The 72,089-nt window shown below is 42.3% G+C and overlaps 2 protein-coding genes across 4 annotated transcripts in view; one reads left to right on the forward strand and one right to left on the reverse strand.

Moving 5' to 3' along the window:
• The first annotated feature begins 15,004 nt into the window (after positions 1-15,004).
• OSTC (oligosaccharyltransferase complex non-catalytic subunit) lies at positions 15,005-26,172 on the forward strand. Of its 2 annotated transcripts, XM_060147383.1 has the most exons (4): positions 15,016-15,225; positions 18,893-18,986; positions 20,678-20,875; positions 25,856-26,172. In XM_060147383.1, exons 1-4 carry the CDS (start codon positions 15,087-15,089, stop codon positions 25,872-25,874), a joined length of 450 nt encoding a protein of 149 aa, XP_060003366.1. In that variant the 5' UTR covers positions 15,016-15,086; the 3' UTR covers positions 25,875-26,172. The 2 variants fall into 2 exon arrangements, with proteins under 2 accessions (XP_060003367.1, XP_060003366.1); XM_060147384.1 differs by lacking the exon at positions 20,678-20,875 and having other exon boundaries at positions 15,005-15,225.
• Positions 26,173-68,252: 42,080 nt separating this feature from the next.
• The window catches only part of ETNPPL (ethanolamine-phosphate phospho-lyase), a 17,684-nt gene continuing 13,847 nt past the window's right edge, over positions 68,253-72,089 (reverse strand). For both annotated transcript variants that reach the window (XM_060147385.1, XM_060147386.1), the window contains exons 10-13: positions 71,776-71,865; positions 71,436-71,566; positions 70,119-70,186; positions 68,253-68,794 (exon numbers count right to left, since the gene is read on the reverse strand). In XM_060147385.1, the coding sequence (XP_060003368.1) occupies positions 68,666-68,794; positions 70,119-70,186; positions 71,436-71,566; positions 71,776-71,865 (418 nt within the window). In that variant the 3' untranslated portion in view covers positions 68,253-68,665. The remainder of the gene's footprint in view (positions 68,795-70,118; positions 70,187-71,435; positions 71,567-71,775; positions 71,866-72,089) is intronic.

Consider the following 72,089-nt stretch of genomic DNA (forward strand, 5'->3'; position numbering starts at 1 on the left):
GTAGACTTGTATAGCTATAAACTTCCCTCTTAGAACTGCTTTTGCTGCATCCCATAAGTTTTGTTTTTGGTTTTGTTTTTCTGGTATGTGGGCCTCTCACTGTTATGGCCACTCCCGTTGTGGACCACAGGCTCCGTACATGCAGGCTCAATGGCCATGGCTCACGGGCCCAGCTGCTCCATGGCATGTGGGATCTTCCTGGACTGGGGAATGAATCCGTGTCCCCTGCATCGTCAGGCAGACTCTCAACCACTGCGCCACCAGGAAAGCCCTGCATCCCATAGGTTTTGGATCATTGTGTTTTCATTGTCATTTGTCTCTAGGTATTTTTTGATTTCCTCTTTGATTTCTTCAGTGATCTCTTGGTTATTTAGTAATGTATTGTTTAGCCTCCATGTGTTTCTGTTTTTTACGTTTTTTTACCTGTAATTCATTTCTAATCTCATAGCATTGTGGTCAGAAAAGATGCTTGATATGATTTCAATTTTCTTAAATTTACTGAGGCTTGATTTGTGACTCACGATATGGTCTATCCTGGAGAATGTTCCGTGCGCACTTGAGAAGAAAATATAATCTGCTGTTTTTGGATGGAATGTCCTATATATATCAATTAAGTCTATCTGGTCTATTGTGTCATTTAAAGCTTCTGTTTCCTTATTAATTTTCTGTTTGGATGATCTGTCCATTGGTGTAAGTGAGGTTTTAAAGTGCCCCACTATTGTGCTACAGTCGATTTCATCTTTTAGAGCTGTTAGCAGTTACCTTATGTATTGAGGTGCTCCTGTGTTGGGTGCATATATATTTATAATTGTTATATCTTCTTCTTGGATTGATCCCTTGATCATTATGTAGTGTCTTTCCTTGTCTCTTGTAACATTCTTTATTTTAAAGTCTATTTTATCTGATATGAGTATTACTACTCCAGGTTTCTTTTTTAAAAAAATAAATTTATTTATTTATTTTTGGCTGTGTTGGGTCTTCGTTTCTGTGCGAGGGCTTTCTCTAGGTGCGGCAAGCAGGGGCCACTCTTCATCGCGGTGTGTGTGCCTCTCACTGTCATGGCCCTCTTGTTGCGGAGAACAGGCTCCAGATGCGTAGGGTCAGTAGTTGTGGCTCACGGGCATAGTTGCTCCGCGGCATGTGGAATCTTCCCAGACCAGGGCTCAAACCCATGTCCCCTGCATTGGCAGGCAGCTTCTCAAGAACTGCACCACCACGGAAGCCCATCTCCAGCTTTCTTTTGATTTCCATTAGCATGGAATATCTTTTTCCATCCCCTGACTTTCAGTCTGTTTGTGTCCCTAGGTCTGAAGTGGGTCTCTTGTAGACAGCATATATATGGGTCTTGTTTTTGGATCCATTCAGCAAACCTGTGTCTTTTGGTTGGAGCATTTAATCCACTCATGTTGAAGGTGATTATCGATATGTGTGTTCCTATTACCATTTTCTTAATTGTTTTGGGTTTGTTTTTGTAGGTCCTTTTCTTCTCTTGTGTTTCCCACTTAGAGAAGTTCCTTTAGCATTTGTTGTAGAGCTGGTTTGGTGGTGCTGAATTCTCTTAGCTTTTGCTTGTCTGTAAAGCTTTTGATTTCTCCATCAAATCTGAATGAGATCCTTGCCGGGTAGAGTAATCTTGGTTGTAGGTTCTTCCCTTTCATCACTTTAAGTATATCATGCCACTCCCTTCTGGCTTGTAGAGTTTCTGCTGAGAAATCAGCTGTTAACCTTATGGCCATTCCCTGGTATATTATTTGTCATTTTTCCCTTTCTGCTTTCAATAATTTTTCTTTGTCTTTAATTTTTGCCAATTTGATTACTATGTGTCTCGGCGTGTTTCTCCTTGGGTTTATCGTGTATGTGACTTGCTGCACTTCCTGGACTTGGGTGGCTATTTCCCTTCCCATGTTAGGGAAGTTTTTGAGTATAATCTCTTCTAATATTTTCTCAGGTCCTTTCTCTCTCTCTTCTCCTTCTGGGATCCCTATAATGCAAATGTTGTTGCGTTTAATGTGGCCCCAGAGGTCTCTGAGGCTGTCTTCATTTCTTTGCATTCTTTTTCCTTTATTCTGTTCCGCAGCAGTAAATTCCACCATTCTGTCTTCCAGGTCACTTATCCATTCTTCTGCCTCAGTTATTCTGCTATTGATTCCTTCTAGTGTAGTTTTCATTTCAGGTATTGTATTGTTCATCTCTGTGTGTTTGTTCTTTAATTCTTCTAGATCTTTGTTAAACATTTCTTGCATCTTCTTGATCTTTGCCTCCATTCTTTTTCCAAAGTCCTGGATCATCTTCACTATCATTATTCTGAATTCTTTTTCTGGAAGTTTGCCTGTCTACCTTTCATTTAGTTGTTTTTCTGGGGTTTTATCTTGTTCCTTCATCTGGTACCTAGCCCTCTGCCTTTTCATCTTGTCTATCTTTCTGTGAATGTGGTTTTTGTTCCACAGGCTGCAGGATTGTCATTCTTCTTGCTTCTGCTGTTTGCCCTCTGGTGGATGAGGTTATCTTATGTTAATTAATTTTTAAAAAAATCTGGATACCTATGCCACAATGTAATCCACTCTTCACAGTGGCTGTCTCAAAGTCTTTGCCTCTCTCCTTGACCCAACACTCACTCCAAGTGGTCTAATAATATCTGAAAGTATGGAAACCACGAGGCATGAACTTCTGTAGCTCCCTTTCCCTCTTTGGCACCTCCAAACTTTAATGTACATAAAATTGTGAGCTTTGTAATCAGCAGAACAGGGCTCTGCCACTTTCGGATTATGTCAAGTTGAACATGTTGTCAATGTCTGTAAACCTAAGTTTCCTCATTTGAAAAAAATGGAATTAATAAACCAATTGGGTGGTTTAAAGAAGACAGCTTAATAGGACACTAAGTGTTGGTTTCTTTATGCCTTTAATCTTCTTTCTGCTCTCTTTCTTTAGAAGATGGCTCAAGGGGGACTTCCCTGGTGACACAGTGGTTAAGAATCCGCCTGCCAATGCAGGGGACATGGGTTCAATCCCTGGTCCAGGAAGATCCCACATTCTGTGGAGCAACTAAGCCCATGAGCCACAACTACTGAGCCTGTGTTCTGCAACTACTGAAGCCCACGCACCTGGAGCCCATGCTCTGCAACAAGAGAAGCCACCGCAATGAGAAGGCCATGCACCACAATGAAGAGTAGCCCCAGCTCACTGCAACTAGAGAAAGCCCACACGCAACAACAAAGACCCAACACAGCCAAAAATAAAAATTTTTTTTTAAAAAAGAAGATGGTTCCAGGGACTTCTCTGGCAGTCCAGTGTTTAAGACTCTGTTCCCAATGCAGTGGGCATGGGTTCGATCCCTGGTTGGGGGACTAAGATCCCACATGCTGCACATGGCCAAAAAAAAAAAAAATGGCTCAAATCTTTTCCAAGGTAAACTTCACCCTGGTGGGCTCCATCCACACACTCTGACCATGGCCCTAATTTTGCTGTTACTTACCCCCCTCTCCTCCTTCTGCCACCTTCAGTCCCTCCCTCTCCACAATTTTCTTCCCCTATCTTATACAAATGTGCCCAAGTCCCAGCATCTTTAAAAACCCCTCTCAGCTACCACCTCAGCCCTCTTCTTCCTTTCATACCCAGCTATGTTTGGAGGGATAAATCCTATACTAATTCTCTACTATTATTTTTTTAATTCCCGTTCACTTCCTCCCTCTGCAATCTGGCTTCTCCTGCCACCACGGTACTGAAATTAATGAATTAATTCACCAAACATATATGGGTGTTGATCATGATACCATGTTCTAGGACGGTGTCTGGTAGTAGAGTCAGATCCGCACTCAAGTCACCATAATATTGTGCACTTAATAAAATATTTACTGGACAAATGTTACCAATGACCAATTGTCAAATCCAGTGGCTTCTGTTCCGTTTCACTCCACGTGACTTGCTGGAAGCTCCCCCTCCTGAGCTTTCTCTGCTCCTGCTCTCCCATGGCCCTTTGACCTTGCTATATCTCCTTTGTAGTATCCTCTTAAGTATGTGGGTGATTCCCTAGGCATCGTCTTCAACTCTCTTCCCTCTCACCCTTTTAACTTTACTCTATGAACTTCCTATAATTATAGCCACATTCAGTGGGTGTGTGTGGGCACTTTTCTGGGAAGAGAGCTCATAGCTTTTATCAGCTCCATAAGGAGATCCATGATCCCTCCAAACAAAAGCCCTGCCTGCTCCATCTCTTATTTTGGCAGTTCATCCACCGATATGACTCCCACTATCACCCAGATTCTGCTGACTCCTGGATCTCTAACCCTGGTCTCTTTCCCAATCCTACCAAGGTCCACTCCTGGAGGGTCCTTCTAGAACAATAGTTCTCACCAGGCAGATGGCATGACCTCAGCATGCTGTTCCTTGTATCTCCCTCCGAGAGGCCTTGTGTGGGTTGGAGGTGATGGGCCGGGTGTGTACCTATAATCAAAGTCCCTGGGGGGACATGCTCCGACCTGGCTTTTGTATCCACCGAAGCCCTGACGCTGGCCATTTCCCCAGGCTCCTCCTCCTCCGGCTCCAGGAAAGACCTTCTTCTTTGGTCCAGCTCTTGGACAAAGCTGCAGAGTTGCCTGGGGCCATAATTCACAGTTCACTTTCACCAGAGCCTTCTCTCTCCAGAGTAACCAGGCATCATATCTATTTGTTGATCCAATTGAACTACTTCCACCAGTGAAAGATCTTCTGTAATCTTTCCATCACCATCAACCTCCTGCTCTCCTCATTCCCCCTGTCTATCGCAGACACTCATCGTCTCCCATATAGACTCCCATATGAAGGTCCTAAAAGTTCTCTCTGCCTCACATCTTCCTGCTATTCATCCATCTTCCAAACACACAATTGACTATTTCATTTAAAAAATAATCCTTCAACAGTTTTTTATTGCCTACATAATAAAATCTAAATGCATCATGAAAGACCCTCTACATTTTTTTTTTTTTTTTTTTTTTTTTTGCGGTACGCGGGCCTCTCACTGCTGTGGCCTCTCCCGTTGCGGAGCACAGGCTCCGGACGCGCAGGCTCAGCGGCCATGGCTCACAGGCCCAGCCGCTCTGCGGCATGTGGGATCTTCCCGGACCGGAGCATGAACCCGTGTCCCCTGCATCGGCAGGCGGACTCTCAACCACTGCACCACCAGGGAAGACCCTCTTTCCTTTTTGAGTCATATCTCCAGCCATTCTTCCTTTACTCTCTGTTGTACACAACCACTCAGCTTCTTTTGGACTCTCCCACTTCTCTGCCTTTGCATGGGCTGGTCCTCATTCTTGAAAAGCTTTTTCCTGACTCTTAAGGAATCCAGCTCTTCCTTCGGTGCTCAGCTCAAAAGCGAGCTCCTCTGTAAACCTGCCTTTTCCTACTTGAGATAATGAATCACTCCAGGACTCTCAAAGCAATTGGTGCAAACCTCCAATGAGCATGCCCTTCTCAGATAGCTCTGCCATTAATTGCGTGTGTGTTTCTCCTCTGATTAGAATGACAGTTTCCTGGAGTCAGGAATCAGATACCCCCACTGCATAGAACAGTGCTTGTCTCTGCTACTCGCTCCACAAACGCTTGATGAATGAAGGAGGAAACAAATGGTGAACATTATCATGACCAGCCCTACTGCTTGCCATTTTTGGTCCCCATCTCTCCTGAAGAGAAGGCAGATGCTTTCAGAGTATACCCACAATTTCCACAAAACAGATATTAAAATATGGAAGGGAGCTATGAGATAGAAAAGAAAGAAGATAGTAACGAATAAAAACAGTCCAAATTTTGCTTCTGATCCAACTTACTTCTCTCTAGTTAGCAGTAAGTTTGTTGTCTTGATTGGCATTTTGAGACTTTTTTTTCAATTTCTTAGAAAAAGCATTTTGGCTGCAATGTGAAGAGAACTGGGGCAAGAGATGATGTGAGTCTGGACTAACACGTTGTGGGGAAGATGGAGAGGTGGGAACAAACTAAAGAAACATTGGGACTTCCTTGGTGGCGCAGTGGTTAAGAATCCACCTGCCAGTGCAGGGGATGTGGGTTCGATCCCTGGTCCGGGAACTATGATCCCACATGCCACGGAGCAAATAAGCCTGCGCACCAAAACTACTGAAGCCTGAGTGCCTAGAGCCCGTGCTCTGCAACAAGGGAACCACCGCAATGAGAAGCCCATGCACCTCAACGAAGAGTAGCCCCCACTCGCCGCAACTAGAGAAAGCCCACGCACAGCAATGAAGACCCAACGCAGCCAAAAATAAGTAATAAGTAAATAAATAACTTTATATTAAAAAAACCCGAAAGAAACATTAAGGAAGTGCAATTGTTAAGATGACACATTGAAGGATCAAAGAGATGGAAGAGGCAAGGGTCTCTTTGTTCATTGATTCATTCAACTAATATTTAATGAGTCCTGCTACGTGTCAGCACCGTGAGAGGTGCAGGAAATTCAGTGGTGAAAAACATGTTGACCCAGACTTCAAGATGCTGAGTTTCTGATACTGCAGCTGACTATCTGATGGTGCATAGTAATAAACATCCAACCACTCTTACTTAGAATGGAAGCAAATTTGGGAAGCATTATTATTTAACCCTTACAGAATACAGCAGTGAGAGATACCTGGGTAGAGAGACAGATATACCAATGAAACACCAGAAAGAAGATATCTGCTGTGTTCCAACAAAATGCTATTAAAAGTTTGAATCCTAATTACAAAAGTAATACATGTTTATTATAGAAAAAGCGGAAAATACATACAGTTTCAAAGAAGGGGAAAAGATCTATAATTTCATCACATAGCTATTAATAACCTTTATGTCCCTTGAGACTTTTTTCAACATATAATGTCCAGAAAATGCATACAATATCAACTGGGCCAATACCCTAAATAGAATTTTGTGGTCTGATTTTCATAATTTTAAATTTGTTATGAACATCTGTCCATTTCAGAAGATAAAATTCTACAGTATCATTTTTAATGGTTGTGTAGTATTCTACCATACGGATGCTTCATAATTCATTTAGTTAATGTGCTATTTTCAATTGAATATTTTAAGTGTTTCATAAGGAACTGATAATTAGGTGGAAATTTATTTCACTAGCTTAAAAAGTGTCTAAAAAATAATAGTGTCACTTGGGGATCACACTGATTCAGAACTACACAGTAAAGGGATTCTGGGAAATATAGTTCCAGCTTAGCTAAATTGATATGATACAAACCCACCACAGTCTATCCCTTGTCAGCTTGGCATCCATGTTTACCTTTCTGAACTGTATTTAACTTAATTTTCAAGTAAGAGAAATAGTAACAATTTGCTTCTTCCTAACGTAATGCAACTATCCCTCATACGACTGTAACATGGTCTCTCCAAAGAGAAAAAAAAAGTCCTTTTGTCCATTTTGAGGTGATAATCAACTGTCTTCTAGATAGGTCATATTCCTTCTTTGATATCCAGTAACTTAAATACTGAGAGGTTAAATACCATCAGCAAATATTCTATACATGGCAGGAGAATGGGAGGGAAAAAAGAGAAAAATGGTGAATAAACATATAAATATATTCGTATCAAAATAAAGAAAACTCATAACTATTACAGTGCTTATTCCTACAACTGTTCACATGGGCATAGCTGGTATTTATAACTACAGTCTGCCACTACTCATTCCATATTCCCCTTGCCCTCAGGAAAAAACTTCAGCTAGTTGTGGTTTCTTGCCTGCCAGAGTGACCTAAACCTTAATTCCTGAAAGGTCTGAGCCATTAAGAGCCCTGCCCCTATGCGGTTGTTAAGTTTTCCATAGACTTTAATCACAGAATACGGAGGTACTGAGAGGCATCTCAGGGGACCTCCTGCATTCTAGACACACTCTTCCTTACTGCCGTTTTGTGGTGGCAATATAATTGGTTGTCAGGGTCAACCTGCCCTAGTCAATAGAGTACCCCCTACTTGCCTTTTTTTTTTTTTGCGGTACACGGGCCTCTCACTGTTGTGGCCTCTACCGTTGTGGAGCACAGGCTCTGGACGCACAGGCTCAGCGGCCATGGCTCACGGGCCCAGCAGCTCCGCGGCATGTGGGTTCTTCCTGGACCGGGGCACGAACCCGTGTCCCCTGCATCGGCAGGCGGATTCTCAACCACTGCGCCACCAGGGAAGCCCCCACTTGCCTTTTGATTCAATGGCATGAGACACTGAGGGGCAAGGTGACAGTCTCATTTCTGTTTAATGGAACCATTGAAGTGTCCCTTGGTGGAAGTATTCCTCCCTTAAGACTAAAACTTCTAGACCAGCAGAGCCCAAAGTTGTAGGGAATGGGAAGCAAAAAATTCACTAGTGGATCACTAGAAGTAACCGTGAGAGGAGTCATTCCCATCTTTGACACTTGATTCCTGGACTTGGTGAATCCTGGCTCTAAGAGAAATAGCATCATATATCGATCACTTATTTACAGCACATGCTGCATCTTAGAAGACATTGTCCTAGTCCCAGAAGGTGCTGACATTAATCTGGCATCATAACTGACTTTTCAAAAGCCCATTCCGCCATTCCACACAGCTGCTTCAAGGTGATGGTGCACACGATAAAACCAGTGAATTCCATGAACATGAGACAAACGCCACAATTCATCTGCTGTCAAACAAGTTTCTTGGCCAGAAGCAGTGCTGTGTGGTTTAACATGATGCTGAATAAGGCATTCCTCAAGTCCACACAATAGTGATTTTGGTAGCCGCGTTGTGAGCAAGGGAGGAAAATTTGTATCCAGTGTAAATATCTGTTTCAGTAAGAACCAAGTGCCTACTGGAAGTGTTCCTATGTAATTAACCCACTAATAAGTGGGTGGCTCATCTTCCGGGAGAATGGTGCCAGACTGGGACTCATTGTTGATTTCTACTGTTGGCAGGTTGGGCACTCAGCAGTGGCTCTAGCCAGATCAGCCTTGATGAGTGAAAGTCCATGCATAACCTGCATCCCTGCTGCCAGGGCCCTTTGTTTGTGGACTTGCTGGGCGAGGACAGGAGTGACTGGGGAAAGAGGGTGGCTGATGTCCACAGGATGGGTCTCTTATCCACCTGATTATGAATGTCATTCCCTACATAGGTTGCTCTTTGGTGCATAGTCCCATGGGGTACAAATATCTTCACACTTCATACCTATGTAGAGAGGTTTATCCATATGTCTCTCCTCCAGACATCCTTAATAACTTTCCAGTTGTGTTCCTTCTAATTCCCTGGCCATCCATTCAGTCAAATGATTAGCCACTGCCCATGAATCACTACAGAACTGCAACTCTGGCCATCACTCCTTCCAGGCAAAATGAATATCCAAGTGCAGTGCTAACATTCTGCCCATTGGGAAGATTTCCTCTCATCACTTGCTTCAAGGGAGGCTGTAGTGCAAAGCCATTTACTTTCAGGTAGTGCCAGCACCTTGTGCAGAACTATCTGTAAAACAGTCCCCAGTGTTTTCTTCTTCAGTTAACTGCTCATAGGGCACTCTCCATAATGCCATGTGTACAGGCTGAGAGAGAAGAGGCAATGTGGCAGGAATGTGGGTCATGTGGATCTAGAATGTTTCTCATGCAACTTACGTGCACCTTCAGGACCTACTCAAGCCTGATCTCCTGCGTAACACTTTCATTTGTTGATTGAGTGCTGCTGTGGGTACCCACATTTATAAGTTGATAGGTCAGACAATGCCAAATTGGTGATGGCTGTTTCAGGTTTTATGGTGGCTTGAGGCTATGGGGAGGGGGAAGGGTAAACGGTGACAAAGCGATAAAGAGGCATGGACATATATACACTACCAAACGTAAGGTAGATAGCTAGTGGGAAGCAGCCGCATAGCACAGGGAGATCAGCTCGGTGCTTTGTGACCGCCTGGAGGGGTGGGATAGGGAGGGTGGGAGGGAGGGAGACGCAAGCGGGAAGAGATATGGGAATATATGTATATATATAACTGATTCATTTTGTTGTGAAGCTGAAACTAACATACCATTGTAAAGCAATTATACTCCAATAAAGATGTTAAAAAAAAAAAAAGACATAGGGCTGGAAATTTGACATGGTCCTGAGATAGGGCTGTGAATGTGTATTGCTGACCCTCCCAGTTGAAAACAAACTTCTTCTGATGGCCTTTACCAATGTACAGATCAAAAGACATTTGACAGATCAATAGCCACCTAACAGGTGTCTGGGGGTGTGACGTGCTCCAGCAATGAAACCCCACGTGGAACAGCAGCTGCAGTTGGAGGCACCGCATGATTCAGTTTACATTCATTCATTGTTGTTCTCCAAGATTCATCCTTCCTTAAAAGGGCCAAATTGGCTAACTGAATGTAATGTGCTAGGAATTCCCACTCTGCATCTTTCAAGTCCTTGATGGTGACATCAATCTCTGCAGTCACTTCTGATTTATTGTTTTGGAAGGTAAAGGCAGTTCTATTGGCTCCACTTCGCCTTTCCTACCGTTAGAGCCCTCACTCTGTGGGTCAGAAACCAAGGTGGGGATTCTTCCAGACCTGAGTACATTTACTCCAATTGTGCATTCCCGAACTAATCCCAGGGGCCTCACTACCTCTGGAAGGAAAACTAAAATGAGAGCAGTGATGAAAGGAAATTGTTCCATGTGTGTCTCTGTTGTTACAGTGGGGATGTACCTATGTTTTATTTGCAAATTTTGATTTTCAAAGTTTAAAACAATGACAGAAACAACAAAATCCACAATTTCATATCACATTAGAAAGAGTTTATATAGATCATGAGACATAATAATGCCTCACACAGTGACCGGCATAGAGTTATCACTCAATAAATACTTGCTGAGCTGGGGAAATAAACATACCCTTGCATATGCGGAACCCAGAGGGAAAGAGCATAGTTCAAAGGGATTGTCATCTTGCAAAATGTCCTTGGAAATAAATCTAGGATAAAATTGTGTACTATTATCTGACAGAAACAAAGCTACTAATTTCCTCTCTAGTACATATTTAAATAAACTGAAGTCACACTGAAGTCAGTAGTATTAATAGCCTTGGTAGCTCTGGTTTGTTTCGAATTTCGTTAAAAACTTATTTGTAGGGTTTCCCTTCTCTTTTGACTGGCAGAGCCATTCCTGACTTCAAGCCTTTCTACGTTAAACATGCTCCTTTTTTCCTTGAGTTTAGATTTGATTGTGCACAGTAAAAATTTGTCAGTTTTGTTTCTATATGCAGCTTAAAATGATAGGCTCTACTGTACATAATGGTTTTTTCTTTTCTTTTCTTTTAAATTTTATTTTATTTTTGGCTGTGTCTGGTCTTAGTTGTGGGATCTTCGTTGCTGCATGTGGAAATTTTCGTTGCAGCGTGCAGGCTTCTCTCTAGTTGTGGTGCGCGGATTTTCTCTCTCCAGTTGTGGTGCGTGGGCTCTGTACCTTGTGGCGCACGGGCTCAGTAGTTGTGGCGCGCGGGCTTAATTGCCCTGCGGCACGTGGGATCTTACTTCCCGGACGAGGGATCGAACCCACGTCCCTTGCATTGGAAGGCGGATTCTTAACCACTGGACCACCAGGGAAGTCCCCATAAAGTTTTAAGTACTTGTTTCTTCCAACATTTGTCCTTTCTTCATTTACATACAACAGCCCCCCCCGCCCCCCCCCCCCCCCGCTGAATAAGATTCTGCTTATTTAAGGGCATACTCTAATGCCCATGCTTATATTCATTATTTGTTTGGTTTTCAGTTACAAAGTTTATGTTGTGTTTAAACAAAACATTTTCTATAGGAAGATTGTTGGTTAGGACACAGATGGTAACAGATGTGCAAATTTTACTCATGAAAGATTTCTTTTTTACTTGGCTTGTATAACATTACAAACTCAAGTTGGAAAATACTTGAAAGTTTAAGATGTTAAAAAAATAGTGAATTGGTTCCTGGAACAAACTTACCTTTCAGAACAGAGTAAAGAAGTAACAGTAATAATTCGATATATAGATGAATGTGATATGTTCTGACTTGGCAGTTTTATTTTGTATTAATAAATTTATATATTTTTTAAAACTTCTGTGTTTTTTCTACAATGTATATGGAATTATTTGGCCCCAGAATATATAAGAGGAAGGATAATTATATAAATTTGTCTCATCTTAAACAGCTTAAATCTGTTTTATATTTAGGGCAATTGCCTTTAGTTCTCATCCAATCACAGAATATACTTTTTGAGTTTGTTTTACTTCCCACGCCTCAGTTTTGTCATATGTAAAGTGGTGACATTAGTAATTACCTAATAGAATTGTCATGAAGAATAAATAAGAACTAACATAAATGACAACATAATATATCTGCCAAGAGGTGGTTAATTAATGTTAGTTTCCGGGGCTTCCCTGGTGGTGCAGTGGTTAAGAATCTGCCTGCCAGTGCAGGGGACACGGGTTCGAGCCATGGCCCAGGAAGATCTCACATGCCGCAGAGCAACTAAGCCCGTGCACCACAACTACTGAGCCTGTGCTCTAGAGCCCGCGAGCCACAACTACTGAAGCCCGCGCGCCTAGAGCCCGGGCTCCGCAACAAGAGAAGCCACCGCAATGAGAAGCCCGTGCACTGCAACAAAGAGTAGACCCCGCTTGCCGCATCTAGAGAAAGCCCACGCACAGCAACAAGGACACAGCGCAGCCAAAAATAAAATAAAATAAATACATTAAAAAAAGAATAATTAAAAAACTGTTAGTTTCCTCTCTGAAGATATAAAGGAAGCTTAAAAACTTTTTTTATAAATGTATTTATTTTATTTTATTTATTTTTGGCTGCATTGGGTCTTCATTGCTGTGCGCGGGCTTTCTCTATTTGGGGTGAGTGGGGGCTACTCTTCGTTGTGGTGCGCAAGCTTCTCATTGTGGTGGCTTCTCTTGTTGCGGAGCATGGACTCTAGGTGCACAGGCTTCAGTAGTTGTGGATTGTGGGCTCAGTAGTTGTGGCTCGCGGGCTCCAGAGCGCAGGCTCAGTAGTTGTGCCTTGTGGGCTTAGTTGCTCCGTGGCATGTGGGGTCTTCCCGGACCAGGGCTCGAACCCGTGTCCCCTGCATTGGCAGGCAGATTCTTAACCACTGCACCACCAGGGAAGTCCCAGGAAGCTTAAAAACTTTTAATTTCTATGTTTTTCCTTATTTTCTCAAGGCAACATATTTTTAATTGTTCCAAAGTTTTCCTTGTTTATATAACTATGGGAATTTCAGAAACATTCTGCTTTATAGTCCCCAGAAAAACTTCCTATGTGTAAATGCTGGCTGTGGTGTAAACACCCTTTATTACTGGTGTTATTAGTGACCCTCTCATAATCTAAGATTAACATCCCTTCCTTAATACACACTGAGTAAGACTCAGGGGGAGACTCTCACAATTTTTTTTTTTTTACATCTTTATTGGCGTATAATTGCTTTACAATGGTGTGTTAGTTTCTGCTTTACAACAAAATGAATCAGTTATATATATACATATGTTCCCATATCTCTTCCCTCTTGCGTCTCCCTCCCTCCCACCCTCCCTATCCCACCCCTCCAGGCGGTCACAAAGCACCGAGCTGATCTCCCTGTGCTATGCGGCTGCTTCCCGAGACTCTCACTGTTAAACAATCAGAGCAGCAAGCCTCATCTGTATTTAGAGTTAGATGCTGCAATGTTTTATAAATATTTTTACTACTGTGGTATTTAAACAATTTCTCAGTAATCGAGTCACTAAAGTGCAGAACCAATGCATACCATCCTGTAAAACACCATGAGCTCAGTAACAAACAAAAACCATAAAAATATTGGCTCAATTATAAAGATATCAGTCTCTCCTGGATTTATATAACCAGTCACTTTGAACTCTTATTCCAAAAGAAAACAGGTATTAGCAGTATCTTAAGAGAGTATATAAAAAACAAAAACTAAACAGAAAACAAACAAACAAAAATGTTTAGGCCATCTAGTCCATCCCCAAAGACAAATTTTCCATCAAATATTTTCATCCACTTGGATTGTAAACATAGCCCAGGCAAGAGATGATGGTGGCTTCCACTAGGGTGGTAAATATGGAATGGAGAAAAGTGGATGAATTAAAGATATTTTTGATAGTACAACCAAAAAGATCTGCTAATATTTTGGATACGGAGGTTTAAAAAAGAGAGAAATCAGGACGATTTCAAGATTTTTGGGCTGAAATATTTTAGCATTTACGAAAGTAGCAGAGGACACTGGTTATTTAAAATAGTATTTTAGGGGCTTCCCTGGTGGCGCAGTGGTTGGGAGTCCGCCTGCCGATGCAGGGGACATGGGTTCGTGCCTCGGTCTGGGAGGATCCCACGTGCCGCGGAGCGGCAGGGCCCGTGAGCCATGGCCGCTGGGCCTGCGCGTCCGGAGCCTGTGCTCCGGGACAGGAAAGGCCACGGCGGTGAGAGGCCCGCGTACGGCAAAAAAAAAAATAGTATTTTGGTCACGTCAAGGTATCCGCTTTAGACATCTTGTGGAGATGTCCTCTTGACCTTTGTGATAGAGCTAAACTAGATATGTATTTTTAATTTTATAATACATTAATTTAACAATTATTAGTAACAATTATTACTATTGTCACCACTGCTACATCAGGAAGTAAAAGCTCAGCAACGTAGGACTTTCTCAAGCTCTTGAAAAACCCGCTAATAAAAAAGGCAGAGCTTTCCAAACGTCCCCCATTCATCCTCTGGCTCTGGGAACTTAGAGCGTCCTGCGTCCAATCAGCTTCCAAATCCCCAGCATCAGCAAGTGGGAGGGGCTCAGATCGATCCTGGTCCTTCTGCTGCTCCGGCTTGGCCACGTCTGAAGGCATGCAGGTCCTGGAAGGTACAGAAATCAAATGTTTATTCATTGGTTATAACTGAGCTTCTTACTCAAATTTATGTTTCACAAGATTCAATAATACATACTTTTAATTCATGTCACTTATCCGTTTTTATAGTTTCTTCTTTTCTTCTATGGGTGTAAACTCTGCCTCCGAGCGTTGCGGACCTGCCGTTCCCTTCCCCGCGCACGCGCCGGGGGAAGAGCGGGCGGGCCTGTTGCCGGGGGGCGTGTGGGACTGGCGGCCGACCGCTGCTCGTGCCCCCACCAACATGGAGAGTTTGTACCGAATCCCGTTCTTAGTGCTCGAATGTCCCAACCTGAAGCTGAAGAAGCCGCCCTGGGTGCACATGCCGTCGGCCATGACGGTGTACGCTCTGGTGGTGGTGTCTTACTTCCTCATCACCGGAGGTAACTCGTCCTGCCTGGGGCCCGAGAGGCGCTGAGGCGCGGGGAGCCGGCCCGCCCTCGGGGCGCGTCTGTTCGGCTCTCAGCCCGGAAAAGCATCGCTCTCCTCTCGATCTTTTCCGAGGGTGGAGGGAAACTCTGGGGTCCCGCGTGTTAACGGCCCAAAGGTTTATTTGCCCTCACGCCCTGTCCTGTATCTTGAGGGGACTCCTGTTCTCGCTCCCATTGCCTTCCGTCTCCTGACCTCTTAGCCAGGCGGTCCGAGCCGAATAATATATTTTTCAAGCCCAGATTGTTGCTCCTTTTATTGAATGCCGTGAGTTATTTGACAAAGGCCCTGGGAAAATCTCTTTTGGCCCATTCTACTTCCACGGTTGGTCAGGAGGGTGTGGGACTGTTACCTTCTCTTTGTCTACGGTCCCTGGAAGTTTGGAAGAGACTTGACAGCCTTTAGGTTTGTTAGCTCAAACCTAAGGGTTCGGTGTTGCTTTTGCCCCGATCAACAATAAGTATGAATGTAATCTTTCGAAACCACAGTTTTGATAAATATTTGAGATTGGAGATAGATTTGCAGAAGATATCGCGTATTTGAGAGATCGGAAGTTGAAAATTTAAAGAATAAGGAAAATAGCATTACCGTTGAACACTGCATTGTCATTTTATCCTGTCCTTTGCAAAAGGGGCGTCGCTTTGTATAGTGGTGAGTTGGCAATCCGGCTACAGTCTTTTCATAGCTACCACCCTTTCAAGCCGCAGTTCCATGATTTACTCAACACTGCTACTGCACTTTTAGATTTTGGGAAGTGGGGTACTTAATTTGGAAATGATAAAATTAAAGCTCCACAGATTAGGGACAGCAAGAGCAGCTGGTTCTGTTTTTAAGGGAATAGTCAGACATCTTCATTTTCATAGATGTCTTGTGAAAATAGTTGGTACTGAGGAGGGAAGTATCTGAAATCATGCAGGCTTAGTTCTAGAATGAACATTTGGATTTACCCTCCTCCCAAATCTAGAACAGTGGCAGTTAACTTATGTTCATTTAAATAAATTACGTTTAAAATATTTTTTATGTTGGTAAGATACTGTCCTAACATTGCATTAGCGTTCACATTTGCTCAGCACATTAATAGGTGCTGGATTGAATAAACAAAATTTAAAATGCATGTGGCATTTTTTTTTTTTTTTTTTAGTAAGTCTTCATCTGCTAGAAATCTTTCCTGTAACCCTTACCTCCCTTGGAGCCAGGGCCTTTGCTGGAAGCCTCACAGTTTTCACTCTGGGCACTTTTTCCATCTGTGTTTGTAATGGGGAGATTCTTTGCCCTAATTTCTGGGGTAAAGTGAAAGGACACCTTTCAGTGGCCAAGGCCATGAGCTGTCTCATACAAGGAATCGGTTTTGCCACTGGAAAGGAGTCTTCTAGAAACTGAGTGTGCCTTTATAAATAAACAATATTTATTGCTGAGAAATATTCATCAAATAATGTACTGAGTTCCTGTTAAGTTCCAGGCATTAGGTACTGGAGGCAACAATGAATGAAACAGATAAGGGCCCTGCCCTCCTGAAGCTTTTAATGTCATTGGTTGAGATACGTTAAATATCACATAAATCTTTCTCCATTACATTAGTTTTTCCACTGCAAGTTGCCATGAGTGCATTGAAGGAAAAGAACAAGAGGTTATGTAAAAACAATCAGACTTAGGAACATCATTTACATTCGAATGTGGTTTCTGAGAAAATGACATGTTAGCCAAAATTTGAAAGATTGGGGAAAAGCGTATCTAGGCAGAGGGGAAAGTATGGACAAGTGTGGGACTGAGATACCAATTAGGTGGGTTTTGTAGTTGACTTAGAGTAGACAAGGTTGGTGGCACTAGAGATGGAGGAATGTATAATGAAAGATATTTTGGAAATAGATTCAGTGGATCTTGATGATGATTGATTGGATGTGGGGGGAGAATGACATGTGAAGGAAGTTTCCTGGTGTCTAGTTTGAGCACAAAGTAGGTGGAAGTGTCATTTTCTGAGACTAGAGAAATGAAGTTTTTTTGGTTGGGAATGGTGAACCCAGATGTCACTTTGGGATAAATAATAGTTGGACATAACCAAATATAATTAGTTGGATATGTCAAGTTTGCAGATAGGAGTCTAGAACTGAGAAAAGAGGTTTGTGTTGAAATTAGTCAATAACAGATGTTTTCTGAACTCCTCCCATGAGCCAGATATTGAAGAACATAGAGTTTCTATTCTTAGGGAGCTTACATCTAATTTTAATAGTGCTAACATGATTCGGTAGGTGTTGGCACATTGAGAATCATTAGCATAGTAAAGCCCTGGGAAGGGATAAGTTCAGTTGGAGAGAGAAGGTAGGAAAAGAAGAGCATAGTGGATCGAGCCCTAAGGAACTCCGAACATTGAGTGGTTTTATAGCAGATGAGGCTCAGCTAGAGAGGTAGCAAGAAAACATGGACAGGAGTGTCACGGAAGCCATGAGAAGCCATCTTTTTACCCCAAGAAAATAGATTTAGTAAACTGGATCAAGCACTGCTAGGAGACCTCCTAATAAGAGAACTGAAAAGTGTCCTTTGAATTTGACAACATGGAGGCCATTAGCCTCCATGAGCAAGAGTAATATCAGTGGTGGCAGAAGCCAGATCGGAGTGAGCTGAAAAATGAAGGATGAGTGAGGAAGTGGAGACAGAGAGTTAACCTTTTTTTTTTTTTTTTTCCCTCCAGAAGGAAGCCTGGCCCCCTTTCAAAAAGGAAGCATAGAAGTAGAATGTTAGCTAGGAGGATCTGGTGTCAAGGGAAAGCTGATGTAGGGAACAAGAGGTTGAAAATACAGGAAAGAGAAGAGGTAGCCAATGGAACAAAGTCTCTGAAATGGCAAGGGGGACGGAGTCCTTATTATTGCAAAAGGGATCCCATGGTGATAGGAGGAGGGACTCTTCCTCTGTTGTAGCTGGAGGTGAGGATGGATGCAGGTTCCAGTTTGTAGATTTGGTTTGGGGGGTGGCGGTGAGTTAGGGAATTCCCAAGTGATTGTTTTGTTAGTCAAAGGTGAGGGAGACAGTCTTGCTGTGCTTAAGAAAAGCTGGAGGTGGGGATGATGGAAAACAGTGAAGATAAAGAGTAGACGTTGACAGTGGGAGATTTGAGAAACAGTGTTGATGGACATTAACATAAATGATCATGATGACATTATGACATAATGATGGATATTAACATTAATGATTGTGAATCTCTAGTATTGCCAGTCTGCCTAGTGGTGTGATTTTAAAACGTCTCATTTTACTTTCAAGCAAGAAAATTTCTCTAGCTACCTCTTAATTTAAAGAAACAAATCCAAGTATATGTGGAACATTTTCTTGAACTAAAAATAGCCTTTAATGTTAAATCTGCTTTATTGTGGAGTCATTCTTGAGTTTGAAACAATACTGAATGAATTTCTTTTATGTTTTGCAAGTCATTCTAAAATACTGAGTTGAATTTCTGAAGATAAATTCTGGTTTATCTGAAGTTTAGGAGGTAAGCTGGGCCTCATTTGATTATAATAATACATCAAAGCCGTCCTATTTAAATATAAATGAACCTTTAGAGACCGATAAAAACTCTAAATCTGTTTTAAAATTAGGAATCCAATCTAACCTATGTTGTTGTCTTTCATTTAGGAATCATTTATGATGTTATCGTTGAACCTCCAAGTGTCGGCTCCATGACTGATGAACATGGGCATCAGAGACCAGTAGCTTTCTTGGCCTACAGGTAAAAGATATAATTTTGAATGATTTGCTGGTGGGAAGGAAGATTGCTGAGGCATGCCTGCTTATTTAAAAATACAGTGCAACCTATTGGGTGCATCTGTATTTAGACACTAGCTGTTTTAAAATGCTAAATTCAGAGATTGCAGGAAGTGGACAAGAACAAGAGTAGAAGTATATTATTTATGTATTCACTTATTAGGAAATAAAATATTTCACAGTGATTGACATGTTCACTTATTTAAAGGAGGGTATCAGTTTAAAATTCATTTATAGGCTGTTCTGGGGTCAGCAAACCACAGGTACGTGTTTATTTGTAAGTAAAGCTTTATTGGAAATAGGCACACCCATTTGTTTCTGTACTATCTATGGCTGCTTTCAGGCTACTGTGTTGTGTTATACAAACCATATGGCCGGCAAGCCTAAGATATATACAATCTGGTCATTTAAGAAAAAATCTTTGGACCCCTGGATATACTATTACATAGGAAAACTAATTTTTGAGACTTGGGAGTTCCATGTAGGCAATGAACACCAAAACAGTGTGGTTTGTTTCACCTGAGCAGTGCTTCTTGTATTGCCTTATACAAGCCACTTGGTAACTATCTACCTGAACATAGCTATATGTTTGTATTTACACTTACGTTAGTGGTATTCCATGCATAGAATATTCCTGGAAAGATTACTGTGATCTCTGTGGAGGGGATATGGATGACAGGAGATCTTGATGGCAGGGAGACATTTCACATTTCACTGTCTCGTCACCTGAGTTTGAATTTTGAAACCGCTGCGTGTATTGCGTTTTCAATTAAAACAATTAGTTTAGCAAAAATGTATATACCTTCTTTATATGTGCCTATGTATAAATCATATCTTTAACAGAGAAATTTGCCTTTTGGGGTCCGTGAGCTTTCAGAACTTGAAAGTTCTTCACCCCTAGAAAAATCAGATACGTGTATATACAAAAATTTAAGGGTTTATAGATTTCTGGACATCTTTGTGGGGTTCATGAAGCCTTAGTTAAGAACTTGCTTGCTTTTAAAAAGTTCACTTTGAAACAAGAGATTTATTAATTATTAAAACTCAGGAAACATTAACCAATTCAAAATTAATTTGAAATTGATAGTAGAAATTTAAATAACATAATTTTCAAAAACTAAAGTTCTGGGTAAAGTGTTCATGTACATATATTAGTTGGCTTTTTAAGCTAATAATTAAAATATATGAGTATTGGGAATTCCCTGGTGGTCCATTTGTTAGGACTCTGTGCTCTCACTGCTGAGGGCCCGGGTTCAATCCCTGGTCGGGAACGAAAATCCCACAAGCTGTGCGGCGTGGCCAAAAAATATATATATATATATATATGTATATATATGAGTATTGATTTCACATAGGCAGTTGTGTTAGTTGAAGTTTGAAAGGTTTTTTTGAGCATAAGCTCCATGAAGACAAAGATTTGTGTCTGTTTTGTTCATTGTTGCGTCCCCAGAACCTAAATAGTGCTTGGTACATAATAGGCTCTCAATAAATATTTATTGAAATGAATAGCCAGAAATATGGTAAAATAGTTGTAAGGGTAATAAAAAAATAAGCACAACAATGTTTTAGCAGAAATAGGAATTTCAGTCTAAGGAAAAATTTTTTTATTTTTCTGGGAATTTTCATTTATTGTTTGCTCTGGTCTTTCTTTTTCAGAGTAAATGGACAGTATATTATGGAAGGACTCGCATCCAGCTTCCTGTTTACAATGGGAGGTTTAGGTTTCATAATCCTGGACCGATCCAATGCACCAAACATTCCGAAGCTCAATAGATTTCTCCTTTTATTCATTGGATTCGTCTGTGTCCTATTGAGTTTTTTCATGGCTAGAGTATTCATGAGAATGAAACTGCCGTAAGTTATTAAGTACTTTGTATAATCAGCACCTTAACTTGCAAACTGGTAAAATAATTACCTGGATCTCATAAAATCATAGGAGATTTAATTTAAACCTTATTTAAACAGATGAAAATTTCGAGAACCAGAGAAATTTGTGACTTGCTCAAGGTTATAGCTATAGGTAGTAGCAAAATTGAGACGAATAGGTCTTCCTGACTGTTATCTCCATACATGTTCATGACAAAAATCCCGTTATTTTGCTGTAGCATCAGTGACCACTGACTGGAGACATTTCTCTAAAGGGCTTTTTGGTTAATCTGTAACATATGGAATTTTTACAGTAATAATAACAGTAAGGAATACTTTTGAGCCATTAATTGCTGCTGTTCTTTGAATATTGATATGAGGAAAATCCACTAAGCATTGGACAGGAAAGGAGAGTTACTGCCTCTCCAAAAAGATGGGGAAAGGATTTCATATATGTATGTTAGATTATTTTGATTCAGAAAACGAACACTATCTTTAGAACAAAAATAAATTGGTTTTATGGCAACTTTTATAATTCTGTTTGAGATCTTTCATTTTAGATGTAGATGAGTCTGATCACATTTCCCTATATTCTGATTTCACCTATGGATACATTAGTAACTACAGGAACTTTGGGCAAACATATCATACAAAGATTAGCTCTTAGAAAATTCATTTTTTAGGGAATATGTTAAACATCAAGTGTCAACTGTACTTAAAACTGATATTTTCTGATTTTATTATGAGACAGTAGAAGGGAAAATAGGAATGTGTTTGAATTACACAAGTTCACTTGTTCTGTGGCTTAACCTGTCCATATCTATAACACATCTGGGGTAGAATGGACAGACTTTCTAGAAAGTCACAAATACTTATCCTGCACTCATGTTCCCATCTTAACCCTGCAATATGGGAAAAGAGAGCAGTGTTCTTTGTCAGCTGAATATCTTTGTGGCCATGTAGCTCCATCAGACTGCCAATGGCTCTTATTTTTGTCCTGGGAAAAATTGGGGGCATTTGTTAAATTGTATGACGACAGAGACTCCAGCCTCCTCTTTTTTTTTTTTTTTTTTTGCGGTATGCGGGCCTCTCACTGCTGTGGCCTCTCCCGTTGCGGAGCACAGCCTCCGGACGCGCAGGCTCAGCGGCCATGGCTCACGGGCCCAGCCGCTCCGCGGCATGTGGGACCTTCCCAGACCGGGGCACGAACCCGTGTCCCCTGCATCGGCAGGCGGACTTTCAACCACTGCGCCACCAGGGAAGCCCAGCCTCCTCTTTTTGTTCCTCTTTGTTCTACCCTTGTTGCCAAAGGTATACCAATAGAAGAGTCTGAAGTTTTTCACAGCAAAACAGGAAAAGAGGAGGCTCCCAGAGAGGATAAAGAGGCTATTAAAATTAATAATGAAAACAGAAAGAACCTTTGGAGGCATATAGCAGAACAGAAGCAGTGAGCTGGTTTTGTCCATAGAACCAGATTTGTTCTCATTCTGCTTAAGCTTCTCATTCTTCCTTAAGGTTTTAGGTCTTCTCCTTAGGCTGTGTGTTCTTCTTTTAGCTTGAGCATTTGACTTTTAGGACAACAGGATAATTATCCTAAATTATCCTAAATTTAGGATAATTATCCTAAATTATCCTTTTAGGATAATCTACTACTTACAAAAAGGTTTTGAAAAATGTTTAATTCTCTGGATTGCTTCTGTCTTACTTTTGCAATTATTTATGTAAACATTTGTCTTTTCCACATTCTATAGGCCAGTTTCCAAGATTGTTGACTGAGGTAACAATAGGAAATAAGAAATAACAGTATACTCTCTGGGCTTCCCTGATGGCGCAGTGGTTGAGAATCTGCCTGCTAATGCAGGGGACGTGGGTTCGAGCCCTGGTCTGGGAAGATCCCACATGCCGCGGAGCAACTAGGCCCGTGAGCCACAACTACGGAGCCCGCACGTCTGGAGCCTGTGCTCCGCAACAAGAGAGGCCGCGATAGTGAGAGGCCCACACACCGCGATGAAGAGTGGCCCCCGCTTGCCACAACTAGAGAAAGCCCTCGTACAGAAACGAAGACCCAACACAACCAAAAATAAATAAATAATTGATATTTAAAAAAACAAACAAACAGTATACTCTGGATTTTGGGTGTAAATTATATCTAGATATAGTCAAAACAGAACAATAGTCTAAATAGAAAATTTCTGCTTTTTGTAACTTGCTGTGCAGCTAAATCTAAGATTTACATTTTTAAGAGGAAGGACTTTATGATCCCCTCTTTGATATGATTTCTCATCTACAGCTCCTAATGCCTGGTACCTTGAGTGTGGAGTGGGGAGAAACAGTGGACAGTTTGGGAAAATAAGGGAAGCAACAGTGTTGCATTTTCTGGAATATTTGCAGGCCCCAAAAGAGATGATGAGCCAGGTCTGTGAGCCTGCGTATTGCACATGATAGGGGTGTGGTTAGTACCACCAGCAAGAAAGGGATGTGTCTTCTTGCGCATACATTCTCTTTGAGGACCCATCATATATAAGCAATTTGATATATAATAAATGGGACAGCAGCAACAACAAAAAGTAAAGAAACATCAGTAACCATGAGTTTTTTCAGATCAAATAAGTCGCTAACATCTGAGATAAAGGTTGGCTATGCTATAAGATGCTTCATAACTTCCAGGGTTGCATGCTCACAGAGAATCTGATATCACCTTTAACAAGAGGTACCTTTAAAAAGGAGAGAACAATAGCAGTGAAATGGTACTACTAGCTTTATATTTTGTGATTTATGCTTTTTAAAAGACCTGCTGTATTCTCTACTGATATAATTTTACATATTAAAACATGGCTTTATTTGATGCATAAGCATAGGTCATATACTAATTACAAGGAAGAATACCACAACATATAACTGTATCAAGAGATATGTGTCCAAAAGTGCATGTTCGCCTATCAGTATACGCAGATGACAGGCAGCTGTCTCTAAAGAGTCCTCAGTACTTTTGTTTCATAGTGTGAGCCAGCTGTTGAGTAATTTCCACCGGTGCAAATATTAGTGGACACTTTCTTAAAATCTTCAACTTTTTTTTCTTGTGAAGCTTAGATCTCTTTTTGTTCTTGCTGTTAGAATTATCTGACAAAGATGTTATTTTATTTTATTTTATTTATTTATTATTATTATTTTTGCGATACGCGGGCCTCTCACTGCTGTGGCCTCTCCCGTTGCGGAGCAACAGGCTCCAGACGCGCAGGTTCAGCGGCCATGGCTCACGGGCCCAGCTGCACCGCGGCATGCGGGATCTTCCCGGACCGGAGCACGAACCCGTGTCCCCTGCATCGGCAGGCGGACTCTCAACCACTGCGCCACCAGGGAAGCCCCAAAGATTTTATTTTATTTTTTTGTAGGTTTAATCTTTTCAAAAACATTTTTATTCTGTATTGGAATATAGTTGATTTACAGTGTTGTATTAATTTCAGGTGTACAGGTATAAAGTGATTCAGTTATATATATACATATGTCTATTCTTTTTCAGATTCTTTGCTTGTGAAGCTTAGGTCTTAGAGTTTGCCTTTTGTGAAGTGTCAGGCATTACAGTAGCAAATTTATGAGGCGGTCTTCAAAGTCGATATATACACTAAGAGGCTTTTTATTTTTTATTCAATTTTGGGGGGAGAAGTGGAGGGGAGAAGTATTGTTTGTCTCAGAGTTGTGACAGTGGTTGTGTGAGGTGAAAGTTCTCTCTGTACTCAGAGTGTGGATTGACCAGGCTGGTAGAGCAGAAGGAGGGGATAAATGAGTTCTAAGGAGATCACATTGGCTGGCTGCATGTAGACCCAAGACCCAAGAGAGTCAGGTGAGTCCAGGAGCTGGAAGGGAGGAAATTCTTGAGTGTCTGCTCTGTGTCAGGCACTATAGTAGATCTCAGCCCTATGAAGTAGTTTTTTGTCCCCACCTTAGTGATGAAGAAATTTGAGACACTGAACTAATAATAGCTAATGTTTGTCCAGTGCTTATTACCATGAATAGCAGTTACTGTATTAGTAGATTCTCTTATATAATCCTTAAAATCCTTTGACGTAACTCCATTTTATAGATGAGGAAACTGAGTGACGTTTGCCCATTCGTGTTAAGCTTACCCACTCGTGTTAGAGGCAGGATCAAAAGGAGAGGAGTTCTAAAGGCATCAGCGGGTACAGGGTGTATTCAACCCTTTCTTAATGTGGATAGTTTTACACAATCTGTTTTTTCCTTGATCCTGCAGATCCTAAATAATAGGTTGCAAGGATTTATTGCAAAAGAAAAAGTTTGGAACTTTATAAAGCAGACTTTTTTTTTTTAAAGCAGACTTTTAATACTTTAATTTAAAGGGGATTTCAGGGCCCAACTTGTACATTTAGTAAAAGGATTTCCTATTTGAACAGTGTGAAGTTTGACTTGCTCAACAGCTATAGCTAATGCCCGCTGCCTGCCATCAAGACATTTCCTAAGGAAACAGAGGTGCAAGGCAGACGCTTCTGCACGCTGCTTCTGGAGGGCGCGAGGGCTTGCCTCCCAGGCTGAACAGCTCCTGGCCCTCCTACTTTCTCCTTTGGTAATATTAGGGTTTTCAGGAAATCTAAACCAGCTTCTTTCCATAAAAAGGTTTGTGATGTTTGTTGGCAATTGTGAGAGTCCAAAGGAAATTGATTCTGACTCTTTCTTTGACTTTTACATAACATTTTTTTCTCTTTACTTTTTTTTTTCTCATCCTCTGTTGTTTAGCATATTGGTTTGTAACTTTGTCCTTTGAGGGAGAAGGATAATGGAACCCAGACCCAGTACTGTATTTATTGGGGGGCAAGATTTGAAATAAGAACCATAATGAGGAATCACACAATTATATTTTCAGATTGTCATTTGATTCATCATAAAATTTGTTTGGGACACATTGAAATGTTGCTTCCTTTTCACTTTTTGTGTTTATAAATTTTATTTTTATAGGGGCTATCTGATGGGTTAGAGTGCCTTTTGTGAAGAAATTGGTGGATACTGAATTTGCTCCCGTTAATGAAGTTTTAAAGGCTGTACCAGTCCTCTGATATGAAATATGGAAAAGGATGAAAAGCAGCAGAAAAGAAACATCTAGTGAAAACAAAGGAAATGTGTTATAGCTTGGACTAGAATGTCTTCTTGGTATCAGAGACAAGCTTATCAGCATTTTTTCCTGCTGGCCTATACTGACGTACCAACGATGTTAAGTGGCATTTTCTTCTTTTTTCATTTCTTAAAGAAAATATACTTCATTTCTACAACTATAATATTGAATAAAGTGATTATTTTTTACAACCCCCTTAACATTTTTTGGAGATGACACTTCTGACCTTCGGAAATTAATGTAAAATCAGGAAGTGAGATCCCATAAGCTGAGAACTCTGGACAGCTGAGCAGCTTTCCCTGTGGTGCTTTGCCTTTAAACAGAGTGTGTGACAGTGCATCATTTCAGATATGTATGTAAGACTGTTACCTGAACAATAAGATGTATGAGAGGAGCAGAAATAAATAATTTTTCTAATTAACACCTTTTTAATTTGTCTTTTGATTAACTGATTGTATTAATCTTTGGTCTGTAATTATCCACTCCCATCTTGTGACTGTCGTAAGCTCCTGTTGGTAGCCTGAAGTCTCCAAGTGTAGTTGGCAGGATGCCTTGTGAGGCAGCAACTCCGTGTCCCTATAAATATTCCAGCACAGGCTGTACATTTATGCCAGTGTTGTTTTAAATGTGATTGTGTTAGATGACAGTTCCCTTCAGGCATTCATCTGCAGTAATTAACACAGTTTGGAGCACATAAAAACATCTGTAGACCAGTCTGGTCTTCCCCTAATTTCTTCTAGCCAGGTCATTTGGTTCTCCCTTAACTGGCCATGGACTTCACTTCTCCAGGGCCTCTTTAATGCTTACCCCATGATCTCTAAGTTTACGGTAAAATTTTCTCTCAGGTGGGTTTTTTTTCATAATTCCAAGGCTGATCTAAATGTAGCTGTTCATTAACTTAAAAAGATTCATTTATTCAAAAAGTTTTGAGAACCTATTTGCCAGGCAGCACTGAGGATTATAGGGATGAGAGATAAGGGCTCTGTCCTCACAGAGCTTATGTCCTTGCAGGGAAGCCAAATTATCAAAAGATAAAAAAATGTTTATAAAGTTTCAGACGCTGATAAATACCACAAACAAAAACAAACAAATTAATAGTCTGTACTATGGTGATGAGAGATGTGGGGAGAGGAGGTTACTCTACTCCAGAGCTCTGAAAAAGGAACATAACACCTGTATGTATTCACCAATTTTAAAGCCTTGATTTAACTTTAATTATATTTTTCGTTATTTGGCCTTATTTTAAAACCTTAATTACACTAGATGGACAGAAGATAACGCAAAGGTGTTAACAGTTTCAAGAGGTCTTTCCCTGAATGATTGAGCAGTGAGCAGTTCCTGTCAAGCACCACCAGATGGTGCTGTTAAGGTTTGGTGTGTTTTTCTGTGTCACAACTATTATTTTTGGTTTGGTTTGGTTTTTGTATTTATGGTAAAATAAAAGTATCTTGACTAGATACAATGAAATGTAATTAAATAATTTTGCTGGTAAAATTGCAATGTTTTATGTGAAAGAAAAAATCATACCTTGTACTAGACTTAAAATGCTTTGGGGACACTAAGCCAAAATGTCACAGCCTGATAGAAAGCCTGCCAAGCATTATTAACATCAGCAGCGGTTAAATAAATGAGAGAGTAAATTAACGGCCCAGATTAGAAACAAGCTAGTCTTTGATTTTATCACAGAATTCTCCAGGAGGTGGATGCTACAGTGGAGTTAGAAGTGCAAAACGGTTTAGTGGAGAGTAACTCCAGTGAGAGGTAAAGGAAGGATGCACAGTTAGCCAGGAGAAGCTGTCATCCTGTGATGATGTTCAGCTGACAGGGTTGCTGTCTGCCCAATGGGGAGCTCCAGAGGAAAGAATGCCTGTCGGAAACACGTTGGGTGGAAATGGCTAGACCCTTGTACCACTCACTGCCTTTTCAGATCTTTGGCCTCGTGCCATCTTGAGATTAGCATGATCTTGGCTAGAAAGCTGAGGTGAACCCTGACAGTAAAGAAAATATCCTCTTCGTAGGATTAAAACGAGAGGAAATCCTATATATCTTGCTTACAAGTGGAAGATTGTACTCTGATCGTTGTTTATTTGAATTGGGAAGTGTGAGGTAACTTAGGTTCTTAGTAAATAGTACATTCCCGAAGTGTAAAGCTGGAAGAAAGGTTATTTCCCCACTTTGCTAGTAAATAGATGGAGATTCATTTGTTACAGAGCTTGAAATACAACCCAGGTCTTCTGCAAAGCAGACCAGTGGTTTCCATTGTACTGCCATTTTCTGACACAGATCAGTCTTTGAAGGTAGTAATAAGTATATACTTATAAAAGACATAATGCCAGATGTTGGGTTACATCGGTAAGAAAAACGCAACCCCTGTTCATGTGGAATTTATAATTTAGTGAATACGTGATAACGTACCAATTCTCTTTGCTATAGGAACATGTGGGAGGAGCACCTAAACCAAGACTTGGTGTGAGGGAAGCCTTTAATTAGTTGTTGAAACAATGGCTACTCATCTGCCTAAATGTTTCAAGTACTAATACACTTTGCCCGAAATCTCTTCTACTTGTTTTTCTTATGTACCAAGACTCTTAATTACAAGTGAGAAACTCACTCAAGCTGTCTTAAGCAGACAGGATAAATTATTCGGATGCTGGAGTGTCACGATACTCAGGGCAGGGATGCTGGGCATTGAGAGTACCAGGATTGAGAACATGGGACTCTAAGGACTCCGCTGTTTATTTCTGAGGCATTCTGTGGGTCTGCTTCATGCTCTTCTCTCTGCGAAACTGGCCACTTTCTATTACTCTAGTTCAGAGTAGAAGGAATCCTGGCTGCCAACCCATCTTGATCATTATACTTGACAGCTTCAACCACTCTAGAGGAAATTTCTTTGACTCAATAAGTTTTTAAGGGCACCTCCTCGAATGGGAACTCCTACCTCTTCCCATGCCTTTGGCCATCCCTCCCTACCCTACCCCCCAGCCCTGCTGCACCCAGTTGTCCAGCTGTCTTCGCAAGATTACCCAAGGGCCAGTTGTTGCCAAGTTTGTGGAATTACGTTCATATAATTTGTTACAAAGTATGTGAGACAATTCAAATCCTAATTTCACCATCTGTGATGAGGTGTCCTTTAACTTCTGTTGAACCTGCTAGTGATGAGAATCTTTCTACCTCTAGAGGCAGCCCATTCCATCTTCATGTCTCTTGGTCTTTTTCTAAAAATTTATTATTATTATCATTTTATTATTATTATTTGGCTGTGCCACGCGACTTGTGGCATCTTAGTTCCCCAACCAGGGATCAAACCGTGCCCTCAGCAGTGAAGGCGCTGAGTCCTAACCACTGCACTGCCAGGGAATTCCGTCTTTGTCTTTCAGAAGGCTATTTTCTGTTTTCTTTCGTTCATCGGTTTCAGGTCCCTGTGTCTATACTTAGACATATCTACCTGCACTACGTAATGACACCCAGCATTTCAAATAGTAAAACCCTCTCCTGAGCTTCCATTTTTTTCAGGCTTATCATCTCTAGTTTTTCAGCCTCAGATACATTGGTTCTGATTCCTTTATGATCATTCCCCTGTCGCTGCACTCTAAGTTCCCTGAGAGATTATGTACTGCGCTTGGGGTGCTCATACTAAAACTGATAGAGCCATTTTGGTGGCTACATCCTTCTCATAAGCCATGTTAATATCAGAGTCTCAGCAATGGTTACTGTGGATCTAGATGGACGATACCATGAGTTATTAGGAGCTCAGACTTGGGATCAATCCGATTTGCTGCCTTATTCCAGCGCTGCCCATTACCAGCTGTGTCACCATGGACAAGTTTCTTAGATTCTCTGAGCCTTTTTCCTCTAAGTAAAATGAAGGTACCAATACCTACCTCATAGAGAAGTTCCGAGAGTTTAATGAGATAATGCACAGCCTCTGGAATGTATTAGGTGCTCCAGAAATGTTAGCTCTGAACTTGTCTTTAGCTCTTCTTCCCTTCACGCTCTGTAGTTTGATTTAATGCAAGGTTATACATTCTCCCCCGGGGATGGGAGTGGTGGAAATGTGCACACAGGCATGTGTGATAAATATAGTTGAAGCGTGGAATGTCTGCTTTTATTCTTATGTCCATTTAACAAAGTGTTTTCATGATTTATGTTGTCCACTGCAGGGTGGAAATGAGTTCCACGCAGCGCGTGGCATGACGCCACCCTGAGACCGGAGGCCAAGGAACTGCCTTTGGTTAATGGATGGCACGGCCTCTTCATAAAGTCCGTTTCTTTGGATGCCTCCTGTCGAGGATGAACCTTCACACATGCCTTTAAGTGTTTATGTTGGCAACTGCTCCACCTCAGAAAAAGAGTCTTCTCTTTATAGCAGCCTGTGGGCGCCAGTCTAAACACAGAGCACTCAAGCTTTGACCAGGTTAATAGGCTGAACAGTTGTAATTCAGAGTCCTCAGAACTGCTGTACTATTTTAACTGAGATGATGGGAAATTATCTGACAATTTTAATATCTAACTATCTTTTCACATAATACTTTGTATTTGTATAATAACATATTTCAACTTTTAAAAGCTCCCTCACATCTATTACCTCATTTAATCCTAACAAGGGCCCCAGCCATCTTCTGGGTCTCTTAGTGTCATACAAAGGAATAGCAGGCTGAGTCAACAAGGAAGGTACAATACCATGCTGGGTACTTGATCCGTATTATTTCCAATCCTTACAGCAATTCAATCTAGTCAATATTGTTTTCTCTATTTCACAGGGATCAGCCTGGATTGAAATAAAGTGGACCTAGCTCTAAAGCCCTTGTACTTTCTACTAGAACATCATATACTTTTTGTCCTATATTCTAACTTAGTGTTTTTCAAAACGTCTGGACTATGAAAAAACACTCAGATCATTAATTTAATGAAGTTGTAGTTCTGATCTCTTACATTCCTTTGTTTCCCCTATAAAGCCTGATTCATGTCATTTTTCAAATTAACATTTTATTATATCATATGTAATATATTTAGAGGAATATATGCAACAGACATGTAATTTGGGAAGCATAATAAAATGAATAAAATCCTGCGAACCCATTCCCAACATAGGAATGAATATGGCCAGTACCATGGAGTCTCTTTTGTATTCAGTCCTTATCCAATCATTCCCCTGCCTTCCTTCCAGAGGTATCCCCTGATCTGAATTTTGGTTTATCACTTCTTTGCTTTTAAAAAACTAGTGTTACAACATTTGTATGACTATTCAATGTATTATTTAGTCTTGCTTGCTTTTGAGTTACTGCTTAACACATTGATAATTTAGTTCGTGTATGTTATTTTTTACTGTGATCATAGTTTTAAAGATATTTTCAGTTTTATACAATCTGATTGTCCTATCTTTCTGGTGGATTGAAGTTTTCATCATTATGTAGCAACCCTCTTCATATTTGACAGTGATTTTTTTGTCTCAAAGTCTGCGTAGTCTCATGTAGCTTACTCAGCTCTCTGCAGCTTAGAATTTGCCCTGTATATTTTTCTATCATCTTCTTTCAACCCTTTCTTTGTCCTTATGTTTTAGGGGTGTCTGTGTATCATGAGGCATTATTTATTTGTGTTTTACTCTGACAATCTTTGTCTTTTAATGAGTGAGTTTAGTCTATTTTATTACACATTTGGGCTTTTCTATATGTCCTCACTTTGTACTATTTGTCTCAATTTTTTAATGTTTCTTTTTCCTCTGCTCTCACCTGTTTTGGGTTGATCGAGTTTTTGTATGTGTGCTTTTTAATCCTTAAATGGAAGATTGTAGTTTCCAAAGATGGCTGCAACGATAACTCTCATCCCACCTGTTTTATAGAAGGTGACCTTGCTGCTCTGCATCCAGAGGTGGCGATGATTTCTCTAGCCCGTACAGAGGATGGCAGAAGTGAGCTTGTGCCAGTGCCGGGTACTTATTAACCTGCCTGGCGCCTTCTGTTTCTTACCTCTTAGAATGCCAGCGCTTGGGATGCAGTTGGAAACCCAGCTGCAAAATCATGAGAAGACTAAGCCACACGGAGAACGTGCGTGTGGCCACTCCTGTCAACACCAGCTGAGCTCCAAGCTGGCCACCACCATCGACTGCTAGTCCTATGAGTGAGGCCTTGTGGACATCCAGCCCCAGCTGCTAGATGACTGCAACCACTTGAAACACCCCAAGGGAGAACTACCCCAAGTCAGCCTAGAAAACCTTGAGAAATATTACTAAGCTGTTGTTTGTAGTCACTACGATTTGGGGTGGCTTTTATGCAGCATAGATAACTGAGGTGGGGATGTGGCATTGGCTTTGGGACTGAGTAATGGATGGAAACTGACAGGGTCTTGAGGAGGTGGAGGGTGCAAGTTAGAAGAGCTTTGAGAAGCCCCAAGTGACAGGTCCCCAGGGAACTGTTGACTAGGGCTTGAAGCCAGTGAGGAAAATAACCCTGGAGGCTGAAGAAAAGGCAGCAGGCTTGTTAACACTGCTGCCTGCTGTAAGGTAGAGAATAGAAAAGGCACCTGATGAACCCATGGATCTGACTGGGGAGATTTCCAGGCAGAAAGTAGAAAGTGTCAACTGGCTTCTTCTAGCTCACGTTGCAGATGAGGAAAAGTGAGTAGAGAGAGGTGAATCAAAGAATTGTTCGGTTCAGTTTTCAAGTTTAGAGAAATAGAGAGCTCAGAAGAGTCTTTCCAGATAGCAATTGAAAGCTTGTGTTTGAAAAACAGTTTATCAAAGATTTTGGATTTTTTAAAGATTTTCTTTTTTAAAGATTTTGTTGTTAAATTGATGATTAAAAGTGTAATCTTTTATTTAAAAATTTTTTTTAAAGACTTATTTGTTCATGTTTTGGCTGCGTCAGGTCTTAGTTGCGGCACGTGAGATCTTCACCGAGGCATGCGGGATCTTGCTCGCGGGCTCTTCATTGTGGTGCGCGGGCTTCTCTCTAGTTGTGGCATGTGGGTTTTCTCTCTCTAGTTGTGGCACGCGGGCTCCAGGGTGCATGGGCTCTGTAGTTTGCGGCACGTGGGCTCCAGTTGAGGCGCGCGAGTTCAGTAGTTGCAGCGCGTGGGCTTAGTTGCCCCGTGACATGTGGGATCTTAGTTCCCTGACCAGGGATCGAACCCGAGTCCCCTGCATTGAAAGGTGGATTCTTTACCACTGGACCATCAGGGAAGTCCCTAAAAGTATAATCTTTTAAATATCATCTCTCTGTGTCCAACTTATAACTGTAACTTTTAGTTGTACTGTGTATTTCCAATTTACAAAGAACTTTTATATACATTACTCCAGTTCTGACTATCCTGCTATTAGATCTAAGTAGAAAGCTATTGTTAGTCCACAGTATTAATAGTAGTGACGACCACAGCCATCCTTCCTTCTTCTCCTCCAATTTTGGGGTTCTGACTCTGTGCCTACTGTTAAGCTTTAGATAGGTGATCTTACATTCTTATAGCAGAGTGTTATGACTTACAATCTAAGGATGAAGACTGTTAAACCAGAGAGTTAAATATCTCAACCACGAAACATCACGGGTAGAACCTCGATTCAAACCCTAGTTCTACCCCAAGTCCACACTCCCATTTAACCTTTTTCCCTGAGAAGAACAGGTATCAATTTTAGACCAGAAAGCATCTTCAATGTGTGGATTACTTTCACCTTATAAAATTTCATATTCATTGTCTGTCTCACAGTCAATATTTTATGTGAACTATTTTGATAAATTATTTGACTTTCTCCATTTCTTTTGGTTAGGAATACACCAGTATTACAATAAGCTTCTTTATTTGTAAAATAAATGGATTGGATCAGGTGATCTCCAGTGCCTCTTTCACCTTTGATATTCCTTTCACCTCTTCTAATTTTCTGACACGTGGGTTTTCTAATCACTATCTGCAGGGCTGCAAATGAATTCCATCTGACCAGCAGATGGGGCTCTTGATAATCAAATAGGAAGAAGCATTTATTGAGCGCCTACCATGTGCCAGGCCTGGGTGTAACCCTGCTGCTGCTTCAGATTTATATGACTATGTTCTTAGGCCTATCTCAAATTCTTGTTTTTCCATGTGCTTCAAAGGAACACTTGCCATTTTACCAAGAAGGAGCTTTTCCCTGCGGAAAACTGATTAAGTGATTACTGAGATGTCTCCCAATGCTAAATGCCATGATTTGAGGCCCAGAGTTAAGTGACCTTAGGAGTCCAGGACTCCTTTGTGAAGGAGCTGATATGTCTGATCCTCTGTGGCTTTCAAACATCTCCCAGGAGCCCAGGAGCTAGAAACGGCCTCTTATTCAGGCTTTTGTGATCATAAATAGGATACAGAAGCCACTGAGAGTTTAAGAATATTTTCAATTTATACAGTTATTTTTTTTATTTTTATTTTTTTGTGGTACGCAGGACTCTCACTGTCGTGGCCTCTCCCGTTGCGGAGCACAGGCTCCGGACGCGTAGGCTCAGCGGCCATGGCTCACGGGCCCAGCCGCTCCGCGGCATGTGGGACCTTCCCAGATCAGGGCATGAACCTGTGTCCCCTGCATTGGCAGGCGGACTCTCAACCACTGCGCCGCCAGGGAAGCCCATATATACAGATACTTTTAATACTTAAAATCTTTTGTCTATAAAGGGATAATAATACTAATACCATCTTTTTCCCCCCTAGGTACCAACTACATGATGCTTCAAAGCAGGAAGTAGAATAACCCAGATGTTTCTGAAACTTTGGTTTCTCTTTGTTTCTCAAGCTGTCTTATGGTTTTCCAATATCAATTATTATTATTTTATAAACAGCCACCGTCAATTATAGGGTGGTGGCTTTAACATTTCTAAGTAAGAGAAATCTCAAGATGGGAGCCGCACTGCAGCTGGCAATGCCACATAAAACTGCTTCAACAATCAAATAGAAGAACCATCAAATATTTTGATAACCTCTCAAAGGAAGGCCAGGGCAAACTGCTAGTTCTTCAACTCACTAAGCTTGGACCTGTGTCCCCTCATGAGAGGTCACGCTCCCACTTCATGTAAGCCCCTCTTCTCCAAGGCATCCAGAGGTTGAGTAACCTGTGCAGGTCTTTGCAACAAGCTCGTCCTATGTGGGTCCACGTGGCTGGATGTCCTCTGCCCCAGGTTACTGTATCTCTGGGCCTTTGGGGTCTACCACGTGAAGATGTGCCGTTTCTTTCTCTCCCCCTTCCCCCCGATGCCCCAAATGTCACATAACCTGTTTATTACTAATGCAAAACTTTAATAAGGAAATTGCCTATCAAGGAGGTTTGTTGTTTTCCTGGTCATTGGAATTCGTCTTGGAGCTCTTCCTCTGAACATGTTAATCAGTGTTTCTGAGCAGATGACCAGTAAACAACGAAAGTGCTGATTCACTAGCCTTAATACAGCACTCCATTCTCTAGGACTTTTAACCCGTTAAATCCCTAACTCTTGTCCTTGAGAGGATTTTCTTTTACTGTGGAAAGCTTTGTTGTTCAGGGAAGGGTAGGCATTAAATATAGCTAATATTTATCGACAGCGTACCGTGTGCACTTTGTCCCCAGCATTCTTCACGTCACCTAACTGCACCCTCGCAACAGTACTATGAGGTGGTACTATTTGGCCCATTTTGTAGAGGAGGAAACTCACAGAGGTCAAGTCCCTTGCCAAAGGTTGCACAGTAGGTGATGGACCAGAGCCTCTGCTCTTCACCACGATGGAACATTCCAGGAACGTGTCCTTATTTGACCTCAAAGGAATAGGAAATTTTTAATATTTATATAAAAAAAGAATGAACTAGATTGGAAATTGCTTGAGTTCAGGGTCTGATCCTGTTTCTTATTTACTTCTTTACAAAATTTTCCACGCCATAGCCCTGCTTATATATTCATATTCACCTGTTGTAGTACTTATTATATTGTATCAGTTAAGCCTCATCATTTGCCTCTGAGAGATGTGCCTAGTACTCAGCATATAATAGGAGCTTGATTTATGTTTGCGAGCTTAAGTGGAGATAACTTTTGGAGACTGTTTTAAAGTTTACAAAATACACGTCCATTGCTCCACTGATTACTAATTACAGATATTTCACACAGCCTTCATTTAGCTGGAATTAGAAAAGTATGCTTTTATACAATTTTTATTTGAAAGCATGTTAGTTTAATTCGACACGAATTATATGTACCAGATTATATGTACGTACCTTTCTTTTTTTTTTTTTCTTAAGTTTTGGCTGCGTTGGGTCTTTGTTGCTGTGTGCCGGCTTTCCCTAGTTGCGGCGAGCAGGGGTGGTGCACGGGCTTCTCATTGCGGTGGCTTCTCTTGCTGCGGAGCACGGGCTCTAGGCGCACAGGCTTCAGTAGTTGTGGCGCACGGGCTTAGTTGCTGCACAGCATGTGGGATCTTCCCGGACCAGGGCTCGAACCTGTGTCCCCTGCATTGGCAGGCGGATTCTTAACCACTGCGCCACCAGGGAAGCCCCCTTACTTTCTTTTTATAATTTGGCTTTGGCATTTCATTTTAAATTCAGGCTTGTGGGCAGAATGAATCGAGGCATCTGCTCATGTAAGGGGTTCATGGCTTCAACAATGAGATCTATTAAGAACTTAGACAAATGGGAAATGAGAGCACTCTTATTTAATTAGTAGAAGATTCCATAATAGAGGTAATTAGTTACCTTGGATTATAAGTCAAGAAACTGTAGATGTAGAACTGAAAGTTTGGGAACACCATCTCCAATCAGGGTAGGCTAGGTATAAGCCCTGGACACTTGTCCACCTGTACCGTGGTTGGTCTGCAGGTGGATACAGCATAAAAGGGGCAGGATTGGCCTGGCCCATGAAAAAGAAAAATCCCCAAGCCAGTCAGCAAGATTTCTCCAGCACTGTCCAGGATATTAGAAGCCTTTGGCCAGTAGACTTGCATTCTACCTGTTTGGCAAGATGATTTCAATAAAGGAGAAAAGTGCCTCAAACTCGTATTTGAGGGACATTTTTAGGATCACCTAATCACTGTAGAATCATCTCCGTCTGACATACTCCTGACCGCACCCATTATGTCCATCATTCCAACCCCCAGCTTGATTCCCTAGCCAAATCTTTGCATTTCTTCTCAAATAGTATGCTCCAGCACAGCTGTGGACTGACCGGGAAGAAAATTAGTTTCTCTGCTTTCCCTCCACATCCCAGGACACGTAAGATAACAGATGTTTGTTCTCTGTCACTAGTGTCATGGGCACTATAAGTTAGGTTGGAATAGGATTTCAAATCTTCATAACAAGACTGTTTCAATTAACACAGTACTAACCAGGCATCTGGAGCTTGAACCCCATCGGACTTTCCTTCTGTCTCTCTTGAGGTACTAAAGCCCACTTGGGATTTGGGTTCATTGAGAGCTTGCTTTATTTCCCCTATTAGGACTTTAAGCTCCTCGAGGCAGAACCTAATGCCCCACACTCAACTGCACATAGCATGGTGCTATGCAAATAGGAGGAGTTCGATAAAACTTTTGTAAAGGTTGTTTTATTATTTGCTTATTTTTTCACTTTTATTATGGAAATTTTAGACACAAAAGAGGTGAAAGAGGAATGAATAGTATAACAAACCTCTCCTCACTCATTGCTCAGCTTCATCTATTATAAACTCAGGGCCAGGGGCTTCCCTGGTGGAGCAGTGGTTAAGAATCCACCTGCCAATTCAGGGGACACAGGTTCGAGCCCTGGTCCGGGAAGACCCCACATGCTGCGCAGCAACTAAGCCCGTGTGCCACAACTACTGAGCCTCCACTCTAGAGCCCGCGAGCCACAACTACTGAACTCGCGTGCCACAACTACTGAAGCCCACGTGCCTAGAGCCCGTGCTCCACAACAAGAGAAGCCACTGTAATGAGAAGCCCGCACACCGCAATGAAGAGTAGCCCCCGCTTGCCGCAACTAGAGAAAGCCTGCGCGCAGCAACGAAGACCCAGTGCAGCCAAAAATAAATAAAATAATAAATAAATAAATAAAAATTCAAAAAATAAAATAGGACACACTGAATAAAAAAAAAATTCTATCACTATTCTTCTCTTGACATGTTTACTTGTGACAAAAGTATTACTGCCCGGGCTTCCCTGGTGGCGCGGTGGTTGAGAGTCCGCCTGCCAATGCAGGGGACACAGGTTCGTGCCCCGGTCCGGGAAGATCCCACATGCCGCGGAGCGGCTGGGCCCGTGAGCCATGGCCGCTGAGCCTGCGCGTCCGGAGCCTGTGCTCCGCAATGGGAGAGCCCACAGCAGTGAGAGGCCCGCGTACAGCAAAAAAAAAAAAAAAAAAAAAGTATTACTGCCCAACTGTAGCACTTTTGCCTCAAACCACTTGTTCTTTGAAGGTTTTGTGTTAATGGAGACATACCTAAAGGTTTGTCCTCTGAGACAATCTTGGCCTGACAGTTCCAACAGGCTGCAAGTGAAGCGAGAGCCTGACACTCCTCACTCAGGTCAGCAATGGGGGGCATGTTTTTCCTTATTGTTTATGAAGAGCTGATGATTCATTTTTAGAAAATCATGAATCAGCTGTCAAAAGGTCTTCTTTGTACAGTGGTTCAGATTATAGCCCCACTGGGCCGACCACTGTGCCAGGATCATCTGTCGACTTTCTGAGATGCCAGTATTTCATCACCTCAGCTGAGGTCCCAGGGCTGCACTGGCTGTTTGGTTCTCTGGACCTGGCAGTGGCCCCTGACCAGATATGTTTTTGGATGCAGTGGTTGCCATGCTATTCCTCCTTCAAGTGGTGGGGGGAGGGTAAAAGCTGTGCCGCTGCTGCTGATAAATAGCACCAGTTCCAAAGGGAACAATTACTTCATTTAAAAAAAAAGTGTGAGTCTAATTCATAGTGGCAGGGGCTGAAAGGAAGCCTTTCTTCCCAGAGGCAGTCGAGCACGGCGCACAGCGTGGGGATGCTTGGGTCAGTCTGTATTTTAATCTGACCTCCACAGCCTGCTGTGTGACCTGGGGCAGCTTACTAGACTCAGTGCCTCAGTGTTCTTCTCTGAAATAAGAGGTAATCATATTACCTATATCATAGCTTGTTAGGGGATTAAATTTATTCAACAAATATTTAAAGAACACTACTAACTGTCAAGTATTCTTCGAGATGCTGGTGATATAACAGTAAACAACATAAAGATCTTATCTTTATGGAGATCACGTTCCAGCAGGGGAGTCATACCCCAACTAATAAATATCTAATGTCAGGTAGACAAGTTTTATGAAGGAAAATGAATCAGAGTAAGGATATGGAGATTAAAGGAGTTCACACAGGTAAACTTCTCAACAAACGCTAGGTGTTGTTACTGTTTCCCCTAGTCTAGGTCCAAAGGCTCGGCCAGCCCCACGGCTTAGCTAAGGAGGAACCAATCTTATTTAAAGGCTCTACATGCGTGATTGACGTATGCTTCAGAGGAAGGGAATGGTCATTCATGTCAGATTGTGACTACTTACTTGGGCTTGTGTTCAGCACTTTTAAATCCTTCAAACAATTCTGTAAGTTGGGTATTTTAAACCCAGGTCTTAAGAAGAGAAAACCAAAACATATAAGCAACTTCTTTGCCTACTCCGTGCATGGTCAAAGCTCTTGTAGTTTCTTCTGCCTGAAATTTCTCAAGGATGCTGTTTCTCCTGCAATGGGTTCAAAGAAACCAAAGAGTTGGAAACTCTGTGTACTTGACAGGCCATTTGGTCTGCCACTGACTCAGCCCCCCTCCTAAGTGATTACAAGCAGTTCTTTACGCCCAGGTCTCCATGCTCGGAGCTCTGTAGCTCAGCTGCCCTGATCTCAACTGATCTGCGATGCTCCTTGAGCTCAGGCAGCTGTATAGAGACTGACAGAAACGAAATACATTAGATTGTGGAAAATGGTGTGTAATCGGATTTTTAAAATGGTGGTTGGCAGAAGCAGGAAAGGCAGCTGGAGTCCAACTGTAAGCAGGCAGCGGGGAGGGGAATACTAGAGGTAACAAAGTAGAGATGACTCGGTCCAGACTTGGGAACCGCGGGACCGCCCTTCTACCAAGGTATCCTGAGTGACTGCACAAGACTCATTATTTGGTGGCTAAAAGGGCTTTCTGTCCTCATCTCCCTTTGTACTTTAAGATAACTCCCTATGAACTGAAGCTGAAAGAGGCAAATGTCACTTAGATGAAGCTGGTCTACACACGGCTGTAGAGCTAGGACCAAACGGGGAGGACAAAGTACTGAGCAGAGGACATGTCATTTCTTCCATCCGCTTTGTTGTTCAAGGTCAGGACAAACTCTGGGGAATCTGGTTCAATACTTGAGGAATGTGAAGAAAAAAATCTTCAACTCCAAGATGCTATAGGCTTTAACACTGCAACAAAGACCTAGGTTTGGAATTTGATTCACAGCCCTGGAAAGCCATTCCGGAGCTTCTTTAAAGGAAAAGCTTGGGGTGATCCAAGGACAGCTGAAGATGTGGGAGAATGGTCCGTCAGACCTCCTGGCACTGGTTCACTTGGCTATGCAGGCTCTTTGCAGTTGAATGACAAGTGTGTGGGGGGGGAATAGGTCAGAGTAATGTTGCCTATTTCAGGTCTGGAGAGCAGTAAGACTGGTTTGGAAAATGCAGGAAATGAGTTGCAAGAATTGATTCATTCACTCGATATGTGTTCAGATTAGATCCTGCTGAAAGACGGGGTGACCTAACTCACCGGGTACACTTGGGGAGGGCCGTCCCCGCTCAGGGCCTTGGCTTCCTCAGCAATGGAAAGAATCAAGTTTGGCCAAAGCTAATCTCTCAAGCCACAGCTCTAATAGTCTGAGTCCAAGGTGGGAAATCTATCAAGGTCCCTCTGATTACTTTATCCTGTGGTACTTTATTCAGTCTGATGAGTGCCACAGAGGGGGCGGAATTCCTGGGGATGGATCAACTGACATTTACAATTTTGTAAAAGATCATGTTGTTTTTAAGTGGAGCACTGTTCAGGCTCGAGGCAAGCAGGAGGTGGCTTTTGTTTTGTGTCACGTTGGGTAAGGCAGGGATCATTGTGTTTGGGGAGACTTTCCTGCAGTGATTCTGACTGTAATGCACTTTCCCTTTTCAGCAGCACCTTCTCATCCTTCAAAGCTCATTTCTCCCTGCAAACTTCATTGCTCTCTGCTCGGTGTTCCCATAACCCTTCGTCCATGACTGGGCTTGTAACATCGTGCTGAATTCGTCTCTACGTCTTCGTCTCCCTCTCGACTTTGATCTCTTCAAGGGCAAGGACTGGGCCTTATTTATTTTTGCCTCCGTTACACTGTGCTTGGGACTTTGTAGCTCTATAAATGTTTGTTGAATGATGAATGATATCTTACTTAAATGTTTATGCTCAGGCTGACACTGAGAGTCAAACTCCTAAGAGCAGAAAATGACAATACAGCCAGTTTCTTAAGAGTTTAATTAAATCTGAATAGAAATCTTCACCAGTTGGATTTGGGAACAAAACTAAGAGACAAAAGCCAAGAAGATTGAAGCCTGATAACCTAGTAGAATATTGAAAAAGGACAAAATCTTATTTACCTCTGTTGATGAGTTAACAGCCATAAGCTTGACAAACTCCTTCTGGTGGAGAGTCTGTCCTCTCTGAGTATGTGCTGAGTTCTGCAGGGAAGACTGGGGTCAGCCCAGGCTGCTGCGGGGTTGCAGTGGGGACCACCCAGCCGAGGTGCTTCATCAATACCATGAACGTAGAGGGCACAGAGATGGCCTTATCCTCAGCCAGGAGGTGCTTTGATGCCACGATTTGCATTTTATTTTCCTAACAATCTACCAATTACAACAAACTGACTTATCTATTTGTTTCATTCATAATTTATTCAGCAAATATTTATACTGAATGCTTATTATTTTCTAGACATTCGTTCTAGGCACTGGATAAAACAGTAAACAAAATAGACCAAAAAAAACACCTCCCTATCCGCATGGAGCTTACATTCTAGTGTGCAAGACAGATAATAAACAAATGAGTGAAATATAGGTTAGATATGTGAAATGCTGAGGAAGAAATAAAGCAGAAGAGGGGAATAGGAATTTGCAGAGGTGCTTACAGTGTTTGATAGGATGGTCAACGAAGGCCTTACTGAGAGGGCAATTCTTGAGTCAGGAAATGAAGGAATCGAGGGAGGAGCCATGAGGCAATCTGGGGGGAGAGTAGAAAGAGCAAGGAGAAAGGCCCTGAGGACAGAGTGAGCGTAGTGGGTTCAAGGGCTCGGTAAGGAGGCCTGAATGGCTGGAGTGGGGTGAACAAGAGGGAAAGTAGCCAGAGAGAAGAGATTAGAAAGGTAACATAGGATCACATTGCACTGGGCAGCAAGGACTTTGCTTTTTACCTCAGATGGAATGGGAGGACATTGGAGTGTTTTGAGCAGAAGAATGATTTAACTTGACCTATTTTAGTTTACTTATTTATTTTTTTAAAGATGCATGCCTTTTTATTTTTTATCTTTTTTTTTAAAAAATTATTTATTTATTTTTTGGCCACGTGGCATTTGGGATCTTAGTTCCCCAACCAGGGATTGAAACTGTGCCCCCTGCAACGAAAGCTTGGAGTCTTATTTTTTTTTTAAATATTCATTTATTTATTTATTTATTTGGCTGCATTGGGTCTTAGTTCCGGTGCACGCGGGCTTAATTGCCCAGCCGCACGTGGGATCTTAATTCCCCGACCAGGGATCGAACCCCTGTCCCCTGCATTGGAAGGTGGATTCTTAACCACCGGACCACCAGGGAAGTCCCCTAGCTTGACCTATTTTAACAAGATTAGTTTGGCTGCTGTGCTGAGAAGGTCTCACAAGGGCAGTTGAAAGGAGACCAGTTGTGATGAGTTGCAATAACCTAAGTGAGACGATAGTAGCTCAGACAAGGCTGGGGCAGCGAAGATGGGGCTGGAAGTGATGCATGTCAAAGGCAGACCCAAAGCAGGGCTGAAAATGAGCAGCTGGAAAAGAGGGAGGAAAACAGGGCAAGGGGAACATTCTGGAAGCCAAGTGAAGAAAGTATTTCAAGGAGGAGAGAGTGATCCACTGGGTCAAATGTCCCCGCTAGGTCCAGTGAGATGAGGACTGAGAAAAGGTCGGCAGGTTTAGCAATGTGGAGGACCCTGGTGACCTGGAGAAGAGAGGCATGGGAGGCGTGGCGGGGCATCTGTGATGGAATGGCAGGAGAGCGGTTGGACCAGCGGACACATGCAATCCTTTCCAAGACTTTTGCCAGAAAGGAGTGGAGAGAAATGACTATTGGCTGAAGGGACACGTGATATTTAAAAAGTTATTTTAAGATGGGCAAATTCACAATATACTTGTATGCTCATAGGAATAATTCAATAGGGAGAGAAAAATGGATGATACAAATGACAGGAGGAGAATGGCGGTGAAGTGTCCGTAAGTAGGTGAGAGAGGATAGTCTTAGCCAGAAGCACGGGCAGTCCATCCATCTATAGGAGTCAGAGAGAAGGCAGAATGTGTGGTGAAGGGAGATTGTGGAAGCTCTCTTCTGATTGCTTCCATTTCCTCAGCAAAGCAGGAAACAAGATTGCCCACTGGATGAGGACGGAGGAAGAGCAGGAGATTTCAAGGGAGAAGATACATGAAAGAGCCCTTCCCTGGCAAAAGGAGGAATTCTCTACATGTTGGGAAGTTTCTAGAATGACAAAGTTGTCAATGGGGAGATTTAAGCACAGATAACATTTACCAGTGTTATTCTAGGGGGAAATTAAGCATCAGATTGAGGATGTAGTGATGGTTAAATGTTCCTTTCTCAAGTCTTTAATATTTATTCTTTCGGAAATTATGCCTGGAAGGATTTTTCAGTATTATACGTAAAATCATTGGAGTGGTATAGAAATAAAAGTATTTATGCCCATATGTAAATAATATAAGTATTTGTGTTTACACAGTCTAATTTACATAAGACTTTCAGAATTCCATCTCATCCAAACATCAATAAAATGTGTAACAAAACTCTGAAGATGAAAGAAACTGCATTTACTAAAGTCTGAAAAGTTAAAATTAAGAATTCTTGTCTAATAGCCCGAGGGGAATGTCTGCTATTTTATAAGCATTTAAAGTCCTCAATCTTACAATAATAATAACATGCACTCTCAGCACTCAAAGAACTGCTGGGAAATTGCCTCATTAACCTTTATAATACCCTTGCGGGGTAGGCAGGAATTTGATGAGATTTCCATTCTCTATGGTGGGCAAATGAAGACAGGGGGATTTGAAGAAAATTGTAGACATAGCTCAAATATAAGTAAATCTTATGTTGAGTCCTGTGAGAGTCATCAGTTTAGGGGCATAAGAATGAATTAAAGATATTAATCACCTTAAGATGAACCAGTCATTTTTAACTTGGATCATAGATCTCAAGAATAGAGAGTCATGTTAGAGGAAATGATGAGAATGAAGGGAAAAGAAAAAAAAATTTACCGAGCACTTTCTGTTTGGGTCTTTTAAACTGTCTCCAGTCATAGGTGTTGGAGAAGCAAAGACTCATTAGAGAGAGCAAGAAGTATGAGAGTAAAATGAATACTCTGAACAAAAGCAGGTATTCTAGAGTTGCTAAAATGAGGGAAAGGAACGCGAATGAGGTGAAACAGAAGAATCCTATGCGAGGTATATAAAGTAAGGAAAAGGAAAAAGCTCTGAAAATTTCAAGTCTGGGAAAGCTGAGCTGACTAATTCTTATAATCTGAACTAAAGTGTGTCTGGGGGCGGGGAGGATCAGGGGATGGAAAGAATTGATAACCTAAAAATAGCACTCTGGGCTTCCCTGGTGGCGCAGTGGTTGAGAGTCCGCCTGCTGATGCAGGGGACACGGGTTCGTGCCCCGGTCCGGGAGGATCCCACATGCCGCGGAGCGGCTGGGCCCGTGAGCCATGGCCGCTGAGCCTGCGCGTCCAGAGCCTGTGCTCCGGAACGGGAGAGACCACAACGTTGAGAGGCCCGCGTACCGCAAAATAAATAAATAAATAAATAAAAATAGCACTCTTAGTTTGACACCCAAATGATTTTCTATTAATAATAAGCATCCGGGAACTTCCCTGGTGGTCCAGTGGTTAAGAATCCACCTTCCAATGCAGGGGACGTGGGTTCGATCCCTGGTCGGGGAAGTAAAATCTCACATGCCACGGGGCAACTAAGCCCATGCACTGCAACTACTGAGCCTGCGCACCACAACTAGAGAGAAGCCCGTGCACTGCAACAAAAAATCCTGCGTGTCACAACTAAGACCTGACACAGCCAAACAAATAAAATTAAAAAAAAAATAATAAGCAGCCGCTAATATTTATTGGGGATTTACCATCTTCTAGGCACTCTTCTGTGCTTTACATTTATGAATTTAATCCTCATCATGTATCTATGAGGTAAGAATTACTATTATACTCATTTTACTGATTAGCAAATTAAGGCAGAGATAAAGCAACATGCCCAAAGTTGGTCATTACATGGAGCAGCTGATAATCCCATCCAGGAATTTATTATGTACCTGCTGTGATGAACAACTGCATATTAGGTCCATACTAAATACCTGCTGAATGAATGAATGAACGAACCAGTGAATAAATGACCTGGTGTGGTTCAGTGCCAGGCTGAGAACCAGGTGTTTTGCCGAAGTTTTACTTTCGTCTTAGGTTCGAAGGATTCATTACCAAAAAGACACCACTCGTCACACAAATAGACAATTTCAACTTAACTTTAATAGAAAACCATTAAAAAGAAAGAAATGAAAAGGGAAAGAAAAGTAAAAGCATGTACATCACCAAATTGGGCCGACACCTACATCCATACTTGAAGCGCGCTGGGAAGTCCTGAAAACAGCAATCTGGAGTCCTGATTGGGAAAGGTCCTGGGCAGTGCGTCCACTCCGCGGGTGAGACTTCAAACTGCAGTTCAGGGGAGTCCGCTTATAATACCAGGCTGCTAACAGATATCATCAGTTTGTGTGTGAACGTGCAGTTCTGGGTTTCTTCAACAATTCTGTTTATCTCATTTTGTGTATCATAAGAATTTCTAGACCCTCGGGAACTGGCCCGAGGCTCAAGAAATTCCACGATCCACTCCCTTCTTTATCTTTTTTTTTGTTTTTTTTAGTTATTTCTGAGATATACATTTTAAAGTAATAACTAGAATTGTGACTTATTATACCAGAACATATAAGATTTTTAGAAATTTCATGTAATGTCTGAAACATTTATATTAACATATTTCCACACAAATAACCCAAAGAAAGTTTAGTATTAGTTGTTTTGTTTGTTTGTTTGTTTATACTGCAGGTTCTTACTAGTCATCAATTTTATACACATTAGCGTATACATGTCAGTCCCGATCGCCTAATTCAGCATCCCTTCTTTATCGTAAGTGCCCCCGGACTTGCTGGAGGTAGCTCACAAGCAGGCACGTAGGCCAGGCAAGGTCACGAATTGGTTAGAGGCCTAATATCACCTCTGAAGCTGGAGACTACTTCCATTTCAATCCTCCTAACACCAGGCAATACTCAAAGTATCCAAGGTTTTTTTTTTTTTTATAAATTTATTTATTTGTTTATTTATTTTTGGCTGCATTGGGTCTTCGTTGCTGCATGCAGGCTTTCTTTAGTTGCGGCGAGCGGGGGCTACTCTTCGTTGCAGTGTGCAGAGGCTTCTCACTGCAGTGGCTTCTCTTGCTGCAGAGCACGGGCTCTAGGCACGCGGACTTCAGTAGTTGTGGCTCGTGGGCTCAGTAGTTGTGGCTCGTGGGCACTAGAGTGCAGGCGTGGGCTCTAGAGTGCAGGCTCAGTAGTTGTGGTGCACGGGCTTAGTTGCTTCACGGCATGTGTCCCTGGACCAGGGATCGAACCCCTGTCCCCTGCATTGGCAGGTGGATTCTTAACCACTGCGCCACCAGGGAAGTCAGTACCCAAGGTTATAAATGAGGTGTTCTGTCCTCTTTTTGAGAACTTTTTTCTTCCTTGTCTTCCTTTGGGACTCCCCTTCCAATAGGACCCCAAGTCTCTGGTGCTTTCATCCTGTCCCCAACTCCTTGGGTGTTTCTTTCACCCACGGTTTAAGTCCTATAATCCAACACTCTACACCCTCTTTCTAGTCTCTCCTTAGCTAAAAATCAAGACTGTTAATACTTTAATCCTTAACACCCGTAGTCAAAATTAGCATACAGGAAACAATTCTCACTTGTCAGGAATAAAAGTGGAGACCCTGGAAACAAGTCTTCAGCTCGATCTTTGCTGGGGATCCTCTTTTAATGGTGTTAAATCCACGAGATCCTACCCTTACACCTTTTGAATTAGAAAAGCTTTTAATGGACATCTTCTATATAGAAAATCTGGAAGATGGGTGTGGAAACTCAAAGTTTCCATAGGTAGGGAACTTGTCAAGATGACAGCCAGAAAAACTGGTATCCATCGACACATACATCTTTGCTATCCCTTTTTTTTGCATATCTATGAAAATAATAATTGAAATGATTTATTGATCGCCTACTATGGCCCAGTAATTCTGCCAAGGATTCCATATGTTTTTTTGTCATATAATGCTCATGAGGACCCTGAGGGATGAGAAAATAGGCTCAAGGATTTACCTTGACTCACACAAAAAACAAGTGGAGAAGCAGGATTCCAGTTCATTCTTCCTAACTTCAAAACTGGTACTTTTTGGTACTTAGCCCTGGAACCCATTTACTGTTTACTGGTGATAAAGATGGAAGCATGCATGGCCCCAGGCTCTCCACCAGCTCCCGGAGGAGACCTTCACAGCAAATGCTCTTCAGAGAGCAATGAAAGCTTCACTCATCTGTTGCAGTAATTACAACATTTATTTTCTGGAAACTCTTTAAGTCAAGTCCCAGAGGCCCCAGAGAGGAACAGGTTCCTGGTATGGATCTCAGGCAGAAGCATTAGCTCTGGCTCCATGGTTACTTCTGGTCACTGAAGTGACCCCAAGGAATCAACAGGAATGCTTCCCTTCTCAGGTCCCACCACCCTGGTTGCCAGTGAGGATAAGAAAATAGGCATTTGCGCACATTCTAGCATCTTCCTAAACTCTGAATTTTAATCCTTTTTCAAGAGATTTCTTTCTGTTTGTCCTCTCCCTTTTCTTATCCACCAGACCAGGGACTTAATAAAGGTGTGTTGGTCTCAAAATACTCTTCAGTTTTTATCTCATTCCATTGAATGAGTTTCAAATCTCCCTTAGGGTAAGCCCCATAAGGGCAGGGACCTTGTGTTTCTTGGTCTTGCTGTATTACCTGTGCCTAACTTCGTGCTTGGTATACAGTCGACACTCAATAAATGTTTGCTGAATGAATGAATATGTCAAACTCCACTAAATTGAAGAAAAATAGCAAATGACCTTAACATCTTGGCCCTAGGGTATTTAGGAACTTTGCAAATACAGATTTCCAGACTTTGCAGTAGATCTGCAGAAATTGAATATGCATAGCAGGAACGTGGGGAAGTTGTATTTTTAATAAAAGCACCAGGAGCTTCTTAGTATTAGGCACATTTTGGAAACACAGCCCTGGGGTTTTTAATAAATGTGCTTCACCTGGCTCAGTGTCTCAAAAAGTAATTTTTCCCCCTGTCATGTAACACTCATTTATTGAGCAACTACTACAGCATTTCTGAATTGTGTCAAGCATTTGTCTTTTTCCTGCTATGTGACTTTGTTTTTTGTTTGTTTTTGTTTCTCTTTTTGGCCACACCATTCAGCATATGGAACGTCGCCGGCCAGGGATTGAACCCGTGCCCCCTGCAGTGGAAGCGAGGAGTCTTAACCACTGGACCACCAGGGAAGTCCTATGTAACCTTGTTTACATTGATTCCCAGGCTGTCTTTAGGTTAATTAATTATTTCACTTGTTTATTCATTCAACAAACATACTTAAAGTCTATCAGAAACCCACAAATACGTTTAGTTGAAAGAGGAAATGTTCACTGAAGTTCTATGTTTGGGTCGCTGTTCCGCTGTTGTCACTGGATTTGATGGGCAATTGATGGTGGTGGTAGAGAATTGGGGAAGAGGGTGAGGCAGGAAGAGATGTGGCTTGGCCTTCTGTCAATATTACAACATAGTTCTGCCCTTGGCAGTGAAAAGACTCTGAAGGACTGTCTGGATTCCTTTATTGGCCACAAATGTGGTTAGATAAAATATTATGTGCTGCTGGGGCCTGGTAATTATTACTTTTTCTATACAGAGATTTTTGGGGTAATGGTATATAACTTAAGAGTGATTTTCTCCTGCTTGTGCAGGAAGAGTCATTTAATCCCCAATCTATTTTGTCCTTGCCACTTTGCCTACGACCTTTTCTTTAAGTTTGGAATCCTTCTTGCTGGACAGTACTATCTGTTAAGCAGAGTTGAAATGCCAGCTGGAATTGCAGGCTTGACCCTCTGCAATTTTACGTGTGTGAATGGATGTTTTCCTTCATGGATGTCAAAACCAAGTTAAATAGAATAGGTGTGTGAACAAGAAAGCACCTTTGTACTCAAGAGCCCCGTCTTTGGAGCTGTATGCCTCTGTTGTTCTCTGGGCCAGTTGGTGGCTCTGCGGAAGAACATACCCATCCCGTCTCCTTCCCACCGCTGGCTTGGCCTTACTCTGCCTCTAAACCCCCATCTTCAGGGTTTCTCACTGTAGCTCTTTGACATCAAAAAAGGAAGAAAGGCTAACAAACAAGCCCCATAGACATATCCCTTAATATGTCTTTTGGCTATTGTCTCAAAGTCATCATAGTTATTACTCAGTTACTCAATTAATGATTATTACTCAATTATTATTATACCCCAAGTCTATCCTTCCTCCCTCCCTCCTTCTTTCCTTCCTTCTTCCCTTCCTCTGTTAAATTTTTCTTGAGAATCTACTATGTTGGGAGCCCTGTGCTAGAGGAAACAGTATAGTTGGGAAACTCTCAAAATTTGTCTGTGAACCACGTGTATCAGACTAACCTGGGGAGTTTGGGAGAAAGACACGAGCCCATCTAATCCTATTTCATTTCATACCTGTGTGATAGGGTGTGGCTAGCAAGCGCCCTAGTGGCCTTGACGCACACTAACGTCAGAACAACTGGTGTAAAGGAAAGACAAAAACTCTGCAACTTAGGAGTTGTTTGTCTTTAGTGGAGTTTCTTCACTTGACTTTCAGCTTCCTCAGCTAAAAAACTCCAGGGTCACTATGAGGAATGCAGATAATGAATGTAAGATACAGTTCCTGGCACACAGTGGGTGCTGAATAGATGGTCATTACTTAAAACGAGGTGCCTTGGAGGATAAAACGGCGATCCCCAACCATTTTGGCACCAGGGACCGGTTTCGTGGAAGACAATTTTCCCACGGATTTGGGGGTGGGGGGGATCGTTTCGGGATGATTCAATCGCATTACATTTATTGTGCGCTTTATTTCTATTATTATTACATTGTAATATATAATAAAATAATTATACAACTCACCATAATGCTGACAGGAGGCGGAGCTCAGGCGCTAATGCGAGCGATGGGGAGCGGCTGTAAATACAGAAGAAGCTTCGCTCACTCGCCTGCGGCTCACCTCCTGCTGTGCGGCCTGCTTCCTAACAGGCCAGAGCAGTACAGGTCGATGGCCGGGGAGTTGGGGATCCCTGGGATAAAAAGTTTAGTCAGCGTAGTTCTCTTCACCTTTGTCTTCTCCTAAAATCTGCCCAACTTCTTATCAATTATGTTTCTCATCTACATCAGTGGTTATCAGCCTTGGCTCTCATTAGAACCCCTTGGGATGATGGGGAGTTTTTTAAGTCCTGATGTTAGGCCCCCAAACCAATTTCATTAAAATCTCTTGGAGGTGGGATCATGGTGTCATGATTTTTTTAAATTCCCCAGGCGATTCCAGTGTGTATCTGGTCTACATTCCCTTCATTCTCCACCCTTTCTTTATGTCCAGGGGCACTCTTGAGCCCTCTAGTTCTTTCTTGGATGATAGCTTGTGGCTACATCATGCCACCTCTAGTGACTGAGAGGACTGTACTTTTCTGGTTGTTTTTAAAAGGGGCAGGTTCTGATGTCTATCCTGTTTATTGTAAAAATGGGCACCATATGGTAAGTCCTTGATTAGGGGCACACGGCAGTGCTGGGAGACCTGTTATTAAGCAACCTCCAAAGCGCAAGGGTGGAACGTGAAACGGAAGCCTTGGGTAGAGCATGAAGAGCCGCTGTAATAGGGACAGACACTGAGGGAAGCTAGGAAGCTCTGCTAGAAGGATTGGCACATGAAAATTCTCGAAGCTTCACTGTAGGGAAAGGGGGGAACCTTTCCTTTTACACTCCTCTTTCACACTCAAACTACTTTAAGACAAAAACAAACCAACCAACCCATATGGACATGAATGAAAAGGATACAGGACATTTCAGGGACTTCCAGGACAGGTGTGCAGGGAGCTCCAGGGGCCTGGAATGCGGACACACCAAGCCCTCAGAGCTCTTTCTCTTAACCTTGTTTTTCTGTTTCTTTCTGTACCATGTTTCACTGCTCTTTCTCTGGTGGACTGATTTCTCTGCTTCTTTGGGCACAGGGAATATTGCTCCCTCACAGCCCCCGAGTTTATGTGTTATATTTCTGGCTAAACAACGAGACTTAAGACGCTCTTTGTTCCAATTCCAAATTTTGCAGCAGTGGGTCTTATGTGTCTTGGATGAGGTATTTCTTTCGACCACAGACAATTACTTTCTCTGAGGCCCAACCAGCAGCCGATTTTGTGTGCAGTTGAAAATTTTATTTCCTTCAGATGTGGAACATTTTGGCTATAAAATGCACTTGTGATAAGTGGGGTTATAAGGTGTGTGCTTTTATTCCTCCATCATCTCATTTTTATCATGATGAACTAATGCTCACTGAGACGGTCTGAGCAGGAGGCTCGTCGTGGTTATTTGTTAGTGCTCTGATACGTGTCCACCAGTCATGGAGAAATGTCACAGGTTGGAGAACACACCATTTTTGTGATAGTCATTCATTGAAGAAATATATAGAAGACATGGCATATGAGCCAGTTTGTGTGCCTGAGAATGTGTGTATATCCACCACTTCAGTTCTTAACTTGCTGTTCCACAAATTTAGATACACAGCTAAGGTCTCCACAATTTACTAGTTGTGAGACACTGGGCAAGTCATAACTTCTCTAAGACCCAGTTTACTAATCTGTAAAGTGAGGGATAAAAATTATACTTATTATCATAAGAAGATTAAATAAAATAATACACCTGAAGTGCAAACAAAGTGATTGGCATATTTTGCAGTCATTCAAAATATCTTAACCATTATTGTTTTAATTTTTATTATTAAGGGACTAAATTTGGTACCTAGCTTGTAACAGCTGCAAAGGATATATATATCTACATCTATATATAGATATAGATGTAGATGTAGATATAGATATCAATCACACAGTGCTCTCCCCAGCACCCATGGCATTATTTTAAAGGGATTTCAATTAAGCATGAATTATTTTAAAAACTCCACCACCATTTGCAATCTGACTGTGCTTACCAGTAGGGGTCAAAGGCTACAGGTTCACTTTCTCTAGAGCCAAGGACAGAGTGAAAGGGGTGGAGAGAAAGCCCATTGCCAATTGGTGACTCCGCAGAAGGCTGGTTTAGAGATAAGCATTATTGAACGAACTTCACTTTGCCCTACACCTAAAGTGATGAAAGTGACAGATGTCATGATTTCCAGAAAGAGCAGGAGATAAACTCACTGTCCAGTCAACACTCCTTTAGTACAGGACAGAGTGCAAGTCCAAGGCCGCATGCAGGGGACTCCCGAATACATAATCGTCCTAGAGGTTGTCCTTTCATCTCTGACTGATTTGACTAGAGATTGCCTGGGAGGGGAAAGGAAATCAGCATTTTTCTGATGATCTAGCATGTGCTAAGCGCAGTACTATGTGCTGTTTGCAATGTTGTAAGAAGAGATAAATCTGTGATGTAGGTATGAGCTCCAGTTTACAAATGGGAAAACTGGGGCTCAGAGAGAGACTATTGTAACAAAAATTAATGTAATAACTAGTAAGAAGGCAGAGTTAGAATTTTGAAAATATTTTATTTTGAACTATATGACAAAAATTAAACAAATCATAAATACACATTTTCATAAATAATTATAAGGCAGACACCCATATAACTACCATCAGGTCAAGAAATAAAACAAAGGCTCCTTGTGTATCCCTTCGAAATCATGGCCCTTTACTTTCCTCTTGGAGGTAACCACTCCACTGACTTTTGTGTTATTGATTCCTTGTTATATTTTAAATTTATCCATCTCAAAACACCTTAGATTAGTTTTTCCAAGCTTTTAACTTTATATAGATGGAAGGAAGCATACTATATGTATGTTAATTCTCCCCAAATTGATTTGTAGATTCAGCAATCCCAATCAAAATTCCATCAATTACTTTGACAAGCTGATTCTATAGTTTATACTGAAATACAAAAGGGCCAAGAATTGGTGAGGCAGTCTACAAGAAAAATAAGGTAGGAGAACCTATTCTACCAGATGTAAAAACTTGTAAGCCAGGACTTCCCTGGCAGTCCAGTGGTTAAGACCCCGCGCTTTCATCGCAGTGGGTGTGGCTTCTATCCCTGGTCAGGGAACTAAGGTCCTGCATGCCGCATGGTGCAGCCTAAAATATAAATAAATAAATAAATAAATAAATAAATAGAAAACTTGTAAGCCATACTGATTAAGACAGTGTGGTGTTGCTCCAGGGATGGACAAATAGACACATGGAACAGAATAGAGCCTGGAACTAACTTACACTCATATGGGCACTTGATATATGAAAAGGTGATACTGTGATCCAGTGGAGAAACGATGGTCTTTTCAATAAATGTTTCTGTTGCAAGAAGGGGAATCCCTTCCAGGGCCTGAGAGTGGGCTCTTGTTTAACAATCAGAAATGAATTGTCCGAGGAGACACACGTGCTGACAAAGCAAGAGACTTTATCGGGAAGGGGCCCCCCGGGTGGCGAGCAGCAGGATAAGGGAACCCAGGAGAACTGCTCTGCCATGAGGCTCGTGGTCTGGGGTTCTATGGTAATTGGGTTAGCTTCCGGGTTGTCCCTGGCCAATCACTCTGACTCAGGGTCCATCCTAGTGGCACGTGCATCACTCAGCCAAGATGGATTCCAGCGAGAAGGATTCTGGGAGATTGGTCGGACATATGGGCTGGCGTCTCCTCTCTCCTTTTGACCTTTCCCGAATTCTTCCGGTTGGTGGTAGCTTGTTAGTTCCTCGTTCCTTACCAGGACCTCCTGTTATAAGATAACTCATGCAAGTGGCTACCATCTTGTCTGGCCAAGGGGGGGCAGTTTTGGCCAGTGGTTCCCTTAACATTTCTTGGACAATTGGGTTATCTATATGGACAAAAAAAGCAAATCCATATATGAAAATCAATTCTAATTGGATTAAATATTTAAATGTGAAAGGCTACAAAGCCTTTAGAAAATATATTGAAGTATATCGTCCTGACTTCAGGGTTGGGAAGGATTTTTTTAAGACACAAAAGTAGAAATAGAACTAGCTTGATAGGTTCCAAAGTCCATGCTCTCGACTGTGATATGACTTAGCAAGGGAACAAAATCTCTGTCCCATGGCATTCCTTGATCCTGCATTTACATTCATGGAAGAAAAGAGGGAAAGAAAGACTTGATAAAAACCTGGAACAGCCTTGAGAATAAGGCTTTTCCTTAAAACCAAACACCATCGACTTTATACATATGTGACTAACTGCACAAAATAACATTTCCAGTGTTCAAAGGATTTAATTCTGCTCCCTGGCGGTTAAAGCCGAGTGGGGATGGTCATTGGCATGAGGTTAAAGTTCTAGAGCTTGTCTCTGCTGGACGCAGGGCTCTAGGGTCCTCATATCTGAATGATTTGTCTTAGTTCATGTTGGACAATGCCATGCTTGTGTAATCATGTACCAAAGCCTAGGTGCAGTCGGGACAAGTGGACTGTAGTGGACACTACTGTGCTCTGCCCACGTCCCCTGGTACCTCACCAGGGGACATGTGTGGAAGGTGTCCTACTGCAAGGACCTACATCTCTGCCTGCTGGCTTGTTCTCGGTCCCAGCGTGGGATCAGGTGGCGGTATTGGCAAGTTTATCTTCCAGGAAAGGCCATCAGTTAATGTTGATACCGGGCAGCCCTGTGGGGCTCCTGGGCACAAATCCTTTGATTACAGGAAATAGGCTTCTTTCAGCCTCCATGACTTCCCACGGGCAGATTCAAGCAGTTGCTAATTAGGGAAGGGAGGGGATGCGAGACCAGGGAGAAACAGTCAAGAGAAACAATAGTGCAGTCTTGGGACAAGGTCCTCGTTCCCCATCAATATCTTTGAGCTGTTTCGCAGATACTGAAACCCCCTCCAGGTGGGAGAAGTTAATGATTAACAATGGTATTCTGCCCACAAGCATGTAGACCCCAGACCCGTTGGAACCTGAAGGTTGATGACGCTGACTCCTACTTACCTCACCACGAACCCATCTGAAGAATGTCCACGAGCTGATCACGCCCTCTTTGAACCATTACTATAAAACTCCTCACTAACTTCTCCAAGTTGGGAGACACGGTTTTGAGGGCATTAGCCGCTGTGGCCCCCCTTGCCTGGCAAAGCAATAAAGCTATTCTTTTCTACTTCACCCAAAACTCTGTCTCAGAGATTCAATTCGGCACCGGTGTACAGAGAAGCTGAGATTTCGGCATCAATGTTGCTTGGGAATTGGAAGATAAATAGAATTTAGCTTCCTTGTGCCTTAGGGTGGGAAACTCTGAGACATTTTCTCACTGTCTCCCCAAGTCCCCAAGACAGGATTGCACCCCAGTTGCCCAGAGTGGTAACCTGCCCTCTAATACACACTTGATCAGCTGCCTTCCCTTCCCTCTGTCACCTCCCATTTCCCTGCCGGCACTCCTTGAGATAAACTACTTGCACAAATGCTTTTCCCAGGTTCTATTCCTGAGGAACCCAACCTAAGACAGGGGAGAGTGGGGATACCCTGGGGATTAGGCCCAGGCAAAAGAAAGCAGATGACTGTCCCAAGAAATGTAGAACCAGGGACTAGAGGTCTGTAATCCTGGTTGTGAGAGGACAGCAGAGGAACTGCAGTTAGAGAATATTTGCTTCCAAGGAGGAGACCCAGACTCAGCTAGGCTTGCAGAAATGGCCATAAGGACTGATCCAACAACATACAGAGACTGTGACAGCAAGTAGTCATGACTGGATCTCAGACAGAGAAAAGGAGAAAGCCACAGCTGGGCTGTCCCAGGGAGGATTTGGGGCAGTAATTCAGATGGTCAGACAGCTCAGCTGTGATCTCTTCCCTTTTTATATGCGTCCCTATCATGTGGGCATCTTGATGCTCTTAGCAGCGTCCCTTCCGTGCTACATCCTTCTGGGTTCGGAAAAGCAGTTCCCAGTGGTCCTACTGCCAGTGTTTCCTCAGCGTCCAGTGGGAAAAGGAAGGATAAGGTAGGCTCCCTGCTTGATGGCCCGGAGTGCAAGCAGAGAGAGTCCTGCTGGCTCCCACGCCTACTCACACTTACTGTGAGGGGATATTAGTGTTCTTTGGTTGCAAGTAATAGAAGCAAGTAAGTTGAACTAACACAAGGAGAAAAGGGGTGGGGTTGGCAGGGACGTGTCATGGAACCCAAGAGCAGGAATGCAGCTAAGCTCAGTGAGTGACTGGGAAAAGGAACTAGAAGGCCCTAGGGTTCACACTCTGTTTACATTTTCCTGCCATTTTCTGCACAATTGCTTCACTCTGCTGACCTGTTTCTTTGCTCCTTTGTGCACAGGTACACGACAGGGGAGTATGGGTCATTAACACATATGTGTTATATTTCCTGAATCTACAAGCTATATTTCCAGCCACAGAAAGAGTTTTGAACCACTAATGGTTTCAATTTTTTTTCTTATTTCTTTTTTTGTGGTTTCAAATATTGAAAGATGAATGACGGACACAGCTGGGTATACACCCCTGATCTGATCAGTTACAGCAGGTGGGCTAAGTTCTCAGAGCACCCACGTGGCTATTAGGGATTTACCTGTATTAAGTAAAATTCCCAGAGAAGGTGGAGGGAGGTCATTAGCTTATGCGCTTGACAGATCCACTTAAAGATGTCTACCTGAGAGGGGGACTAGATGACCATGGGCACAACCCTTAACCTTCCTAGCTCTCTGTTTCTTCCCAAATAAAAAGAAGGGCTGCCGGGCTTCCCTGGTGGTCCAGTGGTTAAGACTCTGCGCTTCCATTTGCAGGGGACACGGGATCGATTCCTGATCTGGGAACTAAGATCCTGCATGCTGCAGGGCGAGGCCAGAAAAAAAATAAAAAGGGTTGGGACTAAATACTTTTTGTGGTCAACTCCAGCTTCAATTTGAACACCTATAAACTCAGAGCCTCTCCTTTTCACATTCTGTGACATTTTCTAGAGCCCAACAACCATTTTCTTTAACTATGAGGGGGACATTTTACAGAAGAGCTGCCACCTTTTAGCCAAAATTCCCTTTCCTTTCCAACTGGTCTGCATTATTTTCCTTCTGGAAATTGGGAGCAGACTAGGGGAACTACGAAGGTGGCTCAGGGGCAGGACAGGCCAGGCAACCCGGATGGAGCCCTTCTGTCTCTTTCAAGCCCTGGAAGGAAGAGAGACGGCAGACGTCGTGTAGAAGGCAGGCGGATGATTAGAACTGGATGCACGGTACTTACTGGTTAGCTTCGTCCCTTCCCTGCAACGTATCTCTTCCTGCCAGATGGCTCACCTGCTTTAACTCTGAACTTGACCCTAGATAATAGCAGCAGGTAGAAAGTGAATAAATAACCTTTTCCTCAGTTGACCTCTCTCTCTGCTCCCAGACGCGTCAGTTATCTACTTATACGCCCTAATGTACGTCAGCTTGTTCTCGAACGCTGGTCACGTCCAAGTCACATCACACGTGGGGCTGCTCGCACCCTGGTGCAGCTCCAAGACAATAGCTCCCTCTGTCATGCTTGGAGAAGTGGGTGGGGCACTGGAACCCCTCCCGCTTCCTCTAATGGCTCCACCCACCCCGGATCCGTGTGCCACCCCAGGCTCCTCCCACCTCTAACATCAGCTTCTTTCTCCTCCGGGAATATAGGCAAGTGCAGCCACTGCTGGCTTTCTACATCAGAAAGCTACCCATTGCTGCATTCCAGTACTTTCCCCAGGATTCCTGGGCTCTGGGACTGTCAGAGAACCCACCCTGGCGTGAATGGGTGAATATAGATCCAATTTCCAAGCCCCATGTCGTTGCAACTGTTGTTAATAATAATAATAACAATGCCATACCTACTTCCTCTTTCCACCCCCTCGTCTTCTTTTTTTTTTTTAAATAAATTTATTTATTTATTTTTTGGTTGCATTGGGTCTTCATTGCTGTGCGTGGGCTTTCTCTAGTTGCGGCAAGCGGGGGCTACTCTTTGTTGCGGAGCACAGGCTCTAGGCACATGGCCTGCAGTAGTTGTGGCACGTGGGCTCAGTAGTTGTGGCGCATGGGCTTAGTTGCTACGCGGCATGTGGGATCTTCCGGGGCCAGGGCTCAAACCCGTGTCCCCTGCATTGGCAGGCGGATTCTTAACCACTGCGCCACCAGGGAAGTACCCCCCCTTGTCTTCTAATTTTCTCAAACTCTTCCTGTCAAATGAAGGAGAGCTTTCCTGTGTGAAGACCCCCTGCCCGAGGACTCGCAGGTAGCTAGAGGTGGCAGCTGGGTTGGGGCTACAGAGGGGGTGGGAGATCCTCAAGACTTCCCAGGCAGAGAACTCCTCAGTTCTCTGCCCCAGACGGGTGTTCATAGAAATGGAGAGAATTCAATTGAATTGGTGATGTAAGAGGGTGAAACACTCTATCCCTTACATTTTCCTTCATTTAAGATATTTTTCCTTAGTTGCCTATAAACATTATAATTATAATTAGCCCGGGGACTGGATTGCTTTTCAGTTCTACAATTGATTTTACCATTTCTTTATTTAATATTTAATTACACTAAATGATTTTTGGGAAAGGAGTGAGGAGCAATCTTTTTTTAAAAAATAAATTTATTTACTTTATTTATTTATTTATTATTTTTGGCTGCGTTGGGTCTTCATTGCTGCACACGGGCTTTTTCTAGTTGCGGCGAGCTGGGGCTACTCTTCCTTGCGGTGCACGGGCTTCTCATTGCCCTGGCTTCTCTTGTTGCTCAGCATGGGCTCTAGGCACGCGGGCTTCAGTAGCTGTGGCTCACGGGCTTCAGTAGTTGTGACTCACGGGCTCTAGAGCGCAGGCTCAGTAGTTGTGGTGCACTGGCTTAGTTGTTCCGCGGTATGTGGGATCTTCCCAGACCAGGGCTGGAACCCGTGTCCCCTACATTGAAAGGCAGATTCTTAACCACTGCGTCAGCAGGGAAGCCCTGTGCAGCAATCTTTAAGCCAGTAAAGGCAACAGGAGTGGCTTTGTCAGCTTCATAATCTCCATGAGTCCCCCAAAGACAACCCCAAACTCCAATAAGCTAAGGCAAACAAAGTGCTTACCTTGCAAAAACTTCTCCAAGACCAGGATCCTAATTCTCAGCAATCTCATTAGAATTGCTGCCCCTTAAACCCTGTACCTAGAAAACCACGTCTCTGTATCTCTATTTGATATATATAATTCTAAAATTATGTGACCATATTTTCCTAATTATGCCAATGCCCAGGGAAGAAAAGCAGATATTTTGATGAGATCAACACTAAAAATGTTCTGAGCAGCATTAAGAAGAATGTTGTAATGAAAGTATTTTTCTTGTTATTCATTTATTTATTCACATTCAATCACCAAGGAATAAATATCTTCCTGTTAGGAAATGTTAGCTTGCAAAAGTGGAAAACCAATTCAAATTAGCTTAATGAGCAAAAGGATTTACTGGCTCATTTAACTGGAATGTCCAGAGGAAGAGCAGGCTTTAGGGTTGATTTTTTTCAGTGGTTCAACAGTGTGCTTCTCTCCAAAGAGGTATTACTTTTATCCTCAGGATGGCTAAGTGTCTATAGAAGTTTTAGATTCACATCCTCAAATAGGAGAGCTCTTCCATTCCAGCATTCACTCCACTGGGAACATCTTAGGCCAATGGTCCATGGACTGTGCTCCAAGGAATGGAAAATGGTGACTACACCAACAAGCGTGTGTGTGTGTGTGTGTGTGTGTGTGTGTGTGTGTGTGTGTGTGTGTGTGTGTTGGACATTGATTTGAAAATCTAGCACTGTAAAGATGAGGGAAGGAAGAAGCCATGCTGGGACAGCAGACAGCAAACATCTAGTGTAGAAAGTGTGTTCCACTCCATGGGAGATAAAACTATGAATCAAAGCAACTAGTGCTCTCCAAGACCTCAAAGGGAAATAGTTGAGGTAAGATATATTCCCTGAATAACTACACATCAATGTGTTTTCAATACAGTATTACCTAACTTTGATGCTGTTATCAAAGTCCCAAGAGAGAGAACAATGTTACGTTTTGCATGACTTATGGGCAGGCCACAGCACTTACATAATGAAAACACACACACACACACACACACACACACTATATATATATATATATATATATATATATATATATATATATATATATATAAAGAAAGCATTGGAAAGCAAGCGAAAAAAGCTAGAACATCTAGATACTAATTTCTTTTGTTTGAGTGTATTTGTTCTGTTTGTAACAAGTTTCTCATTCTGCATTGGAGAAAAAATGAAACATTATATTCTTCCTTCCTAGACCTCCCTTATTTTAGGATATTCCCATGTATTTTAGGGGTTCATGTGACTTGACTCTCATTTGGAAACTATCACTGTAGTAGACTGAATAATGGCCCCCAAGAGATGTTCTGTCCAAATCCCTGGAACTGTGAACGTTACCTTATATCCAAAGGGACTTTGCAGATGTGACTAAATTAAGGATTTTGAGACGGAGAGATTATCCTGGATGATCCAACTGGGTCTGATGTAATCACAAGGGTCCTAATAAAAGGGAAGCAAGAAGGTCAAAGAAGGAGGAGATGGGATGACAGATATAGAAGCTGGAGTGATGCACTTTGAAGGTGGAGGAAGTGGGCCAGGAGCCAAGCAAGGCAGGTGGTCTCTAAAAGCTGGAGAAGACAAGGAAACAGACTCTCCCCTGGAGCCTGCAGAAGGAACCAGCCCTGCCAATACCTTGCTTTTTAACCCCTTAGGATTCATTTTGGATTTCTGACCTCCAGAACTCTAAGAGAATAAATTTGTGTTTTAAGCCACTAAGTTTGTGATAATTTGTTACATCAGCAAAGGAAACTAACATAGTACCTCTTCCCCTGCTTCCAAACTCACCCCTTTGCTCTCTACCCTGGCAGCCACCTTCGAGTGACCTTATATAATGCAAACCTGTTTGCTTAAAGTTTTTCACTGGCTCCTCATTGTTTAGAAGATTACGTCCAAATTCCTTTGCAAGTTGCCTTCATCTCCCTTCACTGCCCTTACCTTCTCTCCCTCCTCTTGGCTACCCTTTCTCTTTCCTTTCACTGGTTCTCACTCTAGACCCTGGGCTTTTGCAATGCTGTTCCTCCTTCTGGAAGAGGGTGTCTACCTGTCTCAGTCCAGTAAATTTGTTTCTTTCAACATCTCCTAGACTACGAAGACATTAGGACTGCCCTAAACAGAGTTGATTGCTCTCCTCTCAACGTTCCCATCACACTTTCTATGCACCTTGGTGATACATAGCACATACCACCCTGTGTTGTCACTGGGCTGTTTACACCTGCTTCTCCTGGCAGGCGCCGATCCTAGACAGGAACACCAGAAGAGCCTGATAAATCCTTGCCAAAGGCATCAATGATCGTGCCTGTGTCACCCATCTTGCCTCTGGGTCTCCAGTGAGCAGCGCCATATCTCTTTTCCTCCTTGAGCATAATGCAGATGGGTTTTTCAATGGTTCCTTGACATTTACCAAACAGACCTACATCTTCATAGCCTTCCATAGCCCTTGAATCATAGGCTTTCAAGCCAGAGAAATGCTCCAGGAGAGGCTGGGGTGGGAGGCCGGGTCAATGGATGTTTTTAGTTTGAGCGCAACCCTCGTACATATGGACACAAACACAGGAAGAGCAGGCCCAGCATGGGAATATTTTTAGAAGAAAAGATAGATAAGAATTCCAAATCATGGGAAGTTAACATCAACCTTTAACCTTTAACTAATGATTTCAAAGCACTTTGAAAAAAAACCCAACCACATGAAGGTGGTGATTATTTTTTCTCACGCATCCCAGGCTCATGTTCCCCACTTCCTCATGTCTGCTTCCTGGGATTACCCCCAAACAAACCATCTGCCCCCGGTTCTTGTCTCAGCCTCTATTTTTAGGAAAACCCAAGGTAAGGCATTGTTTAAAGCCACATGGTTACACATTGGTGAAAGCCAAGACTTTATGATTTAATTTATGGGGATGGAGCTAAGAAAATTTTCCTGCCCTTTCATTTTAGAGTCTCACCTATTCTAATCATCTGGCAACTTTGAGGATACGCTGCTTCTCTTTCCCCCGACTGGCAACAACTCCCTCTTGAGGGGCCATGTCAGTCTGCACTCCCAAGTTATAACACCCAGAATCAAGCCAGATCAGATATAACACCAATGTAGGACTATCTAATGCAAACATGCCATTAAAAAAATAAAGACTGTTTTCTATCACTCTTGGACTTGACCTGTGAAGCTTTCAAACAGACACATGGAAACAATCACAATGAAAAGATTTCATGCATTTTTGGAACAAAGCTTATTTATTCAAAATACCTTTATATTTGGATCCCATCACATTACAGGATTTTAGAGAAACTCTTAGTTTTATTCTCAGAGCTATAGATTTCTTATTTAATAATTTATGATGATGATGATGTAGAAATAAAGTGACTCAATTTGAGGGTTCAGTTATAATTTTGAATTATTCACTGAAGATTTTTCCCATCGATTCTATTGTCTGAGGATCCCAAAGCAGTTCTTGGTAACAATGATAACTTTTCACATTTTCATGGAAAGGCCAACTCCATGTAAAGGACCAACTGTAGAGGTTTCATTTTTTATTCAAATGCATCAGAGCCATCTTGACTTTTCAGATTTTTATTTTTATAACTTAAAAAATATATATTTATTTATTTGGCTGCTCCAGGTCTTCGTTGCAGCATGCGGGATCCTCATTGCCAAGCGTGGGATCTTTAGTTGCGGCATGCAGACTCTGAGTTGCGGCATGTGGGATCTAGTTCCCTGACCAGGGATCAAAGCTGGGCCCCCTGCATTGGGAACATGGAGTCTTAGCCACTGGACCATCAGGGAAGTCCTTGTTTTTATAACTTTGAATATCAGAGAAAATTCATCACCTTGCTCCTTTTAAAGCAGAGGCATCAGGACCTCAATGGTTAGAATAAAGAAGATTAAATTAACCCTGAGTTGTCATGCATCTGACTGTGGACTCCAAGAGCTAGGAAGGCCCAGATTTTCCGAAGAATTGAACTTTGGTTCTTGACTCAAGTGTAGTGTGGAGTCTCAACCTGGCACTCTTGAACCTGAATGGTATTAAGAAAACACCCAGCTCATGTGTTGTCCACAGAAACAATTGACCCTCACATTTCCTTATCAAGACTTGATATAGGAACTTCCCTGGTGGCGCAGTGGTTAAGAATCCACCTGCTAATGCAGGGGACGCGGGTTTGGTCCCTGGTCCAGTAAGATCCCACATGCCGTGGAGCAACTAAGCCCGTGAGCCACAGCTACTGAGCCCGTGCATCTAGAGCCCGTGCTCCTCGGCAAGAGAAGCCACCGCAGTGAGAAGTCTACGCACCGCAACAAGGAGTAGCCCCCGCTTGCCGCAATTAGAGAAAAGCCCGCACACAGCAAGGAAGACACAACACAGCCATAAATAAATAAATAATTGAATCATAATAAAAGAAGACTTGATTATAAGTGAAGAGTGTCTCTGAGTGTTTCTGTAGAAACAGGAGATTCTCTACCCCTACCTTCTCAAATCCATTTTAGGTCTGAAGCTGAGCCACTCTATGGGTGCAACCATGGCTCCTGGAATCAAACACATTGACCATAGGTCAGAAAGAAGGGGTTTAGTCTGCTTCTGCACTCTTCTTATATGTTTGTCAAATATGAATATACTGTTATCCATCTACATACCCTAAAATAGTAAATTTTACTATGTATAAATTATACTTCATATGTAATTAAACTTGAATTTAAAAAAATAAATCAGTGCTTGGGAAACAGGTTTCTATGAGGAAAGTCTGAAATAAATGGGTTTATTTAATTTAGAGAAGATAAATTTGGGAGTACTTTCATAATGGTGGAAATCTTAATGCCAGTTTTCCCCTCCACCTTAAGGGTCACTCTGCACCATTATATTCTGTAAAAAGGGAAAAACTTAGATTCAACCATGAGTAGTTTAGTTGGCGTCAGGATAGTGTGCAGTGGGCTTTGTCATGCCAATTCCAGAAGATGCACATAGGGTGGTTATCGGTCCACTGGAGTCCAATTTTTTTAAGGACTTCTTGCCAGGATGATTTATGCAGATACACTTGTTATTCTTTTAAGTGTCCATGAGGTACCTGTTGGAAAATAAATACACACACACACACATGCATGCACACACACACACACACACACACACCTATATGCATCTCCCAAGGACCAATATAAATTCTCAGAAATAATACGTACCAAACACATAAAAAGGAAGAAATTCCTTTCCCTAATTGACTTATAATTTATAAGGTTTAATCTGTCCACAGTACAATTGGCTCTTAATCGCTCCATCACTGACCCCTCAATGGCAACTTCCTTACTACATGAGCACCCCTCTTGTTTCAAACCTTTAAGCCAGTGTTAGTGAAAATATGGTTCTCTCCCTTCTCCCAGTCTTTGGCTTGGTTGTACCTTTTGGCTCAACACCCACCAAGAGGTGAACCCAGTTTTTCAGGTAACATGTACAGTTTTCAACTTTATAAAAGGGGGTATCCTGCTGTATGTTACCTTTTGGACTTATCTTTCACTTATTATTATATTGATAAGATTTATCCATATTGCTGTGTGGTATTGCAGTTCATAATTTTTCAACGGTGTCTTGTCGATCTTCCATAGTTTGTTAATCTACTTCACCACTGAGGGGCATTTGTGTTACCAGGTTTTTCCTGTTATGAACGGCCCTGCTGACAACATGAAATACCGGAGAAGACAAGGATCTGCAGGATCTCTTATAAATTCCTGGTAAGAATATAAATCGGGGTAACGACTTTGCTAATAGTTTGGCATTGCCTACTAAAGTTGAACACGCACATACCTTAAGCACTCAGCAATTCAGTCCTAAGCACACACTCCACAGAAATTAGTGCAATGTGCAATAGAGGCGTAGAAAAGAACAGCCAAAGCAGTGGGGCAATGTATTTGGGAAAAGTTCAGAATCCTCAAGCTCAGGGAATGGGGCTGGGCTGGGCTGGGGGTGGAAGAGCCCTGAGGTGGACAGCAGCAGCCTTCAGAAACCCAGTCAGGCACTCGCCCTCCACAGGATAACTCCTCCAGGCTTTACCCCCCGAGGGAGAAGCAGCTTTAAGAGGGAGATTGGATGTCATTCCTTGCCCCAAGAACTTGGAAATGGAGGCATGGTGGGAAAGTAACTGCCTGAGGTCAGTTAGTCCCCACCTACCTTTCTCATCCTGACCTTTTAAACTGTGCTATTACTGTTGGGGACACCTGGAGCTGAGGTCCAAAGGCACTGGGTGTCCCAGGGCACTGGCGAGGGTGGAGCCAGGGCAGAGCCCGACCATATCCCCTCCTATTTTCTCCTTTCCACACTGAGCTGGACGGCCTCCTTCCTGGACCACCCTATCCCCACAGTCTGACACCAAATTCAAAACACTCCCATCCAGGGAGGTCTGTTTCCTCCATTTTCTCACCATAGTTTCTTCAACCGCAGTCTCTGAGGGGAAGGAATCCACAGTTGTTCAGCATCTGGGTGGGATGTGTGGGTGTTTTCAAGTTGACACCTCGGAGCGCACTTCATCGTTTCCTGCCTAAGAGTAGATGTGTGTCTTATGTAGACAGGTTTCTTGTGGTTGCCATTCCATGATTACTTTCTTTTTAGAATTTTTTTAAAGACTTTTTTTTCTTTTTTCTTTTTTTCTGACAGCACAAGGGAACAATTTAAAAACGCTGGGTGGGGCCTTCCCTGGTGGTCCAGTGGTTAAGACCCTACGCTTCCACTGTACGGAGCACCAAGGGGGAGAAACACCAGGCTTAGTGGTAAAATGTTGAACACTTTCTCTTTGAGATGCAACCAGACAAGGGTGTCTACCATCACCAATTTTGGTGATGATCGTATTAGATGTCCTAGCCAGTGGAGTAAAGCAAAAGAAAAAACAAAAGATATAGGGATGACAAAGAATAAATAAAACTGTCATTATTCTCAGACGATGTAATTATATATGTACAAATCCAAAAGAATGGACAATTTTTGGAATTTGCAAGTGGGTTTAGCTAGTTTACTGAAATCAGTCAATTATGCAAAAATCAACTGAACTTCCAAACACCAAGAACAGTTGGAAAACAAAAATTTAAAAAGATGCTATTTACAGTGGCACCAAAATACGTCAAATGCCTCTGAATAAACCTAACAAGATGTAGACTTGTAATTCAACAAGGCATAGATGCCTTATTTCAGAACAATGAGGAGAAAGTCTTGAATTTTCTTTTCTACTTTAGCTTGTTGTTCTGTCTTGGAAATAGAGCTTTCCCCTTGCTCTCCCTGAGGAGCACCCCTCCACCCTCTATTCACAGTCAGTCCAGGGTAAAGCCTCTATACCTGCTCACCTGTACTGCCCCAAAGGAGGTCTTCCCATTCAGTCAGGTGAGTGCCAACCCTTCTCAGAAGGATGTCGGCAAGAAACTCAGTGCTCTTCAAGGCTTCACTAGAAAAGGCCACCTGGACTTCCCTGGTGGTCCAGTGGTTAAGAATCTGCCTTGCAATGAAGGAGATGCCGGTTCAATCCCTGGTCAGGGAACTAAGATCCCACATGCTGTGGGACAACTAAGCCTGTGCGCCGCAATGGAAGATGCTGCGTGCCACAACTAAGACCCGATGCAGCCAAAAAAATAATAATAAATTCAAAATAAATAAATAAATATATTTTTTTAAAAAGGCCACCTGTGGTTGTTTCTTCAGTCCCCAAAAGTATGATTGGGATGGACATACTTGGCAGTTGGAGTCACCCCTAGAATGGGTCCCTGGCCTGTGGAGTAAAAACTGTTATAGTGGAGATGGCCCCATGGAAGCCTCTGAAACTTCCCTTCCACATACCTGCCCCCACTGTCTCCAACCAAGATGATAAGTAAAAACCAATAGAACAGGTCTCCCCTGGTGGCACAGTGGTTAAGAGTCTGCCTGCCAATGCAGGAGACACGGGTTGGAGCCCTGGGCCGGGAAGATCCCACATGCCGTGGAGCAACTAAGCCCGTGCGCCACAACTATTGAGCCTGCGCTCCAGAGTCCGTGAGCCACAACTACTGAAACCAGTGTGCCTAGAGCCTGTGCTCCGCAACAAGAGAAGCCACCACAATGAGAAGCCCACGCACCACAACGAAGAGTAGCCCCTGCTCGCCCCAACTAGAGAAAGCCCATGTGCAGCAACGAAGACCCAATGCAGTCAAAAATAAACAAATAAAATAGATACACATTAAAGAAATAAAAAAATGTTAAAAAAAAGACAATAGAACATTTAAGGAAGAGATTCTTGAGGTTCTGGGTTTCCTCACTTCCCTTTGCCTATCTCTGGTTAGAAATGTGTGTATCTCTATGTGTCAGGGGTTGTGCAAAGGTGATAAGCTGGATGAGAAGAGGAAGATGATTGGTGGAAAGTTAATTTCTCACCTAACAGGTAAGTGACTTGCCAAGGTGACAGTCTGAGTAGTCAGAGCTGAGGTTTCCCAACAGCATGTTTAGGAGTGTTTCTAGATGTACTCCTTGTTTGGCCTCTTCACCTCCACCCTCGTCCCCACAGGACCACGATTAACCTAGTTCCCCAACAAAAGTCCAAATTATTCATTCACTTCTTCACATTTGCTGTATGTGATTTTTTTCCAAGTGGCGTTGATTTTACTGAGCCAGTGCTCTCCGCAAAGGAACGGTAAACATTTTTCTGGTCAAACTTTTTTGGTTTACATCATCTTTTATTTTATTATAGTCCATAAATATATACAAATTAAATCATTAAAGAATTCATAGTCTCCAAAGTTCAGGAACCTACTACTGTACTTTGCTCTGTCGTGTCAAATATTAAAACATGAGACGTAAAACTTCCAACTTAATAAATATTCCATTTGAAGCTGAAATTGAGTAGAATAAATGAAGTGCTTTCAGAAATCTCAAGTAAGGAATTAACAGGCTAGAGGCTAAATCTTGACCGGGTTTGATTATCACTTGGATTATTCTTATTACTCATTTACTTTATTTATACCTCTGAATGGAACGCAGAGTCTTCCTTTGGCGGGTATAATAGAGCTTTAACAGAAGGGACACTTCCGTTCATTCTGTGTAACTCCGGACATTTATCTGGCTGTAAAATGCTCGTCTCTCATGTCTTGAGCCTCTTACTGAGCAGTGAATGTTTATCTGTGCACAATCCATTTCTTTTTAGGCTGGGATTTTCTTTGGGGTCCGGGCTGCCGTCACTGAGCAATTCCGAGTGGGCTTCCTCAGGCATCTGCAAGACAGACATGGAAACTCCAGCAGGCAGCCTGCCTCTAACCCGCCCAGCCTCCAGGCTCCGCAGGGCTGACTCCACAGGCCAACAGGCAACACGGCACGTGGGAGAATACAACACAACACAACACAACACAGCAATGCCCCTTGTTCCTCCCTAACTCTGATTACTACTATTTTCCACAGACATCTGAAATGTGATGTCAACCTAAAATCTGGGACTGCAAGCCAAAATTTGAGAAACGCGTGCTAACTTCAAAGCGGGATTTCTGGTGGGAACTCCTTTTTTTGTAAGCTCCTTTTCTTTCTTTCTTCTTCTTTTTTTTTTTTTTAATATATTTATTTATTTGGCTACGCCGGCGTGTGGGATCTTTGTTGCAGCATGCGAACTCTTAGCTGCAGCACGTGGGATCTAGTTCCCTGACCAAGTCCCTGTAAGCTCCTTTTCAATGCTTGCTTGGTCCTGACAGTTGTGATTCTGTCCCAGACTCAATAAGCCACTCTCAGACAGCAGAGAGGCAGTGATTTCTAGCATTGGTTTGTGTTTGCACCAAGAGACAGAAGCGTCCTGTTAGCAAATCACTTGCTCTCTCATTCAAAGGGCCTCATGTTTTTCACTCAGGAAAAGGACTTTGCTGACTACCCTGGATGTGCAGGCGGGCTTGAGTGTTCCTTTATGCATCGAAGTCATAAACAAATAATTAATTATGCAACAAAGCCTCTCAAGTTTTTGCCTTTCTGTTTCCCGACCAAGGGAGCGCTTTCTCACACCCTGGGCAGCTCAGGGAGAGAATGGGGAAGCCCTCTGCTGGAAGCACATCAAATGCAGAAACTAGGCCACTCCATGCCAAATGGTTCCCAGGCCCCGCCGCCAGTCGAAGTTTCTTCTTTAGTTCACTTGAGGACCAAACTCTGACATTTTGGAGTCACACTGCTGATGCTTTTGCTGACTAAAGAGCGGTGTGTGGGACTTTGAGTCAGTGTCAGACATCCCTCAGACAAACAGGAAGGAGCTTAGGACATCTGTTATCTCTCTCTATATTTTGAAGGTCCTCTTTGCAAGCCTGAGGGGGTTTTTGGACTTTTTCTGGCGGGGGGCGGAGTGTAGGAATGATCCTGGAAGAATGGTTCTTTGGCTTTATTCTTGTCAAGTGGTGAGGCGCTTGCCTTAACTGTGCACTCAGAATTGTAACAGTAAGCCAACTCTAGCAAAGGTGGGTTTTATTCTAGAGGTCATTGTACAATTTTTTAAAATTTGCACTCCTTTTTCTTAAATTCCCCCCATTTTAAACTTTTGCCCTAAATATTAAGTAACTGACTCTTACCTTGGTTCTGCACGGAGTATTCTCAGAGATCACACTCTCAGTTTTGGTTCCGATAGCTTCTTCTAAACCTATGTCAAGGAAGATACAACAGACAAGACAGAAGAACATAAAAGTCCTTAAAAAAAAAAAAAAACCACCCTACCCTATTTCGGTAACTAGAGGGACACCCTGAAAGAAAACTAGAGAGGTACATGTTTTTAAAAAGTGTCACTGTTACCATAGCTGCTTTTCAACTTTTACTGTAGCATTTCATCATTACAAGTGGCGCTGAGCCTATGTTAGCTCTGCCTCGTTCACTTTGTTAAAAAAGAATTCTTTAGCCACACCACTAAAAATGCTCAAGCTCTGAGCTGAATTTTAAGTAATAGCGACGGATTTGCCCCAACCTATAGTCTCTTCCACCTGTCCCTTCAAGGCACCAGAGGCATCAGGACTGTTGGCCAAGTTTGGGTGTCTTTTGGTCCAAAGACAGTGACCGTATTACGAATAACTTGGGGCTGACTCTCAGCTTTCCAAATAATAATGATCTATTTTGTATGCTGTACTGATTCCTAGCTTAGCCTTATCCCAACCCCAAGAGGCTGAGAGGGAGCAGAGAAGTAGAATCTTAAAAATATAACTAAAAGCTCTAACATTTGACAGTGCTTTATGTTTTTCAATATGGTTTTACATTGTTACCTTACTTGTTAATCTCAATTTATGTTCATAACAGAAAAATAAATTAACCTAATTATTTAACAGAGGTAAACAAAAGATGAATTCCTATGACAGGCTATAATTCTGAATGACAAACATAAGTCTTCAAAAATTAAATTGTAATAAGTGAAATACAAAGTCAAATGATAACTATATTAACCTATAACCTTTATATATATATATTTTTAAGATTTTTTGATATGGACCATTTTTAAAGTCTTTATTGAATTTGTTACAATATTCCTTCTGTTTTATGTTTTGGTTTTTTGGCCCTGAGCCATATGGGATCTTAGCTCCCTGACCAGGGATCGAACCTGTACCACCTGCATTGGAAGGCGAAGTCTTAACCACTAGACTGCCAGGGAGGTCCCTAGCTTACAATTTTTATTAACAGCATTTCCCATATTTTCATAGTACAAAGCTCAAAGACTCTTACACTGCAGCATCTGTGGTGCATGGTACAATGAAGACATGCAATTATTTTTAACAAGTGAAAATAAATGATAATATAAGTGTATACAATCATTTCCACCCTCCTTCACTTCTGCCAGTGCAAGTTGCACTGTCATGTCTGACCAGAGTGTGGGTGAGGGCATCTTATTTGAAGATCTGTGGACAGACCTGTTAGAATCTCATCCAGCTGGTCCACCATAAACTTGGCATCTTCTTCAGTGAAGCACATAGGTGGTTTTATTTTAAGCACATTCCTGTGAGGTCCATCGGCACTGAGAAGCACTCGTTTTTCTTTCATCCTAATGAGTGCAGGAAATACATGCGAGTGCATATAAGTGATAACTAAGATTATTTCAGAATGATGTGAACAGAGAGCACTTTCATATTCGCATGCAAGAAGCCCACATTTGTAATTGCACGAGTCTTAAACTTGTCTCATTTGGGGAGATGAGAGGAAGTAAAAAAAAGCATTCAAGCCAAGATACCAAACGGTGAGGGGTGTGTTTACTTGTAGATGATGTGCTGAGCTTCAGCTGTGGCGGGGGTCCTTTCCTGATGGTCCTTCACTAAGTCAATTCCAATAAAAAGGCCAACGCCCCTGAGGGGGGTAAAGAAAGGGAACTTGACACACTTTATTAAGCACTGCATGGTCACAAAAAATTAACACTGTCCTCAAACTTCAGTTTGATTTGAAGCTGAATGTGATTCTCTTTAAAGGGTAGTTGTTATTAGTTCTAATTAATCCAAGATACCAATCTAGTGTCCACAGGACTTCCTAGTTTTTGAATCAAGTTAGTTTTTGTCAACCAGTTTTTCTTTCTT

This window comes from Lagenorhynchus albirostris, chromosome 4 (assembly GCF_949774975.1).
Source record: "Lagenorhynchus albirostris chromosome 4, mLagAlb1.1, whole genome shotgun sequence".
NCBI lineage: Eukaryota > Metazoa > Chordata > Mammalia > Artiodactyla > Delphinidae > Lagenorhynchus > Lagenorhynchus albirostris.

Excerpts from the sequence above, each read along its gene's own strand:
- OSTC (XM_060147383.1), top strand. The coding sequence starts at position 15,087 with ATGGAGAGTTTGTACCGAATCCCGTTCTTAGTGCTCGAATGTCCCAAC. Across the intron at positions 15,226-18,892 it reads TTACTTCCTCATCACCGGAG|GAATCATTTATGATGTTATC; the intron begins GTAACTCGTCCT and ends TCTTTCATTTAG. Across the intron at positions 18,987-20,677 it reads GTAGCTTTCTTGGCCTACAG|AGTAAATGGACAGTATATTA; the intron begins GTAAAAGATATA and ends TTTCTTTTTCAG.